This window comes from Zingiber officinale, chromosome 6B (assembly GCF_018446385.1).
Source record: "Zingiber officinale cultivar Zhangliang chromosome 6B, Zo_v1.1, whole genome shotgun sequence".
Lineage (NCBI taxonomy): Eukaryota > Viridiplantae > Streptophyta > Magnoliopsida > Zingiberales > Zingiberaceae > Zingiber > Zingiber officinale.
Genome location: NC_055996.1, coordinates 22,152,529 through 22,223,856, shown reverse-complemented (window position 1 = coordinate 22,223,856; position 71,328 = coordinate 22,152,529). Strand labels below are relative to the sequence as shown.

The 71,328-nt window shown below is 32.7% G+C and overlaps 6 protein-coding genes across 18 annotated transcripts in view; 3 read left to right on the top strand and 3 right to left on the bottom strand.

Moving 5' to 3' along the window:
• Positions 1-11,354, top strand: part of LOC121992242 (centrosomal protein of 290 kDa-like) — an 18,081-nt gene extending 6,727 nt beyond the window's left edge. For both annotated transcript variants that reach the window (XM_042546468.1, XM_042546469.1), the window contains exons 6-17: positions 1-1,188; positions 1,329-2,531; positions 2,718-3,950; positions 4,134-5,081; positions 5,270-6,217; positions 6,366-7,556; positions 7,667-8,620; positions 8,767-9,009; positions 9,100-9,258; positions 9,858-10,001; positions 10,540-10,686; positions 10,775-11,354. The exon at positions 1-1,188 is cut by the window's left edge and continues 153 nt beyond it. In XM_042546468.1, the coding sequence (XP_042402402.1) occupies positions 1-1,188; positions 1,329-2,531; positions 2,718-3,950; positions 4,134-5,081; positions 5,270-6,217; positions 6,366-7,556; positions 7,667-8,620; positions 8,767-9,009; positions 9,100-9,258; positions 9,858-10,001; positions 10,540-10,686; positions 10,775-11,014 (8,598 nt within the window). In that variant the 3' untranslated portion in view covers positions 11,015-11,354. The remainder of the gene's footprint in view (positions 1,189-1,328; positions 2,532-2,717; positions 3,951-4,133; positions 5,082-5,269; positions 6,218-6,365; positions 7,557-7,666; positions 8,621-8,766; positions 9,010-9,099; positions 9,259-9,857; positions 10,002-10,539; positions 10,687-10,774) is intronic.
• A 1,025-nt stretch (positions 11,355-12,379) lies between these two features.
• On the top strand, positions 12,380-14,667 carry LOC121992241 (peptidyl-prolyl cis-trans isomerase FKBP17-1, chloroplastic-like). 4 transcript variants are annotated; one of them, XM_042546466.1, is made up of 5 exons: positions 12,380-12,704; positions 12,841-12,963; positions 14,079-14,195; positions 14,269-14,296; positions 14,423-14,561. In XM_042546466.1, the coding sequence occupies exons 1-5, from the start codon at positions 12,408-12,410 to the stop codon at positions 14,428-14,430; spliced, it is 573 nt and encodes a 190-aa protein (XP_042402400.1). In that variant the 5' UTR covers positions 12,380-12,407; the 3' UTR covers positions 14,431-14,561. The 4 variants fall into 4 exon arrangements, with proteins under 4 accessions (XP_042402400.1, XP_042402397.1, XP_042402398.1 ...); XM_042546463.1 differs by lacking the exon at positions 14,269-14,296 and having other exon boundaries at positions 14,423-14,667; XM_042546464.1 differs by having other exon boundaries at positions 14,269-14,667.
• LOC121992240 (uncharacterized protein At4g15545-like) lies at positions 12,549-18,408 on the bottom strand. 5 transcript variants are annotated; one of them, XR_006114827.1, is made up of 10 exons: positions 18,028-18,408; positions 17,874-17,942; positions 16,869-16,922; positions 16,725-16,791; positions 16,394-16,468; positions 16,051-16,305; positions 15,768-15,967; positions 15,557-15,658; positions 15,265-15,338; positions 14,440-14,577 (listed from the first exon to the last, which is right to left on the bottom strand). XR_006114827.1 is itself a non-coding variant. In XM_042546461.1 (9 exons), the coding sequence occupies exons 1-8, from the start codon at positions 18,295-18,297 to the stop codon at positions 15,566-15,568; spliced, it is 1,083 nt and encodes a 360-aa protein (XP_042402395.1). In that variant the 5' UTR covers positions 18,298-18,408; the 3' UTR covers positions 12,549-12,687; positions 15,557-15,565. The 5 variants fall into 5 exon arrangements, 4 of the variants coding, with proteins under 4 accessions (XP_042402395.1, XP_042402394.1, XP_042402393.1 ...); XM_042546461.1 differs by lacking the exons at positions 14,440-14,577; positions 15,265-15,338 and adding an exon at positions 12,549-12,687; XM_042546460.1 differs by lacking the exon at positions 15,265-15,338.
• Positions 18,409-19,536: 1,128 nt separating this feature from the next.
• On the bottom strand, positions 19,537-29,479 carry LOC121992239 (membralin-like protein At1g60995). The gene is made up of 14 exons (XM_042546457.1): positions 29,284-29,479; positions 28,094-28,156; positions 27,259-27,693; positions 25,614-25,695; positions 25,470-25,531; positions 25,254-25,348; positions 24,410-24,489; positions 23,761-23,844; positions 23,042-23,158; positions 22,860-22,945; positions 22,649-22,755; positions 21,496-21,587; positions 21,344-21,420; positions 19,537-20,267 (listed from the first exon to the last, which is right to left on the bottom strand). The coding sequence occupies exons 1-14, from the start codon at positions 29,446-29,448 to the stop codon at positions 19,827-19,829; spliced, it is 1,986 nt and encodes a 661-aa protein (XP_042402391.1). The 5' UTR covers positions 29,449-29,479; the 3' UTR covers positions 19,537-19,826.
• Positions 29,480-31,596: 2,117 nt separating this feature from the next.
• Positions 31,597-38,745, bottom strand: LOC121992237 (nucleolar complex protein 3 homolog). 5 transcript variants are annotated; one of them, XM_042546452.1, is made up of 14 exons: positions 38,597-38,745; positions 38,317-38,477; positions 37,889-38,061; positions 36,540-36,736; positions 36,178-36,386; positions 35,977-36,079; positions 35,544-35,707; positions 34,501-34,639; positions 34,120-34,290; positions 33,911-34,047; positions 33,415-33,729; positions 32,960-33,117; positions 32,452-32,549; positions 31,597-32,381 (listed from the first exon to the last, which is right to left on the bottom strand). In XM_042546452.1, exons 2-14 carry the CDS (start codon positions 38,469-38,471, stop codon positions 31,875-31,877), a joined length of 2,526 nt encoding a protein of 841 aa, XP_042402386.1. In that variant the 5' UTR covers positions 38,472-38,477; positions 38,597-38,745; the 3' UTR covers positions 31,597-31,874. The 5 variants fall into 5 exon arrangements, with proteins under 5 accessions (XP_042402386.1, XP_042402388.1, XP_042402389.1 ...); XM_042546454.1 differs by having other exon boundaries at positions 38,317-38,497; positions 38,597-38,712; XM_042546455.1 differs by having other exon boundaries at positions 32,960-33,099; positions 38,317-38,497; positions 38,597-38,712.
• A 7,909-nt stretch (positions 38,746-46,654) lies between these two features.
• LOC121992236 (protein PAT1 homolog) lies at positions 46,655-53,487 on the top strand. Its single transcript, XM_042546451.1, has 5 exons — positions 46,655-47,067; positions 47,784-47,944; positions 48,725-48,781; positions 49,926-49,995; positions 50,949-53,487. The coding sequence occupies exons 1-5, from the start codon at positions 46,983-46,985 to the stop codon at positions 52,985-52,987; spliced, it is 2,412 nt and encodes an 803-aa protein (XP_042402385.1). The 5' UTR covers positions 46,655-46,982; the 3' UTR covers positions 52,988-53,487.
• The last annotated feature ends 17,841 nt before the right edge of the window (positions 53,488-71,328 follow it).

Sequence of the window (71,328 nt, the reverse complement as noted above, 5' to 3'; positions counted from 1 at the left end):
GCAGAGTTGTGTGAGAAATTGTTTTTACAAACTGAACTAGAAGAAAAACTTAGATATGCTGAAGAACAGTTGGAATATCAGAAAAAATCTGCTGAGGAAATTACTTCAAGGAGCTTTGATTTGAATTCACTAAATGAATCATTGGTCAAGGATTCAGAGCTGAAGCTTCAGGAAGCAGCAGAGAAAGTCATGCAGAAGGATTTAGAAGCTCAAGAGTTGCTTGGAAACTTAATATCACTGAAAGAGGAGCTTTCATTTTACAAAGAACAAGCAGGGGAATCAACTAAAATTATCACATCGCTTAAGATGGAATCGGGGCTGAATGCAGTTAAGTTAGCTTCTCTTGAAAATGATGTCAGTTGCCTTCAGGAAAAGTTATCAGAAGCCAATCTAAGATGTGGACAGACACTTGCTCAAAACGAGCTATTAGCTACAACAAACTTAAAGCTCAAGGAGGAGTTGGAAATAAATGAACTCAAAGTTAATGAACTTAATGAGTTGTTGAAGCCAATGCATGATGAGAGGGAGGCTACTATTGAACTACTCATGTCTCATGCAAGCACCACAGAAAAATTCATTGACAACCATTCAAAGGGGGTGGAGCTCCAGTTTGTAGCTGAATCTTGTCTCAAAGAATATGAAGCTAAACTGCATGATGTTAATGAGAAACACAAAGAAGAGTTAGATGCTTACCAGCATAAAGTTGGCGAGCTCCATGAGTCAGTTGAATCCCTAAATGCTGAAAAGGAGGCTACTTTACATGAAGCTATTGAGAAACATATGCAGAAAGATTTGGAGGCCAGAGAACTGCAGGAGAAGCTGCTTACACTGGAAACCCAGTTGAGAACTTATGAAAAACTGGCTAGTGAGTCAGCTATTGTTGCAGAAACTCAGAAGGACAAACTTGAAGATGCACTTTACAAAGTGCAGTATCTGGAAGATCTTATCGAACAAGTGAAAAGCAAGTTGGATCAATTCAAAAATGAGAACGAAAGTTTATCCAAAAATAACTCGAGTTTATTTAAGGAGCTTGCCTCATACGAGACAAAGATAAATGAATTGCAATTAGCATTTGATGTTTCTGTTAAAGAGAGAGAAGATATTTCCATGCAACTCCATCATTCTAGAAAAGAAATGGAAGATGTTATGCAAATGCTTAACTATGACAAGGAGAAACTCCAGTCTCAGGTTATTTCGTGCCCATATAGTCCTTGTCTTTATGACAGTTTATTTATGATTAACTAGGATGATTTCTGTACTTTATATGTATAGAAAACCATGCCATGTACATGGCCTTTGTTTTTGACATATTAAACAAAAAATTGCAGGTAGCCTCTGTTAGAGAAGAGAATATTGTGCTCAGTGAAATGTATGAAAAGACAAAGAAAAAACTTGAAGAAACTATTGCCCAACTAGAAGAAAAACTAAGTGAGCAGAAGATAAGGGAATTCTCGCTCAATTCTATTGTGGAAACTCTTAAAGCAGAAATCACTGAGAAATCCCTTATATTTGAACAAAATATCACTTACACAGAAAAACAGTTAGAACAACAAAGAAACTTTGTGGCAGAATTTACAGCAAAAAACATGGAGTTAAGTTCTTTAAATGAATCCTTAATCAAGTCAAGAGATTTAGAATTCCTGGAAGCAGCTGCTAGCTATCAGCAAAAGGAGACTGAAACTAGAGCATTGCTGGAAAAAATCAGTTATTATGAAGAACTATTGACATTTTATAAAGAACAGGCACTAGAAACTGCAGAGAGTGTCTCTTCACTTAAAGCAGAGTTGGCTGAGAATGTGGAAAAAGTTGTTTCTCTTGATAACAATATTGAGGAGCTTAAGAAAAAAGAATTGGAAGGAAATCTAAGATATGAAGAATTAATATCTGAAAACCAGTTGTTGGCCACATCAAACTCTAAGCTCAAGGAAGTGTTGGATGATCACCAGCACACAGTCAATGAACTTCATGAGTTGTTGAAATCCATCCATGCTGAGAAGGACGTTAATGTGCAGCAACTTGCCTCTCATGCAAAAACCATCAAGGAATTGACTGACGAGCATTCAAGGGGCTTGGAGATCCAATTTATAACTGAATCTCGTTTGAAAGAAAATGAAGCCCAGTTGAATGAAGCTATTGAGATACAAAAGCAGAGAGAATTGGAAGCAAGAGATTTGCTAGAGAAGCTGCTTGCACTTGAAACTCAGGTGAGAATGTATGAGCTTCAGACTAGTGAATCGGCTGTTGTTGCAGCAAGCCAGAAGGGCAAATTAGAAGAGTCACTTTCTAAAATACAGGATCTAGAGGGGCTTATTGAGCAACTTAAATGTAAATTGGATCGATGCCAAAGTGAGAATGAAGGTTTGTCCAGAAATAACACGAGTCTATCTGAGGAGCTTGCAGAGTTTCAAGTAGCTGTAGATGCAGCAATTTTAGAGAAAGAGAATTTGTCCATGCTGATTCATTCATCTAAGAGAGAGATGGAGGACCTTATGCAAGTACTCATGTCTGATAAAGAGAAACTCCATTCCCAGGTGAGTGATTATATTGGCTTTATTATATATACTTTTGTTGTATGCATCTAGAACTAAAAACAATATTAGATAGTAAATTATGAGGAGCATCTTGCTAGATACATATATTTCTAGCTTTTAAAATATCTAATTTCTAACATTCTTGGGAGATGGACTATGTTTACTGAATACAAACTAACATTGCAGATAACCCCAGTTGCAGAAGAAAATACTAGGCTCACTGAGATGTACCAAAAAATAAAGAATGAACTTGAAACAACTACAATCCAACTAGAAGAAAAAATAAGTGAACAGTATTCAAGAGAACTTTCTCTTTGTTCTCTTGTGGAAAGACTTAAAGAACAGTTGTCTGATAAACTGCTTGACCAAGAAGCATTAGAACAAAAGCTTAGTTATGCTGAAGAACAGGTGGTGCATCACAAAAGGTTTCTGGAAGAAGTCACTGCAAGAAACATGGAGTTGAATTCGTTAAATGAATCTTTGTTGATAACTACAGAGTTGAAACTCCAGCAATCAGAGTTAAGTTACCAGAAGAAAGAGTCTGAAGTGCAAGAATTCCTTGAGAAGTTAATTTCTCTCGAAGTACAATCGACATTTCATAGAGAACAATCATTAGAAGCTTTTGGGACTATCACTTCACTTAAAGCAGAGTTGTCGGTGAATGCAGTGAAAGTGGTTTCACTTGAAAAGAGTTCTGAGAAACTCCAGCAAAAGTTATCCAAAGCCAATCAGAGAGTTGAAAAGATAGAAGCAGAAAATGAGTCCTTGACTGTATCAAACTTAATGCTCAAGGAAGATTTGGATGGTCATCATCATAAAGTCAACGAGCTTAGTGAATTAGTGAAATTTGTTCAAGCCGAGAAGGAGTCTACTGTTGAGAAACTTGCTTCTCATGCAAACACCATAGAAAAATTGACAGAGGAACATTCAAGAGGCTTGGAGCTTCACCTTGCGACTGAATCTCATCTCAAAGAACATGAATTCCTATTGCGAGAAGCTATGGAGGCACATAAACAGAGAGATTTGGATGCCATACAGTTGCATGAGAATCTCCTAGTTCTTGAAAATCAGTTGAGAATTTATGAAAAACAAGCTAGTGATTCAGCTGTTGTTGCATCAATTCAGAAGGACCAATTGGATGAATCACTTTCAAAAATAGAGGATCTGGAAGGAATTGTTCAGCAATTGAAGAGTAAGTTGGATCAAAGTCAAAGTGAGAATGATGATTTATTCCGAAATAATATAAGTTTATCTGAGGAGCTGGCTGGATATCACAGTAAAATAAATGAACTGCAAATAATTTATGATGCCACTGTTTCAGAGAGAGAATACATATCCCTGCAACTTCTTTCATCCAAGAAAGAAATGGAATATGTCATACAAGATCATATGTCTGAAAAGGAGAAACTACAGATTCAGGTGAGTGATTAGTTAGGCTCTATTATTACAAGCAATATGCCACGGGAAGTTGAAACCATGTAAGACAATTAAATAATCACTAAAGACCATTTAAATATGTATATACGTTGTTTTAAAGATGTTATATATATGTAGAAAAAAGTCCTTGATGCTTTGATTACTGAATAAAAACTAATATTGCAGATAGACCTAGACAAAGAAGAGAACATCAGGCTCACAGAATTGTACTCAAAAATGGAGAAGGAACTCAAATCATCCATAGTACAATTAGAAAAAAAGCTAGAGGAACGGATGGAAAGGGAATTCTCTCTTGTTTCTCTCATGGAAGGGCTCAACTTAGAATTATCAGAGAAAGTTGCAGAGCTCGCTGTGAATGCAACGAAAGTGGTATCTCTTGAAAACATCATTGACAAGTTTAAGCAAAATGTATCTGAAGCTAATCAAAGAGGTGAAGAAATGGTAGAAGCAAATAAGTTATTAGCTAAATCAAACTCAATGCTCAAAGAAGAACTAGAGGTTCATCAGCATAAAGTCAATGAACTTAATGAATTAGTGAACTCTGCTCATGCTGAGAAGGAGGTCATTGTTAAAGAACTTGCCTCTCATGCAAGCACCATAGAAAAATTGGCTGAGGAACATTCGAGAGGCTTGGAGCTCCACCTTGCAACCAAATCTCGTCTTAAAGAAAATGAAAGCCTCTTGCAAGAAGCTATTCAGAAACACAAGCACAGAGATTTAGAAGCCAGAGAATTGCATGAGAAAGTACTTGTGGTTGAAACTCAATTGAGAACCTACGAAAAAGAGGCCAGTGAATCAGCTGTTGTTGTTGCTAGTAAGAAGGACAAATTGGAAAAGTCACTTCTCAAAATACAGGACCTGGAAGAAATTGTTGAGCTATTGGAAAGCAAGTTGGATCAGTGCATAATTGACAATGATGATTTGTCCCAAAAAAATTTGAGCCTATCTGTTGAGCTTTCCATGTATGAAACAAAAATAGATGAGCTGCTAAGAGATTTTGATGCAGTTGTTTCACAGAAAGAGTACATATCCATGCAGCTTCATTCATCCAAGAGAGAAATGGAGGAGTTCACGTGCCTTATTAAGTCTGATAAAGAGAAGCTCCAGTGCCAGGTGAGTAAATATATAGGCTGTATGATATACCGTAAATGCCACTTAACTACATAAGACAGTTGATAATCATTAGCGACCATGTTTTGTGTCTAATTTTTCTGCATTTAAATAATTTTAATGTACAAAATAAAGCATCCTTGTGAAATGGACCTTGTTCTTTCTTTCCTAAATATGTTGTAATGTTGCAGGTAACCTCAGCCATTGAAGAAAACATAGGGCTCTCTGAGTTGTACCTAAAAACAAAGAAGGAACTCGAAGCGAGCACAGTCCAACTCGAAGAGAAAATAAATGAACAGAAAGAAAGGGAAATCTATTTTGTTTTTCTTGTGAAAAGCCTCAATTCTGAACTGTCTGATAAAGTAGCAGATTTAGCTGTGAATGGTAGAGAAGTGGGTTCTCTTGAAAATAGTATTGAAGAGCTTAAGCACAAGGTATTGGAAACCAATCAAAGAGGCAAAGAGATAGTAGCGCAGAATGAGTTGTTGGCTACATCAAACTTGGCACTTATGGAAAAGCTGGAGGATCATCAACATAGAATCAACGTGCTTGATGAATTGGTGAAATCCATCCATGAAGAGAAGGAGGCTTTTGTCGAGAAACTTGCCTCCCATGCAAGCACCATAGAGCAATTGACTGAGGAACATTCGAGAGGTTTGGAGTTACAGTTTGCAACTGAATCTCACCTCAACGAAAGTAGAGGACAATTGCATGAAGCTATCGAAAAACACAAGAAGAGAGATGTGGAAGCTAGAGATTTACAAGAGAAGCTGCTATTGTTTGAAAATCTATTGAGAACATATGAAGAACATGTTATAGAGTCAGCTGTTTGTATTGTTATTCAGGAGGACAAGTTGGAACAATCCTTTCTCAGGATACAGCATCTGGAAGAAAATGTTGAACAATTGCATAACCAGTTGGACCAATACAAAATTGACAATGAAGGTTTCTCCAGAGACACCTTGAGTCTGCGTGAAGAGCTTTCCATTTGTGATGCAAAAATACACGAGTCGCAAATAGCTTTTGAAGCAGTTGTTTCAGAGAGAGAAGATATATTTGTTCAACTTCATTCAACTAAGAGAGAAATAGAGGATCTCATGCAACTTCTTAGGTCTGATAAAGAGAAATTCCAGTTGGAGGTAAGCGAATACATTTATGTCTTTATTTCATACAGAAAAACATCACTTAAACTTAAACTACAACACAGTTTGATTTCTTATATAGGAGAATATGCCAATGCATACTGGGAAATGGATTTTATTTTGTAATTATAAACTGATGTTGCAGGTAACTTCTATTATGGAAGAGAAGATTGTGCTAAATGAGATTTACCAACACACACGAAAAGAGCTTGAATCAACTATAGCCCAATTGGAAGAGAAACTGAGTGTGCTGAAGGCAAGGGAACTATCTCTTGATTCTCTTGTGGAGAGTCTCAAGGCAGAATTGTCTGAGAAATCTCTTAAGCAAGAAGCAATTGGGCAAAAACTTAGTCACACAGAAGAGCAGTTAGAACATTATAGAAAATCTTTGGAGGAATTCACTGCAAGAAACATGGAGTTAAATTCACTAAACGAATCCTTAACCAAGAATTCTGAGTCTGAAGTGAGAGAGTTGCTTGAGAAGTTGAATTCCTGTGAAGAACAAACCATGTTCTATAAAAAACAGTCACTACAAGCTTCTGAAACTGTATCTTCAGTTAAGGCTGAGCTTGCAGAGAATGCAGTGAAAGTGTTTTCTCTTGAGAACAATGTCAAGGAGCTTCAGCAAAAGGTAACCAAAGATAATCAAAGAGTTCAAGAGATACTAGCAGAAAATGCTTTGCTGACCATATCAAACTCAACACTCAAGGAAGAGTTGGAGGCTAATCAGCATAAGGTCAACAAGCTTAATGAGTTGGTGGTGTCTTTCCACTCTGAAAATGAGGCTACAACTGAGCAGCTTTCCTCTCAGGCAAGCATCATACAGAAACTGACTGAGCAACATTCGAGGAGCTTGGAGCTGCAGCTGCAAACAGAATCTTGTCTTAGAGAAAAGGAATCTCAGTTATATGAATCTATTGATGGTCATAAGCAGAGAGATCAGGAAGCTACACATTTGTATGAGAAGCTTCTTTTGCTAGAAATTCAGTTGAGAATATATGAGGAACACGCTAATGAGTTCGCTGCTGCTGGCGCTGCTCAAAAGGAAAAACTGAAAGAATCACTTTTCAGAATACAGGATCTGGAAGGACTCGTGGAGCAATTAAAAAGTAAAATCAACCAACTTGAAAGTGAGAATGAACATTTAACGAGACACAACTTGAGTTTGTCTGCTGAACTTACTGCAAAAGAGACCAAAATAAATAATTTGCAAGTAGAATGTGATGCAGCTGTTGGAGAGAAAGAGGATGTATCCATGCACCTTTATTCTTCTAAGAGAGAAATGGAAAATCTCATGCAAGTGTTGAATTCTGAAAAGGAGAATCTCCAGAGCCAGGTGAGTGAATATAGTCTTAAATCTCTATTCTAGTTATAAAAATTGGAAATTAACACTATAAGAAAATTTTCAACTTTGTTTTCTAACAGATGAAGTAATTCATTTTACAGATAATTTCTATCATGGAAGAGAAGATTGTGCTTGATGAAGTATATCAAAAGACAATAAAAGAACATGAAGCAACTATAGTTGAATTGGAAGACAAACTAATGGAACAGAAGGCAAGGGATTTTTCTCTTTCTTCTATGGTCGAAAATCTCAATGCAGAATTATCTGCAAAATCTGTTGTGCTAGAAGAACTGAGACAAAATCTAACTTTTTCTGAAGAACAATTGGAGCATCACAGATTTTCTGTGGCAGAAGCTACAGCCAGAAATTTGGAGTTAAATTCATTAACTGAATCTCTACTCAAGAATTCAGACTTGAAACTCCAGGAAGTCACAGCAAGCTTCAAAGAAAAGGAATCTGAAGCAATGGAATTACTTGAGAAGTTTAATTCACTTGAAGAACAATTGGCATTTCATAAAAAACAAGCCTCGGAAGCTACCAAAATTATTGCTTCACTTAAAGAAGAATTGTCTGTGAATTCATTGAAAGTGATTTCTTTTGAAGCCCATGTTGAGGAGCCTAAGGAAAAGGCATCTGAAAACAATCTAATGGGCGAGGAACAACTGGCATCGAACTTAAAACCCATGGAAGAGTTAGCTGCTCAACACGATAGAGTCAATAAGGTTGATGAGTTATTGGAAGCCATCCATTCTGACGACTATATTGTTGAGAAACACACCTTTTATTCTAGCAGCATATTAACATCAACTGAGGCACATTCAAGAGGTTTGGAGCTCCAATTTACAACTGAATCTTGTTTCAAGGAAAATGAAGCCCGGCAACATGAGTCTGATGAAGAACAAAAGGTGAGAGGGTTGGAGGCTGGAGAGATGCTAGAGAATCTGCTTTCACTGGAAACTCATTTGAGAACTTTTAAAGAGCTGGCATCTCAAAAGGAAGAGATGGAAGCTACAGTACTAGTGCTTGACCATGAAAATAAGAAACTTCATTCGCGGGTTAGTTAATTCCTATCCTCAATTGATCCATGTAAATTAAGTACTTTAAGTTTTATGATATAGATTTATATTAGGTGCACATATCCTGTAACTAAACATGATGGGATGGATGAGAAATTTGTTAACTGATACACAAACGTTTGCAGATAACCTCTGTTTTGGAAGAGAACATCATGATCAGCAGAATGCATGAGAAGGCAATTGAAGAACTTGAAGCAACTATTGTCTTATCTGAAGAAAAATTAGGCCAATATAAAGCAAATGAGTTCTCTCTTAATGCTCTTGTAGAAAATCTTAAAGCAGAACTGTCTGATAAATCTATTTTGAAAGCGCACATTTTGGAGCTTGAACAAAAGATGCTATTATCCAAGGAAAGTTATACGAAAGAGGTATTTTACGAATTCTTATTCCATAGGATGGTTTTCGACACTGATGTTTGTCACTAGTTGTTAACATCTTGCATGAACTTGAAATTTCAGGTTGAAAGTTTGGTCTCTGCAGTTGCAGAGAAGGATGCAGAACTAACTGCAAGAATGAAGGGTCATGCAAGCTTGATCCATGAAAAAAATTCCTTGGACAAACAGTTAAAGCAAATTTTAAGGCAACTTGATATGGCACATAGAACCATAATGGAACAGGTAAAATCTTAAACTGTCGTTTCAAATTCATCAGCTTTTCATTCTATTATTTTCCTAGGAAGTAATGAAACCTATGTGCAATTATTGCACATAGTAAACAGACGTTGACATTCCTGTTGTGTCATGATTGTTCATTTATGCACTACAGTTCTTGATATGGCTAAACTTTGACGTTGTTAAATATGGTCAATCATAAAAAGGCTATTATGAAATTGTGGCAGGGTTTTGTATGATGCAGTTTTCATATATTGCCAATTGAAGAGAAAATCTGGGTGTACGAATGTATGTTATATGGTTCTTAGATCTCTTTCTGCTATGATGGACCAATACGGTGTTACATATAGAGACCTTGTCTAATGATAACATAATGAAATGTGTACTGCCCACACAGGATTGCTAGTGTTTTATGGTTTCAATTGTCACTTCTGGGTCTGTGGAACTAATAAAATAATGTGATATAAAACAATTTTATGTTATTGTCTTCGATCTTCACAGTTTATTATTTTTCTTTGTTATTGAATTGGCATTTTAATACATCAATCTGTGACTTGATTAACAATTGTAGCGAATTTTTCTGACTAGTAAATCACTTTTCACAGAAAAAATTGTTGATAGCAAAGGAGTTCAAAAATCAAGCTCTGAAGCGGTCATTTGACTCATTCGAGTGTAACAAGCAACCAGAAAAACAAGTTGAGGAGCTTAAGCACAAGCTGCTAGAAGCCGAAACACAGTACAAGGATAAGGTCGGTTCTTTCTATAACAGCAAGTCATATTAGTCTTCAGTATTTCAGGTCAATTAGCAATGAATTCTTAGCAAGTGTATCTCAAATTCGTTGTCACATTTAATTACCTTCATTAGAACCTTTTGTTTCCCTCTTATCCCTCACCTTCAACTGTGATGCATTCAACCTGCCAAAGGATATATACAAGGAGGTAAGTAACTCTGTTACCCATTGACATTGTAATAGGGTGTCTATAGGGCAACTTTTCTTAGTATAATCTTTAGGCAATATCTTTTGACTTTAATCTGTTTGTAGTTCTATTCCACAGTTTGTTATTGCTGAGTACTCACTGTTTACCACCTGAAAATACATTTCAATTGTAACATGAAATACTTTGCTACTGGTTTATTCCTCAGCCTAAGTATCAGAAACACTGCATTCTGAAGTGCTTCAGAGTAGAAAAAGTTGAGCAACACAAAACATTTGTTGTGCACCTGGAAGGTTCCTTTTTATTTGTAGATGAGCTGATTTCAGTTTTGCTACTATTTGGAATGTGCAGGTTAAAGAAGAAGCTAAAAAGGTTAGAATTCTCCAAGCGGAACTTAACCAATTAAAACTTAAACTCAGTAAGACTGCTGAAATGGAAATGAAGATTATCAATCTTGAGAATGCATTGAAGTTGGCTTGCACAACAAATGTGAGAGAGGTAACTCTAAACCACTATGTTGAATCGGTCAAGTTCTCTTTGTTATCTGTACAAAACACTTGTTAATTCTCGTTCCATGTTTCTTCAGGTCAAGAGAATACCTTCTCCAGCTGAAATGAAGATTGCAATGGAGGTGACATCAAGAGATCCTGGATTGGACACCTCAGCACTCAAGATCACAAGTAAATGGGCACACCATGATACCGAGGGCGAATTCCCTATTGTTCACGTCGATGCAGATCCTTCAGTAATCATGGCCTTCAAGTTTATCTTAGGAGTGGCATTAGTTTCGGTATTCATTGGAATTATTCTCGGGAAGAGATACTAGCATGGTTTTGGTAATTTAGTTTCTTTCTCTTTGTTGTGTGTATAATCTCTTTTGTTTTTTGCATTCCAAAAGCTTCACCGGAAGCAGCAGTAGCATCGTAATTCTTGTCATTCGTTAGGGAATCAAATACAACAATTGATTCCCTACATTTTGTGTTGGGTTATGAATCTATTTTTGTTCGATTCCTACCCGACGGTGTGCAGTAGGGGACTGCATGCCAATTTGAGTTTCTATTTTTAATCATGTAAACAACCTTAACTTGTGTTTGTGTATAGTGTTTTGTGATAGTAGTTGGTTTGCTGAATAAGAAATTTTTCAAGGCTGAAGAAGCCAAGGAGCACATCTTACTATTAAGTTCAATGATGCAGTGGGCATGTCCACTTTCTTAATGGATAGTTAATCTAAGAATGCTAGATTAATGGATTGTTTACTAGGAGTGCTATCGTCGATGGAAGCTTCTGAGATTGGTTTCTAAAGGGTAATATGATGCACGAAGTTCCTTCCATGCGGGTCTCGAGGAAGGATCTATTGTACATAATTTTTTTTTTTGCAATAGGTTGTTTCTAGGATTCGAACTCATGACATTTTGGTCACAAAGTAACAACTTTATTGTTGCACCAAGACTCTCCTTCCCTAGAAGCCCAACATCCTTTGGTTGAGCTCCTCATTTGGAGGAAAAATTTCTACAAATACGTCATAACTGGGGATCAAACCGCGGGTGCTTGGATGACAATATAAACCTAGTTAACATCATTGACTAACCTTGGATCACCGGTCTAGTCCCACAGAATTTTTCCATCAACCATTAGGATAAATCGGGAAGCGCTCGCAGCGATTGATCAAGAAGACCAACATAGTTTGATTACGCGCCTTATTTGAAGAAAATTTTTTATAAATTCTCTATAGTTAGGATTAAATTGTAAATACTTAAATGACAACCTGAATATCCTATCGTTGCATCATAGCTAAGGTTGATGCTAACTAAAAATCACTTCATCAATCAAATCATTCCAAAAGCTGCCCTATTTGTTAATACATTTGGTGATAAAAAAAAAATCCCTCTTTTAAACCAAAATGTAAATTCAGATAATAAACTTTCAAAAAAATAAAAGAAATTTTGTTGATTATTTTATAGAATATTTGGATAGAAAGGAATTTGTCGGTCAACCGGCCAAAGAAGGCAATCTAAAGCTTGAAGCCATAATTGAAAGGCAGGTGGGCGCTTTAGTTAAGGGGAAATTTTATTTTACCCCGAACTTTTAAAGAAATTTATCTTTTGGATAATTAGTGTAAAATCTAGAGTTTGAAAATTTATATGATTTTAAGTGTAAACTGTTAAATTCACCTACTATTATTTTAGAAAAAAGAAAAAGGAAAAACAAAAAAAAAAACAATGGCGACGGCCTTGTCACTGACGCCGTCTTCCTCCTCCAATCCCCAATTTCATCGCAAAACCCTAACCAACAGAATTCCGCACCCGACGACGAGGAGGTCGCTGTTCTCCTCCTCCGCCCTGCTCCTCTCTTCCGCTCCCCTCTTCGCTATCCTTCCTTCCTCTGCGACTCCGCCGTCGCCCCCTCCGGTTCCTGCTTCGGCGACCCCGACCTTCTTCGAGCTCCCTGGGTCCGGCGGAGTGAGGGCCCTGGACCTTCGTGAAGGTTACGGTGAAATCCCTGTCGATGGAGATCAGGTAAATTAGTGGTAGTGTTTGTGTTCTCATTTTCATATGATATCATGCACATAAATCACAACTCCAAGTTGATTTTCCATCCTAGGCACTTGAAATTATCGTACATATTTACTGGTTCTGTATCCTTGTTATGAAGGTATCAATCCATTACTATGGAAGGTTGGCAGCAAAACAGGGATGGCGCTTTGACTCGACCTATGACCACAAGGATGAGATGGGTGACCCTGTTCCCTTTCTATTTGTTCTTGGATCTGGAAAGGTACCGTAGGATTTTATTAGATTAAGCTGTAATGTTTTTTTTGAAGGGGAGTCTTGGCGCAACGGTAAAGTTGTTGCTTTGTGACCAAAAGGTCACGGGTTCGAATCCTGGAAACAGCCTCTTGCAAAAAACAGGGTAAGGCTGCGTACAATGGATCCTTCTCCAGGACCCCGCATAGCGGGAGTTTCGTGCACCGGGCTGTCCTTTTTTTTTTTTAAGTTGTAATGTTTTCTCATTTAACTTTTAAGAGCCACATTAGATTGTTAGCCATAACAATGAAAACAGCAACAATGAACCATATTAGTCTCAACTATCTAGGTCAGCTACATTGCTATGTTGCATCATGATATATTATAACTTGGTGTAGGGGTGTAAACGAATCGAATCGAGCCGAATATGTAAAAAAATTTATGGCTCGAATTCGGCTCGAAATAGGTATATTCGAGTTCGAGCTCGATTCGAATCTCAAAAAATTCAAAATGTTTGGTTCGAGTTCGATTCGAATTAGGGGCTCGGGTTCGAGTTCGGCTCGAAATATTCGAACATGTTCGCGAACTATTCGAATTATTGCTCGAAAATATGTTTGAAAGACTCGAAATTTATTTATTTAATATATATTTAACTTATATTAATAAATATTAAGGCTCGCGAGCGGCTCGAACAATATAATTTGGACTCGAGTTTGGCTCGAAAAAAAATTCGAACATGTTCGAGTTTGGCTCGAATTCAATAAATTCGAATACGAATTAAATATTTTTCGAGCCGGCTCGATTTGTTTGCAGCCCTAACTTGGTGCAATACTGGCATCTTTCTAGATGAATTCCATTTTTGCGGGTTCCACTGATTGTGCCATTCAACCTCTATTGATATGCTAATTAAATCAGATGACAACCAAAATCAATGTTCCTTTTCTGGTTAAATGGTTATATGATCAAATTCATTGCCAAAGATTACCTCATAAGCTATTTATATAATAGCTCACTGTGCTCTTTTGGCAGTCAAATTTTGTGAAAGCTGTTGTAGTTTTTTCTTTGCTTTGAAGAAACTTTGGTCATTTACAAACCCAAAGCCTCATATACCTCTGATTGCCCCCATGTTTTATATTGATTTATTAGGTGATCTCAGGCATTGAAGCGGCCGTGAAGTCAATGAAAGTTGGAGGTATTCGACGCGTAATTATACCACCATCGCAAGGGTACCAGAACATGTCCCAGGAACCAATACCCCCTGATGTATGTGTTAAAGCACTTAGTTTGCAATTCATGCATCTTTCAAAATTGCATTGTAGATGAATATGTTTTGCAGAGGCATAGCGGATATCCATGGCCTAAAGGTAACATTAGTGTTCAGAGTTTTATGCATCCACATCCTAGTTTAAGTGAATTGTTTTCAACCAAAGTTTGAACTCTCAGTTCTTGTTCTCATAATTTCAAAATGTCATTTTTCCTTTTTCATACAGTTCTTTGATCGGCAGAGGTTGTTTACTACCATTTTCAACCCTACTCGGCTTGCTAATGGAGAAGGTTCAACTCTTGGCACGCTTATATTTGACATTGAACTTGTTAGTGCCAGGCATCCATGAGGTTTTTCTCAGCTGCTGCTTCTCATGTGACCCTACGAAGGAAGACGAAGGTAATGCTTGTTGAATGTAGAAAGAATGTATGTCCATTGCAAAATAATCAAGAAGGAAGTCAATTCAATTCAGATGATCCACATCTAGGGATGAGCATTCGATTAATTTGGTACATAAATTAATCGAATTAACCGAAAACCAATTTAGTGTTGATTAATCAAATCAAATCAAAATTTTACTAAAATAACAATAAAAAGAATTTATATAAAATTAATCAAATGTTCACTCGGACCACATCTAGTAAGAAAAAATCAGTGGGATGTAAGCTGCTTGTTAGCCTAGGTCAAACAAGAAACCAACTTATTCCGATGATAATAACAGTCCTGAATACTTTTATTTTGCTACACTTTCTCCAATCAAAAGAGGGTTTCAGGCGATGTGCTCTGGAAACTGATAAATAGAATCTAATAATTCAAATTGAGATTGTAATTTATCATTATATATATTTGGCTTCACTTTATAATGATAGGTGAAATTATCAATAAATAAATAAATAAAATCATTTTGATTTCAATATGAATGTATACGAACTGCTAAAATTGAATTGGTATGTATTCTATAGCACTTGTCGGCAACAAACATTTCGACGGTTTTTTTACAAGTAAAAGAATTGGTAACAAAATTCCTTATTTATGATCCCTCGAGGACAATAAAAATACAAATCTTACTTTCCTATGCAGCAATGCCTTCAGTGGCTGTACTAATAAGAGAGGATGTGAACAATGAGTAATTTGCATGTCACCTACAAGTCCAAATAGCGATAACTTTAGCGTTTTGCATTTGATGTGTAGGCGGTACTACAACTAGTTACCCTTGGATTAAGTTAGAATGTTCAAAAATAGTTGATGAGAAGAAAGTTGACTCTAACTACCAAATGAACATACCAAAAAGTCTATTTTCAGAGAAAACATTAAAGAATCTCAAAAATGAATAGCTGTCGATGTGTTTAAACCTATTTACCCTTTATATCTATTGTCTGGCACGATTTACCAAACTCTGGAAGGTGAGATAGAGATCTTTGTTCTCTGTACCGAAAATCTTGTCAGCCTTTGCCAAAGTATCCTTCACAAAAACAGAGTTACCTAAGTGATAAAGTCTTGTGACGTATTGAAATATATGCAAGGAACATATAGGAAAGAGCAATTTGTAGTAAATTAAGGCACTGTTATACCTTGCTTGACTGTCTATGAGCATTGAACTCCTTGACATTGGCCAAAAATGCAGCAAATTGCTCATATGAGAGGCGGATCCTGAATCGGACGGACAAATTGAGCAGAAGTAGGTTCTTGGTAGTGTACACAAAGCAAATGGTCAAAGAAACTAACCTTGCTTGACGGAAGAGTTCCTTTCCGTCCGTACGAGAAGTACGTCCTAGAAAATCACAATTAATTCACACTAGCCACAAAAAGTGAGTAACTAATTGGTGATCATCCTCATAAATAACTAATACTAACCTGGCAATGATTGCCTATGAGGAGGAGAACTGGCTGTAGAAGATTGCTGACTGGAAGCATACAAAGGCGACATAGAACCATGCTCTCCGTATTGAGATGTTGTTGGTGATGTTGCTCCAGACAAGAATATAGGTGATGATCTGATAGTTGAGAATCCTATAGGAGTACCATTAGTTGAAGAACCTTTTGGTGTGGTGGTAGGGGTCAGCTTTGGCGAGATGTATGGTGTGATTGAGAACTGATGCATACTAGGATCTGCTTTCAAAAGATGCTCAGATTTCATCCATCAATCTATATTTATATCTATGAAGTGCTTTATCAAAATTAATTGTAAAAAGTGTACCATCTTGACTGGACTCTCCTGTTTCTTTTATTTCAGCTGATTCATTTGCAACCACTTGACTAATATTATCATCATCTTGTTCCACAAATCCACAAAATAGAAATAAATAATCAGTAAACACATGAAAAGTGTTCGAGTAAGATATTTCTATTGTTTGACAGAGGGGCCCAAAAGATGTAACAAGAACACGAGTTTTTTTACATGGGTGGTGAGTAATGTTTATTAGGAGGTTTTATGTTTGCATTCAATATAGACATTTTTATGTTAGAATTGAACAAAAAATCAATGATGAAAACAACTATTAGAGACAAATAATCAGACAGAACTCTACCTCTCCAAGAAGATACTCTAGCGATTGGCGGTTTTTGCATTCCAATATCAACAGAATCTGATTGTTGCTATGCATAGGAAAAGCAAAAAGTGATAACTCAATATGAGTAAAATTTTACACACTACTTGTACACATTTGACATACAGGTAACCTGTCGCCGCTTAATGAGTCCATCAGTTGACTCTTGAACATCTCCAACTACAAAAAGGAAATTTTTAATTTTGTAAAAAAATATTATTTCACAATAACGAGAGTACCATATATCCACTTTCCAGACGTTTTCTATTTGTGAAGGAAAAGAAGAAAGACTGCCTAGCATATGCACTTGGTTCCTCTCCAAAATATGTACTCAAAAGACAGGCAACAATTTAGAGAATTCACCAAATCTTTGATTGTTGATTGCTTGCAGTGTGGCTCAGAACTATTCAGATGAAACAGTCACACTGACAGATTTGAGACAACAAAGAAGACATGCTAGCTTGAGTGAAAATTGAAATTGTTACAGAATAAGCACTATGAAGTAATGAATGTTATTGGTGCATTTAGCATACTTCAAGTTGTAGTTCAGAATAAAGATAATATGCCATGGTTCCCAATAAGAGTGAAAAGATTCAATTCACAACTTTATGGTGTAGAATGAAGTTATCAATGATTTTATGCTCTAATTTTATGGGCCTTGCTTTCGTTACCACTTGCATCTGCAATTCACACCCTAGCCTCTTGAACAACAAACTCAGAAAAAGTCTATGAAAAGTCAGCTATTTCCAGCTTATTCAACCATATCCTTCATGGCTATAATCCAGGCACAACTTTACTAAACACAGCGAAGAAACATGAAAATTGGACAAAAATTGCCCCTTCTCTGACAATAAACATATATTAATGACTCGTGTGCAAAATCCCGGTCAAGAATTTTAGAGAAAACCCATTTTTTTGGGGCAACCCTAGTCACAACTTTGACAATGCAATTGCGATCAGTGTCTTATGTATGGTAGGAAGCAATTCTTCCTCGTGCCCATGGTAGGAGAAAACACAACTGCATCTGAAGCATCGCATGGTTCCTTATTATTTTTTCCAGAAAAATTTACAATCTAACAGGAAAAGCGCAACAGAGAGATTGAAACTTCTGTTTTGAAAAAAAAAAAATACCTTCGATAATTCTCTGGCCATTTTCTTCGAGGTCGTAGTCAGCATCTGCCGTTCCCTAGAAAGCTTAGCCTTCAAACAAGCGCAAAGGAACGATTAATCCCAAACGGACTACAACACAAGTCGAGACCGAAGAATCAACATCAAAACCACTCACGTTCTCTTCGTCAATATCCCTGAGGCGAGCATCGGACACTTGGACCAAGCGATCGAGGCGAGCGATCTTGCCGTGGAGGTCCTCGATAACCAGATCACGGTCGGTGATCATCTGACGCAGACGGTCAGCCTCCCCTTCCAGGTGGGAGACGCGGGAGGTGATGGCCAGGGAGGCGATCCGCCGCGCGAGGTCGAGCTGGTCGTAGGGGTCGACAGGGATCACCGCGAGCAGTTCGTCGGGGAGGTGGAAGTCCGTCGCCTCCCGCGCCATCGCTGGTCGAGTGGACCAGCCGCCGAAACCCTTTTCGTGTCGCGTCTGCTTCGATCACGGGGCGGGCGATTTGATCGCTTGCAGGGTGCCAACACAAACTTCCTCAATTTGTAATTTTCCTTCCCCTTTTGGATTTTCTTCCATACCCAAATGATATACCTGATGGAGGGCCACGTTTACGGCCAATAAGAAGACGTGTATCTCGGAAGTGCGAATTTTGGATTCTGTTGAGTTGGCAACGTTGCTGTTGGGAAGCTTCCTTCTGTGCGACGGATCATATGCAATGTCCAAAACATAGAACAGCATCTTGACCATTTGAATAGCGTCTTTAGTAAGTCAGCCCTATTTAGAGATGTAAATGCACAAAACACTTCGTGAGCTATTCGGAGCTCGATTCGATAAAAAATTCGTTCAAATTCGTTCGTTTATCTTATCGAGCTAAGCTTGAGCTCGATTTCGAGCTCGACGGTTTTATCGAGCCGAGCTCAAGCTTAAGGATATTCGATTCGTGAGCTCGCGAACATGTTTGTTTATAGGCTCGCGAGCCAAAAAAAACGAGCCTTAAACCTAGTCAAAAAACGAATTCTAAAACGAGCCAAAAAAATGAGTTCTAAAATGAGCTTTAAAATGAGTCAGAAAAATAAGTTCTAAAACGAGCCAAAAATGAGCTCTAAACGAGCCAGAGCTCGCTTAACGAGTTAGGCTCATTAACTTTAATAATCGAGCTAATAACGAACTGAGCTCGAACTGTTCGCGAACTTGATAATTCTAAAACGAGCCGAGCTCGAGCCCAAATATAACTTAAACGAGCCGAGCTCAAGCCTAATACTGTTCGACTCAGTTCGATTCATTTACATCCCTAGTGCTATTCATGTCATACAAAATTTTATAACATAATACAAGATCTCTGAATCTAATTTTACTTGATATAAGATTGAAATCTTTTAAAAATTTATGTAATGTAAAAGATAATATAATTTTTAAAATCAATTCACCCGCAAAAAGATGAATAATCTTCACCCGTAGATAAATCACAGATGACTTCAACCAACAATGACTATATATTTATCATTTCAACTCTTTCATCTTGGTAATTTTCTTCACAATTAAATAAGAGAACAGTTTGTATCTTTCTACTTCAAAAAGTGGAAGGATTTATCAAACTCTACGTTTTTTTTTTAAAAAAAAAAGATAATTATTGTGAAAAGAATAATACTCAACTGAGTAAATATTTGTACATATTTGAAACATGACAAAATATTTAATCAACAAGTTAATTTCCAGGTCAATACATTATATGGAGGGAGGGAGAAATAAAGAAGAAATTTTTAACTTGCAGACTAGGCCCAATGAAGAGTTACATGACAAAGCCGATGTATTATTTACATGAATATAACTCAAGAACGTCAAGCCTTCAAAAGCCAAAGACTATTATTTCCTCCTGGTTCATGTATGCCTTCAACTTAGGAAGGGATCCTGATGCGATAAAATTCCAACACAACTTGCCATTGTTGGCATTCGTCGAGAATTCAGGTCGTCAATGGTTGGTTCTCTTGTGGTGTCTGCTCTGTGTATACTTGACCCTGGTTTTGGGAATCTCTTGATGGGGAAAATAAGGAAAATAGGCTTTCGGAATGTGCACCGCCCAGCAATGAGAGCAGAAGGGACCCTAAAGAGTTTGTAGGCCTTGGCGGAGGTTGAGTTCTTTGATGCGGGTTAAGGTTGGGAACTTCTTGAGCCTCATTGTTTGCAAAGGGCACGGCAGGTGGATCGAGCTCGCTGGCTTGATCGGACCTTGCAGGGGTTTCGGCTGTTGCAATTGTGGGTTCGGTCCCAAACGGATTGCGGTTAGGTATGCTTACTCGTGCAATGTGAAACGTTGAAGTGTAAATAGCAGATGATGTGATCTGAACACCAGTTTGATGCTGCAGCTGAGCGCGAGTTCTCATGAATCTTTGTAAGGCAGGGACCTGAAATAAGATGAAGAAAATTGTTAATGCATTGATAAATGACAGAATCACAATTCCTCAAGCTCCCACCGACCATTAGATTGTTTTGACAAGGAGCCCCAAGTGTTCGTGCAAGAGCTACGGAATAGCATGAGCAATAAAGTAAATTTAGTCAAGTCAATACACAGCTCTCAAGAATGTCAGCATGATGAATCGAGAAGAAATAACTAAGTCAGAAACACCTTTGAAGATCTTCTTTTGTGAAATTTGATTGTTTCAGACATAACGATGAATCTCAAATAAATCCCAAAGAATTCACACCTATCTTTTATATCTCTATCCTTTTTTAAGACAGATAATGTGCCTGGTGTTAACTGAAAAGGCTTGGTAGTTTGCAAACAACATCAAGTGGGAATTGGATTGGAGGACAAAAGACCATGAAAAGTAGTGTTTAGAAACAAACAAGATATTTGTTTGCGGTGATGCTCCTTAATTTACGCATGGCGTTCCACAGAGTCTGGCTCTAATCAACCATTAGATTGCTTTGATGAGCCCATATTGCTGGTGTATGATCTATAGAGAAGCTTGAGCAATAAAGTGAATTTAGTCAAGTTACTAGAGCATATAGATCTCAAGAAATCGGCATAATGAAACAAGGAGAAATAGAAAAGTCAGCCTTTAAAGAAGTGTGCCCGTCAATATTTGTTATTTTGGACATAAATATAAAAATCTCAAATAAAATTACAAACACTTCGTATCTATCTTTTTCAAAGTGGAAAATGTTCATGCCTCATGCTGCCCTGGTGGTAACTGAAAAGGCTTCTAGTTGTAGTTTGCAAACAACATCAAGCAGGAATAGTACTGGAAGACAAAAGATTATGTACTTCTTATTTACTTGTAGTTTTCCATAGAGTTCGTCTTAAAGAAATTTCTTCTTTAGCACTTACTACAAGAAATTTCATTTACAAAAATGATGTGCATTAAATTGTATAACAGAAACATAGTGAGCAAGAGAAAATTAAGTTTCAAATCTAAAGCCAAATTATTATTGCCAGACATGAAGATAATGTTTATATTGTAGCTAAAAAACCATTCACCTCAAATCGGTTCCAGAAGTAAAGAATCAAGTGTTGCATAAATGCTGCCATTGCAGAAAAGGCCACATAAGAAAAACCTGAACAAAAGGACAAAGAAATTTAAAATAGATAAATTTCATCCATCTTCCAAAAATAAACTTTATGGCACTCACCATAAGGATAAGAGAAGAAGTAGATGTGAAATACGAGGAAATATAGCAAGAAAAACCGAGGAAAGAACTGCATTGATATAGTTGTCCGCACGCTACAAAATGAAGCACAAAAATGATTATATAGAAAAACTGCATTATAATCAAAGGTTATTGGAAGTTATCTATAGCTGGAAAAAAGAAATTAGATACTTTTATGATACATTATACACCAAGTGGCACTTACAATTATCTCAAATGTTGTTTTCAATAAGGTTAATTGGTAATCTTTAATATTTGATCTCTGCAAAGTGTACGCCAGTGGTACCTCCATTAAGCAAATTAAGAAAGCGTTTGGTTTGTATTTTCCACGTTGTTTTCTATTTTCATTTTATGAGAAAATGGAAAATGCGTTTAGTTTACATTTTCCACGTTCGTTTTCTAGAAAAAGAGCATTTTCTAAGAAAACGGAAAATGCAGAAAAGTCATTTTCCAAAAAACTGGAAAATGCAGTTTTCTGAAAATGAAAATGAAAATGAAAATGCAAACAAACCAAATGCCCCCTAAGGAACTCAACAGAAAAGCTTGCGACATACTTCACCGAGTGGATAACTGCAGGAGGTGTTTGTGATGCATACAAATCCACCAATTCCTTCCTACTTTTAGTTAAACAAAGAAAAAAAAAAGAGAAAAAGAGGAAGAAAAACAAGGCTGCAGAGGTGTTCCAAAACATTGTTTATTGATGGACTCGGGGCCATTACTATAATGGTTTTAACATTGCTGTATTTTTTTGCCAATTATTTGGCATACTGAACCCCTAGTTATGAGGAGCAAACTTGTCATACACCAAAGTGCAAAGAGATCTCCATGTAGGTATGCCTAATCAAGATATCTGTTTACTACGAATGGGTATTAAAATGATATATTTTTCAGTTAAGGTACCAAACAGGTAAGGCATTTAAAATAAAGTTGGGGTATGGTTATTGATTTTGATGCTAGCTTTAGCATCATTGGGCCACAGTAAGGTTGGGGACCTAATACACCTGACATTTATGGCTACTACTCCAACTTCAAATTAGAACTATCTGTTTGCTAAAGACTGTATAACCTAAAGTTGCACACCTGGCATAAGTCAATACAAGAGAGTCATGGACAACAAGACAAACAAAGATATTACCTGATCATCGTAAATAACTCACACAGCCACACAAGAGTTAAGACCAAGATTGCTAGTAGTTGGTCATCGTAGAACTCAAATAGGAAAAAGAGGATGCCAATCATAATCTGCAGCAACAAAAAATATCATATGAGAAGTGCCATCAACTTGATTTAGCCAACTTGACAAATTACAAATCACCAAAAAAGATTAACTTCACTTGTTCACTTACAGGTACAAAGACCAAAGACTCGATTACATGCACAAAAATTAACTGAAATGTCGGAAGGTGATTACGAGCATGGTGTTGAAGCTGGACTGAAGTAAGACCCAAGAGAATGAAAATGTAAAATTAAATATATAGGCTATGGAAAGACAAAGAATTACTACTAACAAAAAAAGAAAAGAACAAACCTGTAAATCTAAGCATCCGAGATTGTGTTTCCCTCAAAGTAAATGAAACTGACATCGTAATGGTAAAGAATACAAACAACGACATTATGAGCACGCCGCATTTGGTGACGAAGTACTCTGCAAAGCCAGAATGAATCAATTTCAGGTCAAGAACATTCGCAAATTGATGTGCTTTCAAGAGAAAAATAAATGTTGTACATTTCACCTAAATCTAATTGGCAGAGGTATATCACAATATATAGGAGTCAATCTCATTAAAATTCATGCTTACATTTCCGTTCTCATCTCCATTATCCAGCAATAAGGTTTCATGATACTAGCATGAGTTACATCTTACAGGATTAAGAATCATAGTCAGAAGAGCATCTTTATGTTCGTCAAGATAGAAGCAATGTAGATAGCATACAAGGTGATCCTTGGTAGGGACTTCATGGATTGGGTTAGATTTGGTTCAAACCAATCGTACAGAAAACTACTAGTGTCTGGGCTGAACCAAACACCTGAACCAACCAAGCCAAAACAAGACTGAACCCAAGCTAGATCAGGTATCAAATAAACACAAACTTTGACACTATTGGTCAAATTCAAATTTGGAAATACTTTCATGTAGACACACACTTATGTAACTGAATGATTACAGGGATCAACTGTTCCAGAGTTGAATATTAAACAAAATAGAAAGATTTTTATTTTGTGAAAAAAGCCAAAGATCAACAAACCTCCAAATCGTGTAGGACCATTTGATGCTTCCTGACCATAACTAAGATCATAGAACTCTTTTGTTTGATAATTGTAAAGATAACCTGCAAAATTCATGAGAGACTCATAAAAGAGGAAAAACTTCTGTGAGAAAAATACTCGGACTTATTAATCTCTAGATAATGCAAGCAACATTAGTTACAGTGAACCAAAAAGGACTTGCTTCCTACGAAAAAAACTAATCCGAAGCATAACTACTAATGAAAGGGGACTAGAAGCACAAGGCAGAATAGACATCAAATGCAAATAGTTAGCAAACCATAAAAACCAATGATTTCCAAATGGCAGTTATAACATTCCAACATTATTCAACAGAAAAAGGTGCATTAAATTTTTTTGAATGATTGTAAAAGGAGCTCCATATATCATTTGCTATGAATGATTGTAAAATTCATTGAAATATAGGTAATGATATAGTAGGGGTGAATCCAATGGCATAGGAGGATTCATATAACTAACCCCACTTAGTGGCATAAAAGCTTACTTGTTATTGTTATTGTTGTTTATTATAAAAGGAGTTCCAACATTTCAGCAATAAGTCTAATACAATGATTAATTGACAACAATGGAGCATGATAAAAAGAAACAAACAAACAAAAAAATCCTCACCGTGCCCAGGAGAACTTAGAAGTGTGTTCATCAAAATAGTATCATAACCAACAAAAACGTTGATAAGAAGTTGCTGCCACCTATCAAGAGATATACACATTAAAAATACATCGTAGAACTTTTTTTTTGTTGGGAAGGGTAAAAATGGCAATCACATGATGCTTCATCAAGGCATGAGACTAGATGTTTGGTTTAGCTCCTAGTTCCATGTTTCTCAATTTAATGGGTGCATAGTTTGTGGAATTGGGATCAAGACACCAAATAATTTTAAAAAAAAAACAGTTTGGTGGAATAAAAAAAATTAGAATTGACAAGGAAAAATGCAAAAATAAAAAATAAATATTTATCTTAGAGATTAGAAAAATGTTTTCACTGTGCATTACTTATACTACTTGAATTCAACAATTTTCAACATTTGATAAAAGCATTTCCCTATTGTCATTAAACGTCCTTGTTAACACTTCCCCTTTTTGACTACCATCTTTCTATTTTCAAAACAATCAGATATCACATCCAAAGCAATAAATATGTAATTAATAATCATATTTGCCTAAATTCCTAACATCATTTACTAATGATATAAGTACTAGTTAATAATTATGACAAGAAACTACAATAGTATAAAGGTCAATTATGAATCATGACTAAACATTAAGAAAACATCAATAACATTTATATAATTAAAATCAACAATGTTACGCCACATAATGCAGTAATATTTGAAATATTATACATTTGGCTTAAATAATTTAATGGATCCTTTCACACTAAATTAGCAACAAGTTAAACATATTTCCAAAGTAGATGGATTATATAATAATTTAAACATAAGAGGTACAGTCACCTGTTCCCAAAGCACGAGCTTTGAGCGGATATTGTAATGTTGACAGTTTGTATGTTGTGATGAGATTTGGCTACTTCAGGAAGCAGGAAATATCCCTGCAAAATAAATATGCAACACTAAAACTTGTGTAGCTATGACAGGATTGATAAAAGGTTCCTGCATACGCAAATAGATCCAAGAATGTCCCTATCTTGAAAAGATCGATTGTTTTATTACCTTTTCTGTTGTATATAAATATGCTGGCTCAATTGCTCTGCTTTTCTTCTCAAGATATTGAACTGAAACATGGAACAGAACTGTCAAAATGGACACCACAATAATCCCTTATTAAAATATGTACACAGACTATTAACAAACTACCTGGCAAAGACTTAAGATCTTCAAAGCGAAGTAGCCGTAAACACTCAAGAAAATCAAGAAATGCATACCACCCTGCACGTTTCTGTAGTTCAAAGTTTGTCCCTCAGAAATGAAAAGGAGATTGTGCAGAAGACATAATAGTAACTAAACCAAGCAACTAAAATATTTCTAGAAACTACTTTGTTTACATAATGCACAGAACTGTTTTGAAAAATATTTGGATCCAAAAGATATAGTTAAAAATCTTTACAGAGGAAATGAATCTTCAGATACAACAAAGATGGACAGCTATAATCATAGTTTTCGGTTTAATTGCTTATGCAGTGTGGAAACAAAATTATCTAGATCCAAAATGATCAAAAGAGATTCCAATTTAAAGAGGTAGGTCTCTAAGCAACTAAAACATTTTCACATAGCATTACTCGCCTTCCCTCCCTCTCACCCTTTCCCTTGACCTTGAATGAGAAGTGCCACCATCCTTCAATCATGTTGATCTTGGTATCCCACATGTCAAACCCTAACAAAAGAATAAGAAGGCTCATTGGAACCTCGTGACTTATGCATCACAGAAGGCTCGCTAATTATCTTCTTTGCAGAGGAACGTTCACAAGTATTGTCGTTGCTGAGAAAGGATTGCCTCACCTGCTCCTCATTTTCATGAACGTCTCAAGTTCCCATCCTGTTTCGAATGTTGGGCAGTAGAGAAGATAATAAATTTTATAGCTTTGGCTGTGATAACCAACACAAAGTAATATCTCAAACTATGTTCCTAACACAACCAACTTTCTGATGACAAATTCCCATTCACCCCAACAATCTTTCAACCTAGCTAAGTGGTCATATTATCATTTAGTTCACTAGTTAGATACACGGAAGTTAAACTAGCTTATACGCTTGTGGTACATCCTATCATATTTTACAAACCATAGTGTCAAAATTGAAAGGCAACCTTGAATTGATTATCGCAGAAGGTGCAAGAGATTAAAAAAAAAGTTCTAAAAGAAAATGTATATAGAGCTTGGAACAAAAATAATATTCATGTAGTCAACCCTATATACTTGGGCAACACATGGTTTTATGATGCTGGCAATAAAAGTTAAATTTCTTCAACTGTTAGGTAGTACTTAGGATCAAATAGTATTCTGAGAACACAGTAATCTTCAAAATGAGTAACAGTTAATTGTTATGAAATTTTTTATTTTGTATTAAAAAGTTAAAGATGCCTATGGTCATAGCATTGGCACCAACACCTTTCTAACGCCATCAGCATTCAGCATTGTAAACAACTTGGAAATGGAATTCGAGTTCCATGAACATGGTGAAAGGTTTTGACAAAATTTCAAAATCAAAACCTTAAGAATTGGAAGAAATCTAAATTATTGAAGAATCTCTTAGCAGAGTAAAGCAACTTAGTGCCAAGATAAATAATGACATCCAGCAGGACATGAACACTTCAAAATGATGGTTGTCAATGAGCACAATGCTCATGAACAAGATCAATATCAAGCTTATCAAGAGCTCCTTTATGTTAATTCCAATAAACACAACATGTAGTCATGAAAGAATACTAATACTTTTAATAAAATTAAGAACTTGGACAATTAAATGCAGCAAAAGGATAAGTGCCATGAAAATTGATTCTCACCCATAAATGACTGGCAGAGATTAGGAACTCCTTTCCTCTTTTCAAAAATGAAATAAATTGTATCTTCAACTTACTAGAGAAGTCTTTCACTTCTACTAGGATGAATTCTCTGATAGAGATTGGGCGTCCAATTTGAAGAATTGGTGACTCACTTTTTGAATTTGTCTCGTGTTCAATGGTCTTAGTAATGGTAATATCAGATGTTTTTTCCACTGCAGGAACAAGCAACTCTTTGTCATTCTTCCATGATTTAAAAATCAGTTTGCTCCTTCGAGAGCCCGAACCAAACCAGTTTGACCAAAACTTCGTAGATAAGACAGTGAATCCATCTGCAGCAATATCTGTACTGCCAGTATTATCCCTAAGAACTCCACTCTGCAGCTCCAAACTATTCCATCCAGATGAGGTCTGAGTCCAAAGACCTGCAGTAGATATCTGAAATAACCAATATGAGATGATAATTGAAGAGTAAAAAACTGGTGTAAATCAAAATGGAAAGCTTGCAAAACAAGTGCTACAATGAGTTACCAAACAAGTTTTTTTAAAAAAAAAGTTTAGCAAATAAGTACACTACAACAAAAGGGTAGAAACTCAAAAATAGTCCTTCTGAGTAGGTACATATTTAAATGTCTTGTAAATGGTATACATATGAGATCTAGATGCAAGGATATATCCATGTTTTCCACGAAAAATAACAATATCCTGATGTGTGTATCCAAGTAAAATCAGCTCGTGAGTTAAACATCAATAGGCCAAAAAAAAATGTACTAGAGTTGTTAGACTGGATTAACACTAGGAAAATGACATCCAGCAGAAGAAAAAAAAAATAGAATACCTTGATCTGTACTAGTTGAGCTTCTCCAAATTTGACTCCAGATAGCTCACTTGCACAACCAGGCTAAAAACAAAAAACAAACAAGAATAAGTTAGTTAAAATATTCAGTCAGGTCTCTTCTTCAATCTATCTTGAGGTTCTTAAGGAATCAAAACTTTGATAGCTAATAATTTTTGAGAAACTTCTCCAGGACTTCAGCAACCCACTCGTCCCCTAAAATACAACAAGCACATTAAACAGCTTATCATATTTCATTTTAATAAAGTCCCATCACGTTAACCCCTAATTTTCTCAAAATGTTGCTTCTAGCATAAGATAAATTCTGCGATTTCAGAAAAAAAACTAGATGCCGCCATGACAATGCAAAAGGTAGAGAGCTGAAAATGAATATTATAAAACCAGAGAAGTTGGCCATCAAGCTGCTCAGACTCATTCATCCACCAAAAAAAATCATTGTAGATTAAGACCCATTCTTCCAGCATTAAGAATGATAATTAATCTAAAAGCTTTTCTATCTTTGAAATACTTGAGCACTATGTTGGAGATAACACCTTCCAAAGAGGTAATAGTTTCTCCTTGGGCTATGAAAAAGCATATTCTGGCATCATTTTCAACGAGTGAAAAAAAAAAACAGAAGACGAATTCTCAAGTATGTTGATAGGTAAACTTTGGTGTTTATTGTCTTCTTTGTTCAAGTTTGGAAGTAACCAAGACCAGAATACATATAAAAAAAACAAATTTGATAACAAGGAACCATCTTTGGTAGACTGAAACTCGATAGATAAGCAGAAGACTAATGCAGAAAATGGGCCAGTATCAAGTTTGGAAGTTACCAAGACCAGAATAAATATAAAAAAAAAAAATCAAATTTGTTAACAAGGAACCATCTTTAGTAGACTGAAACTCGATAGATGAGCAGAAGACTAATGCAGAAAATGGGCCAGCATATAGGAGAAAATCATCCAGTCGTTATCGCGATTAAAAAAGAGGATCTCAAAATCAAGAGAAGAGAAATCGCCGAGGAGACAACTGCAATAATTTAGGCATGTTGAGAACCCCATCTTTGGTCCAAAGCAAAAAAAGCGAAACACACCCAAACCAACAGATCATCATAAGTTTTCATCCCACAAAAGGGCCGGCGAAAAGAAGCAAGCAGCAAGAGGCCTAGGACGAACGCCGAGAAGACTCACCTGCTGGACGAAATTGGCGTGCATCACGAAAAGAAGCACGAAGATTGCGACGGCAAAGGTAAAGTACATGAACTCGAGTGCCATGCGAATCCCCGGAGTGAGCAGCTGCGAGAGCATCCCCGACAACCGGGCGTGGACTCGGAGGTACGTCTGCTCCGGATCCATCCCCAATTCGACTTCCGAATCAGTTCCAAGTCGAATTTGGGGATTCTTCTTCCTACCTAACAGGGGAAGACGCCACGAAGAGGAGATCAATCCCCTGGTTACCTACCTTGAGATCGCTAAATTGTTCGCCAAGAAAACACAGGAAAGGAAAGATAACCTTTCCTCGCGCTGTGATGGACAAAAGGGCTGCGATCGGAGGACGAAGCGGGGTGAAAGCCACCAACCCATACCCATGTATTTATCAGGAACGGACGAGCCCATAGAATGACCAGCCAATGATTAATCCTATGGGGACGTATTAATTATTTCCATTTCGATCTATAATTAATTCAGACCATCATCCATCTCGCTTCATATCTCTGAATTCATTTCTTGCATTTTTGGTTTTTATTTGGAGAAATACTAAATTAAAAAATCAGATTATTTATGATTATGTAAATTTTCTTGGTAACTTTTAATTTATTCTATAAATGACATGTATAGACGACTCTCATAAATTTAGGTGTCCGGACGCACTTTCAAACGTTACGATTCACGGATGTATTCTTAGACGCTGCGATTCATTTCTGAGAATTGGAGTGCACGAGAGGACTTCTGGGCGTTCGAATCACACGTAGAATTGCTCTGCTACTAATCTTTTGCTACGTGTGACATTGGTCCGGATATCTGAAATGAATTCAAGCGCCTAGAATAAATCCAGGCACCTGAATTCATTTATTATTTTATTTTATTTTTTATTTTATTTTGGGTATATGGATGGAATTCAGATGCCTGAATTATTATGGCACGCAACATCTCATCCATAGTATAGCATAACTCTATATCTATATATAAAAGAGGTTGTTACCATACATACCCATTTATGAGCAACTACTAGACGACTCTCATTGAGTCTGAGCCTTGATCACCCAGGAAAGGCGGGGATGAGATCATCTGGTCCGCAAAGGCTGGACCAGTCCCTGATCTAACCTTTACATTGGTGGGGGATAATGACCCCCCACCTGTTAACAGATGGGGACCATTACTTCCCATCAATCCTCTTGTCATGATCCAAGAACGGACCAGGATAAGGGGATCAGATGTGCCTTATTTATTTGTATTCCGTGCTAATTTCAGATTGCATTTTGTTTACAAAATTTATATAAAATTATGAAAGCTCGATTAAATAAAAAAAAGATCTCATAAAAAAAAATCTATTACCAGACCAAAAAACTCTAAAGCATATAAAAATTTTCTGTGCTGTTGGTTCAAGTTATCATATATAACTTGGTTATGTGATTACCAGGTAATCATATAACCAAGATTATGAGGAATAAAATATAACCAAATGTTGTTTGGTTCAATCTAGATAATGCAACAAAAACATATTTGTTTGAAGGTTTTAATGAATAACCTAGTTTAGTATTTTACTAGATTACCCTTAGTTACAAAACCAACTATACGTAGTAATAATAATAATAATAATATTATTATTATTATTATTTAAAATCTATTATATTTTACTATATTTTCATGTTTTTTTATTTTTATATATATTTTTATTTTTTTATGTTTTTTAAATTTTAAATTTTTTTTAAAGTTTTTTATATTTTTTAACTTTTTTTTTTTTTTTTTTTACATTTTTCTATTTTTTTAATGTTTTTAAACATTTTTTTATTTTTTTAAAATTTTTACGTTTTTGCTTTTTTTTATGTTTTTTTTGTATTTTTTTTTATTTTTAATGTTTTTCCTATTTTTTAAAAGTTTTTTTACTATTTTTATTTTTTTTTAATTATTTTTTAATGATTTTTTATTTTTTAAAAAAAATTACATTATTTATTTATTTTATTTTTTATATTTTTCAATTTTTTTTTACATTTTACTTTTTTTTCACATTTTTCTTTTATCCGAGGGTATTTTGGATTAAAAAAATTCAATAACCCCAAATCAAGAAAAACCTCAATTTTCCTATTCCTGATTATATGTCCCTTTTGCTGACGTGTCGAGCATGAAACATTACTCGAAAATCATCGATTACCTAAACCCAACAGGATTTTTGTTGATAACCTTAGATGGATAACCAAGATTATCAGGATAACCCCCAACCAAACACACCCTTAGAGTCACAATAAAACTTGATATAGATCCTTCTCGATACGGCTCTTCACATTTTAGACATCAATCAATGCTCATAAACTATCATATCCATCTGGAAATTGTCTCTCAACAATGAGTAACAAAGAGAACTCAAACATACTGTTCTTAAACGGAAAAAAGGGTTGGAGATCGAGAGAAGAGGTAAGAATAAGGTGGAAAAACAAAGCTTTTGTGACAAACATCAATTTTCCCAAAACACAGAAGAAATCTCTCAAAACACTCCTAGCGATTCAGTTTCTTTTATGCTTCTTCTGTCTATTGAAGACAAAGTGTATAGTTCAACTCTTTCATCAATCTCCCAAAACTCTTTTAGTGGTTCTCCTTCTTTTTTGCTTCTTCTGTCTATTGTATTCTTCGTACAAGCTTATCGAAGACAAAGTGTGATTCAACTCTTTCCTCAATCTCTCGTTCTCTGTAATAACTTTGTGCACCGCAAATCGATCCTCCAACTTCCTTCTCACCTCGTCCTCATCTACCAGATTTCCATTCTGCATCACTTCAGGGTCCATAAGGACGTAGTCCTTTTGCAATTCTCTTTGTTTTTGGCGACTTGTGGCAGATTTGCTGGTCGGTTTGGACAGCTCGCATAAGATTGATGAGTCTCTGAATGCTTGCAGCGGGGAAGCAGTGGAAAGGAAAACCTGGGACTGGGCAGGGTTCACGCTTCCCATGCTCATGATGCTCGCTGCCATGGATGAGATGGACGAATTGTAATGCTTCGTCAGAAGGCTCAGCTCCCAAAGGACAGAACCAAGAGCACCACTTAGGTTGGGATCTGTAGCATCAGGTTGGTATTTCTGTACATAAAAGTTTGATGAGAACAAGAACAAAATGCCAACCACTATAAAAGTAGAAGAAAATCCTTACGGAAACCAAACCAGAAAGTGAACCACCGCCGGCGTCATTTTCCAAGAGATTCCGACACTTGCTATTCTTTTGCAGCAGATGTTTTAGTGTTACCAGGGCTACACATGTTGAGAATGTAGAGAATTGAATAGCAAAGATTTAATGAATGAATTCATCATTGTTTTGATATCTGAACTTTGTTTAATCACCAATATACAGCTAATAGGAACGAAAAAAAAAGATGAAAACTTTGTGGCATAGGAATGAAGCTTTCTAGTGAATTTAACTTTACAAGAAAATTTAACCTTTTTTTGGATCACAAAATTCACATTTGGTGTATCTAATGCATATTAGTTGGTTGAAGTTAGAATACAAAGCAAGATTAAATTCAAAATATATTCCAAGGAATTTGTGTAGTTTTCTCATACTTTTTCTTATCTCAGAAACAATATTAAAATGGAGCAATATGAACAAGATAACAATGCCACAAGAGCTTAAAAGAAACACAAAAGTTTAGAAAGATAAATACCTGCCATAGCCTCTGCAGATCCGTAGGACAATGAAAAAGTAGCAAGGCGTTTTATGAAAGCTGCAGCTCTCTGCATGTCGTGTTGTTTTCCCTCACAAAGCATGATCTTTAAAGCTTCAGCTAACACTTCACCCTGATCTCTGCTAGCAGAAAACCAACTTGCACAATTTGGATAAACATGAAGTAAAGACTTGTAAGCATACTTTATTGACATTTAAGCAAAGCATGATGAGTTGCAACATAATGCTACAGTTACACTATGCAATTGTGAAATTATGATTCACATTGGAGTTTTGCTAAATTTGATAATCCAGAAGAGTATCTCTATTTGGATAATTGATCATATGACTTTATAGATAACTATGAGAGAAATTAGGCAGCCAATCAATTGAAGATGTGGATATGCAAAGGCCATGGACGCAAATAGATACAGAACAGAATGTTCAACTACAAACCTGTCTGGTCTATACTCTAAAAGAAGGTTATATAGCTGGACAAAAAAATCTTGCAGATCTATATTCAATGCCTCAAGATTATTCCTCATCACCCTGAAAGCAACTATGCAGCACTGCAGGCGTTCTGAAACTGACAAGGGATTTTGAATTGTGCCATGGTCACTATAACCAGCAAGTTGCTTTAGGCATCGCATAAGATCTCCCATAAAATCCAAATCAATCAAATGTGAAAATTTTCCCAAGCCTTTCAAGCATGGAGCAAGCAAAGGGAGTGAGCTAGAACCATGGGAGAAAGAAGCAGCATCAGTTGTGGACCTACAGATGCCAAGGTAAGAGTTAGTTCACCCAATAGACAGGAGCAATTTTTGGCACCACACACAGAAAGTACACTTTTTATATTCAAACCATCCACTGTAATATTATATGAGAGAAAAGGAAATGAAACGAAAATTTTGTTGCCTACTAAAAAAAAGAAGCAAAACAATAATAGATTCACCTTGAAGCATGAGAATCTGTGCTATGCTTCAAAATACGGAAATATATTTCAAATACAGCAGAGAGAGTTTCAGACTGCATCCTTTTTCTTTCTCTCGAGTCTGGAGCAAATGAAACAGACTTGAAATCTGCAGTAACCTATAGGAGAAATACAAGCACTTAAAACCTCAATCATTAAACATAACACACACAATTGCCACCATAAACTACCTCTTCCCTTGTTTTTGCCAGCGATTCCTGCCTGGTTTTCTTTTTTTCACTGCCTTGTAATTTGTTCGAACCATCTGGAGTTTTCCACTTCCCCTTTTTCTTTATTTTGACTGCTTCCGCCTGAGTGTCTGGTTTTCCAATGTCCTCATCGAATGTCAAAGACGAAAGGACCTAGAAAACATGCATTATCCAACTATGAGTGCAAGAAACTGGACAGTTCTGGATGAAAATGTGGAATTTAAAAAAAGAACAATTTCTCAATCTTAGAAGCTGTCAATACATTAAGACAAATATATTCAATTACAAAGAACTGACTTGGTTTGATAAAATAACATTAAAGAATCTGCACATTCATTGAGAAAAGGCAAAGGATAAACATACTTCTATACTGTCAGGATGTAGTTGGCACTCATAAATCTTGACCTGCTGGGCAATCAATCGCACTGCTTCAAAAGTAGCTTCACCCCCATGCTTTCCCTCGTTCAAAAAGATTGATTTTGTAGCATTGCAACACAGTTTTCTGCCATAATAGAAAGCAGAAACAAATCACAGGACTATTTAATTTTTTTTTCATTATATTATTTTTTTCGAAGAATTGAAACTTCTCTATGATAATTGTTGAAGAATTAACAAGATTCAGAAACATTTAACAGTTTGATACACAAGGAAATATGAACAGAAATAGGAAGGTATAATGATCGAATTTCACATTCATGGCTTTATCCCCTTCAAGTGAAAATAGAATGAATTATCTAAGCTAAATATCACATTGTGTACTAATCTAACAACAACAACAACAACCAAGTGTACTAATCTAACAATAAAAAATTATTTCTCTAATTATTAAATGTGGAAACAAAGTTGTCTCCTGACATCAAACCAACAAATTCAAGTGAAAAATATCAACTATTCTAAACTCTAGAGTTTACAAAGATCATTTGTGTAGCTTTAGCTGAAGGAAAAAAACATTTTCATTAACAAAATTGACAAAGTATCTTCCAAGGATGATTTATGATGATAAGATCGTGATGCCTTCCAATTGAGTTTGCCTGAACTTGCTCTACTCGCTGGCAGTAAACAATCATAGATCTATTATATAAGCCTCATTAACTGTATTCAAACATTATCTCACAGTTAAAAAAGCTGATCAATACTTTTAGAAGTCACTTCATTTAACAATATAATCCAGTTAGATTTTATTTTAGACTTGAGTGGCATGAGTACATACATTCAAACATACCCATTACTAGTCAATACTTATTAAAAAGTGAGTCTCATGTGGAAATTAGTCACCTCATACTTCCCAGTAAATTAGCAATTATAAATTCTGAAGTGCCACAGTTATGAACCAATTCTTTATTGTAATAATACTTAAGTAAGATCAAACAACACATGGAAGGAAACATAAAGTTATAGACAAACACCTTATTGTATCGTCTGGGGAGCTTATATTTTTTATAACAATGGCTAAAATATTTTCACGGTAGTTGAAATGTGGAACAGCATCCAATAAACTGGCCAGACAGCGAACTGCAACTTGACGTAGTGAGGGCTTCTTCTCCATTGCTATCAGCTTCGCAAGGTATGCCTGTGTGGTCAACCTCAAAGATTAATTTTTGAAAAATCTAATAACAAAGATTGAAAAACATACAAATATGTCACATTGCAAAGGGGAAGGAAGGGCAATAATAGATAAAAAGAGAGCCTTTTATGAGCATAAACTTCAGATTTATTGAACTAAAGCAGGTGAAAAATTGAAGCAGTAACAGAAACATAAATTACTTCATTGTGTAGGTATAAATAACTAATTGGACAAAACAGACCAAGGAATTGTTGATATATTGATGAAGCAGAAACCTTGTATGAGTTCAAAAGTGTAGATTCGTAGAAACGCTGCTTGAGTACTGCTTTAGAAACAGTCATCTCCATCTCTTTTTCAGTTGGCAACCTTATACGATAGCTGTACAAATAGGAATGCAGTAGGTAAAGGTCAATCAAATGATAACTAGAATGAACTGTATGTACAAAGGCAGTCAAACAAAACTCAGTGAAGATTACCCAGGAATTATGTCCTTGAAAACAGCCAACAAGGACATCAGTCCAAGCTTCACTATATTTTGGTTACCATCATCACAATTCTTCAGCAGTTCCTTCAAAGATTTGATATTTTCCTCAGGATTTTCAAGCAACTGCAATCCAATTTCTGCAAGTTTAATCTTCTTTTTCCTAAACAACTCTTCAGCAGAAAGGTCTTCCTCAACCTTTGCCTGAAAATAACCACCATGGTGAAAAGAGAAAGTAAGATCCCAGAGAAAACAGCAGCAACAATGTTGATCCACGACTTAAAGTTCTAAGAAAACAGGAATGTCAAAAAAAGTTTACATTAATTCATGGCCAAGTGATAATGAAAAAATATATACCAGGACTTCAGTATGTAGCTTTTCTACACCAACATTTCCTTTTTCTTCCACCTTCGCTTCCTTCTTAGCCTCCTTTCTGCTCTTTTTTATTTTTAGCCTTTTTTCTTTCTTTGTAAGCTTCACAACACTCATATCTTTCTCATTTTCTTCTGTGTTATCCTTTTCATTAGTTATTGCCTCTGATTTTGTTCTATCAACTGCAATTTTATACAAAATTAATAAAAACAGTAAAATGTGACCTATCAAAGTAATTTCAAGTAAAGTTACAAACTGAAAAGGCAAAAAAATCGTTTTATGTAAGGAAAAAAAAACACTTTGCTGTTTTAAGGAAGGAACAGCAGCTAGTCTATGAGATCAAACTCGTTGAGTCATGGTTACAAAGTTCACATCATACCTAAATTTGGATTTGTATATGAGTGCTGAGTTGAGAATCAGGTCTTTGATCAATGGTCACTCCAGTTTAATTAGAGCGAAAATCCTAATTTGAGTTTGGGATTAAAGAAAACTAAGTTATGCCTAGTTTATCTTAGTAGCCAGTGTTTAGGTAAATAACCTGGTCATATTTCTTAGCTGCAATTTCACCATAGCGTACAAAATAAACGCTGTCACTAACAAGAGGCATTTCTTTCCTCCCAAAATCATGAAAATAAGTAAAAGAACTTAATAGAATCATGATAATGATTTTCCATTCAAATAAATCAAATACGAAACAGTTACAAATCAGGGATCCTCTTTGTTATATTGTGAAAGGAAATTGTATTGAACTTTTATCAAAACAATATATTGGTATACCTTCTCAACACAGCGACAATGGCTAACATTATAGCATCCTTGTTTGGTCAAAATATTTAAAATAACTTAGCCACTGCATATTTTTGACTGTGACATTACCACTTGAGTCACATACCAAGCTTCTACATTCTAGAAGAAATAAATCTTGAAAAGCCTATGTTGATGCAATCTTTTCATATATCAAAAGAAGGAACTAATTATTTAGGTGAAGCAACATGTTGCATCCCAAACATAGTAATATTATTGATAGAATAAAGTACCTTGAATAGATAAACTACAATACTCATTTGTCCGTGAAGATATAGTGATTAGAGTGAAGCTGCTTCCCTTCCTATAAGTATTTCCAAAGATAACCATATAAAAAATATCCTCTCTAAAATTAAACATGTCTGAACTTTATCACACAAAATCTTCCCTGACCAATCAGTTGAGAAATATATTACAAGGTGGAGCATCTTCTTAAACTCAAATTAACCATCAACTTATACTGAGTACTAAAATATTTGCAATTGTGAAGGTCACTGTTGATGTTGGTTTAGTGGGATTTAACGAGTTACCTGTTCTATACTCCAATTTTCCATCGAGAGTCTTCACCGGAAGTGCATCAACAGGATCCACCTGAAGTTTATCATCGTCATCATTTCGTTTTAGTAAGGAAGCTTTTCTTTTCCGCTGCTCATATAGAGCCTCCAAATCATCAGACTCATGACCAGCCACACGTTTAACATGCCTGCGGTACAAAATCAAACAACCAACGGAACTTAGTCAAGTCACGAAACTCGCATGCTGTTCTTCAGAATCCGAAATCTCATGATAAACTTTCACCGATACATTATTAGCAGAGAAAATACATTCTTGCACCAAAAAAAATATAAACAGTTTTTAACAAAGCTCGTTGACAAGAGATCAATGTTTGCATCAAATATTCTCTTCTTTTTTTTTCACATCATCATATGCAACAAAGGGACCAAGAGTGCATCAAAACCTGTCGATCGATTTTGTGTCGAGTTTGGTGAGGAACCCCGCGTATTCACGATTCTGGCCAATGAACTCGAGATCCTCGTCAGAAACTTCAATATCATTATCCGCGACCTCCGGCGGAAGGTCGGGTGGCAGAATTACCTTCCTCTTCTTCCCCATTGATATCTAGCAGTGGAGAAACAAATCTATAAAAAAAAATCCAAATTGATGGAATCGAAGTGGATACAGAAACTTCGATGCTTCAAAATTTGATCGAACGAAGAAACGGAAGCTTGCATCTCTACCTCGCCCACCCACGGCAACGGCCACGGCGGCGGTATCTCTGGGTTTTTAGGGTTTAGGTTTCGCCGCAATCTGGTCGTGAACGCGGGATAAAACTGTTGATCCGGATCGAGTCGGACCGATTCGGGATCGAGTGACGACTAACCCAATCCGAGCTCGAAAATTTTTAAAATTACTTCAAATTTTTAAAATCAGAGTCATCTTTAAAATTACTTAAAAAATTATTTTATGATACAAATAAAATAAAATATTCTTTTAATACTTTTTTAAAAAACATGGGCAGGGATCTCTGGTCCGGATCCCTGAATCAGTGTTGATCCTCTGCTCATTTATTAATTGGATGGGTTGGATCCTACCTATTTATTAGATGTGGTTCAATCTATCCATCCATCCAATAAATAAATAGGGTCTTTTTTGATTCAAAATTTTTTAATCAGAAGATCTGACCTTTGAAATATGAAGTTTTTATTTATTTATTATTTTTATCTTTTTATTAAATTAAATTAAAAAAAAAGGAAAAGAAAGTTAGTGAGAACTTTTTTCTAAAATATTAATTCATGATTAAATTCATAAAGAGGATGACTCGTTGGGTTCACAATTTGGGTAGGACAATTCACACTGACACTTGTTCTACTACTACTCGATCGACAAGCCTTTTTATCAATATCAATGGATTTCTCTTTATAACTTTTCCGCTTTATCTCTCGATTTCTTTCTTTCTATTCATCATTTCAATCACCACGTCATTAGTGGACCTAAACTTCCTCAATTTATGATACTTACTAATTCAAACACCCCAAACTTCCTCAATTTAACTAATGAATTTATTGTAATGAATAAACACTTCTTAATTCATTTGGATGGCGGATAAAAAAAAACATTACATTTAAAAAAAAACACACACAATTCCAAGAATCAGAGACTGAACCCCTGTTATTCAACAATTAAGAAAAATATTATCTCATACCTAATTTTAAGTGCAAAAAAAATATTTACTATATTTTCTCGAATATTTTAAATACGAGAATCTAAATAACAGCAAAAATAATTACGATAAAAAATATCCGCACTTCCTTTCTCCACCACACGTGTGGCCCCGCAGTCCTCTGCCACTACGATTCCCAAACGTGGTGCATTCCTATTGGTAGGGTGGCCCCAAATCAAGTCAAATAAAATTTAAATTTCCAATATTCGCTATCAGTTAAGTGAAAATTTTATTTTAACCCTTAAACTTTTTGTGACTCTGAATGAATTCAAATTGTAGTCCATTTGACTTTCGGATCCCAAGGCGGCATAAATAGAGTATCGCAAACAAAAAAAACTAATTTTTAGATCTTAATATTCATATTTCAGACACTAATTGACATAGAAAATAATAACTTATGATGAAAATATTATAAAAAAAAGGGTTATCCAATATATTTGGTATTTGTTTATAGTATTATTATAATAATCATGGAATTGATTCTCAACTTATCCTCTGTGCGATAGTTGAGACATGAAATATTGTCATATAATATCTTGAGTTGAAATTCAATCAGTCTGAATATATCCTCCTCATATCTTGACCACTTATACTAATAACTAGTAATTATCGTGATTTATCTCTGATAAAATCCCTCGAATAGGATTACAAGTTAAATCCATATTTGACTAGTTTTAAAAAGGCAATGATAAACGTAGAGTCTGATTAAGATACTGTAGTAGTTGGAAAATTAATCCAACTTCAAAGAAAGTATTAATAATCCCAAATTGAACGGTAAACCTGATAATTAGTTAAAAAAATATTTTTTACTTTTACTTTGATGCTTTCCTTGTCCTAAAAATTATTAATACTGGGACATTTTAGTCATAGAATTAATAATCCATACTTTTATTCTTACCATAAAAATCATACCAATTAAAAATAATTTTATCATAATTTACTAAATATCCTCAATAATTAGTAATTATCGTGATTTATCTCTGATAAAATCCCTCGTAATTTATGTACTAAGGCCCTATTTGCTATGATGAATTAGGATAGGATTACAAGTTAAATCCATATTTGACAGGTTTTTAAAAAGGCAATGATAAAAGTAGAATCTGATTAAAATACCGTAGTAGTTGGAAAATCAATCCCACTTTAAAGAAAGTATTAATAATCCAAAATTGAACAGTAAGCCTGATAATTAGTTAAAAAGATATTTTTTACCTTTACTTTGATGCTTTCCTTGTCCTAAAAATTATTAATATTGGGATATTTTCGTCATATAATTAATAAGCCATACTTTTATTCTTACCATAAAAATCATGCCAATTAAAAATAATTTTATCATAATTTACTAAATATCCTCAATAACTAGTAATTATATGATTTATCTCTAATAAAATCCCTCGTAATTTATGTACTAAGACCCTATTTGCTATGATGAATTATGATAGGATTACAAGTTAAATCCATATTTGACTGGTTTTTAAAAAGGCAATGATAATCGTAGAGTCTGATTAAAATACTGTAGTAGTTGGAAAATCAATCCCACTTCAAAGAAAATATTAATAATCCCAAATTGAACAGTAAGCCTGATAATTAGTTAAAAAGATATTTTTTACTTTTATTTTGATGCTTTCCTTGTCCTAAAAATTATTAATATTGGGATATTTTAGTCATATAATTAATAATCCATACTTTTATTCTTACCATAAAAATCATACCAATTAAAAATAATTTTATCATAATTTACTAAATATCCTCAATAACTAGTAATTATCGTGATTTATCTCTGATAAAATCCCTCGTAATTTATGTACTAAGGCCCTATTTGCTATGATGAATTATGATAGGATTACAAGTTAAATCCATATTTGACAGGTTTTTAAAAAGGCAATGATAATCGTAGAGTCTGATTAAAATACCGTAGTAGTTGGAAAATCAATCCCACTTCAAAAAAAATATTAATAATCCAAAATTGAATAGTAAGCCTGATAATTAGTTAAAAAGATATTTTTTACCTTTACTTTGATGCTTTCCTTGTCCTAACAATTATTAATACTGAGATATTTTAGTCAAATAATTAATAATCCATACTTTTATATTACTATAAAAATCATACCAATTAAAATTAATTTTATCATAATTTACTTAATATCCTTAATAACTAGTAATTATCGTGATTTATCTCTGATAAAATCTCTCGTAATTTATGTACTAAGGATCTATTTGCTATGATGAATTAGGATATGATTGCAAGTTAAATCCACTGGTTTTTTAAAAGGCAATGATAATCGGAGTCTAATTGGAAAATCAATCCCACTTCAAAGAAAGTATTAATTATCCCAAATTGAACAGTATGTCTGATAATTAGTTAAAAAGATATTTTTTACCTTTACTTTGATTCTTTCCTTGTCTTAAAAATTATTAATACTGGGATATTTTAGTCATATAATTAATAATCTATACTTTTATTCTTACTATAAAAATCATACCAATTAAAAATAATTTTATCATAATTTACTAAATATCCTCAATAACTAGTAATTATTGTGATTTATCTCTGATAAAATCCCTCGTAATTTATGTACTAAGACCCTATTTGCTATGATGAATTAGGATAGGATTACAAGTTAAATCCATATTTGACTGGTTTTTAAAAAGGCAATGATAATCATAGAGTCTGATTAAAATATTGTAGTAGTTGGAAAATCAATCCCACTTCAAAGAAAATATTAATAATCCCAAATTGAACAGTAAGCCTGATAATTAGTTAAAATGATATTTTTTACCTTTACTTTGATGCTTTCCTTGTCCTAAAAATTATTAATACTGAGATATTTTAGTCATATAATTAATAATCAATACTTTTATTCTTACCATAAAAATCATACCAATTAAAAATAATTTTATCATAATTTACTAAATATCCTCAATCGTGATTTATCTCTGATAAAATCCCTCGTAATTTCTGTACTAAGGCCTATTTGCTATGATGAATTAGGATAGGATTACAAGTTAAATCCATATTTGACTGTTTTTAAAAAGGCAATGATAATCGTAGAGTCTGATTAAAATACTGTAGTAGTTGGAAAGTCAATCCCACTTCAAAGAAAGTATTAATAATCCCAAATTGAACAGTAAACCTGATAATTAGTTAAAATGATATTTTTTACCTTACTTTGATGCTTTTTTTGTCCTAAAAATTATTAATACTGGGATATTTTAGTCATATAATTAATAATCCATACTTTTATTCTTACCATAAAAATCATACCAATTAAAAATAATTTTATCATAATTTACTAAATATCCTCAATAACTTGTAATTATCGTGATTTATCTCTAATAAAATCCCTCGTAATTTATGTACTAAGGCCTATTTGCTATGATGAATTAGGATAGGATTATAAGTTAAATCCATATTTGACTGATTTTAAAAAGCCAATGATAATCGTAAAGTCTGATTAAAATACTGTAGTAGTTGGAAAGTCAATCCCACTTCAAAGAAAGTATTAATAATCCTAAATTGAACAGTAGGTCTGATAATTAGTTAAAATGATATTTTTTACCTTTACTTTGATGCTTTCCTTGTCCTAAAAATTATTAATACTGGGATATTTTAGTCATATGATTAATAATCCATACTTTTATTCTTACCATAAAAATCATGCCAATTAAAAATAATTTTATCATAATTTACTAAATATCCTCAATAACTAGTAATTATCGTGATTTATCTCTGATAAAATCCCTCGTAATTTATGTACTAAGACCCTATTTGCTATGATGAATTATGATAGGATTACAAGTTAAATCCATATTTGACTGGTTTTTAAAAAGGCAATGATAATCGTAGAGTCTGATTAAAATACTGTAGTAGTTGGAAAATCAATCCCACTTCAAAGAAAATATTAATAATCCCAAATTGAACAGTAAACCTGATAATTAGTTAAAAAGATATTTTTTACCTTTACTTTGATGCTTTCCTTGTCCTAAAAATTATTAATACTGGGATATTTTAGTCATATAATTAATAATCCATACTTTTATTCTTACCATAAAAATCATACCAATTAAAAATAATTTTATCATAATTTACTAAATATCCTCAATAACTAGTAATTATCGTGATTTATCTCTGATAAAATCCATCGTAATTTATGTACTAAGGCCCTATTTGCTATGATGAATTATGATAGGATTACAAGTTAAATCCATATTTGACTGGTTTTTAAAAAGGCAATGATAATCGTAGAGTCTAATTAAAATACTGTAGTAGTTGGAAAATCAATCCCACTTCAAAAAAAGTATTAATAATCCAAAATTGAACAGTAAGCCTGATAATTAGTTAAAAAGATATTTTTTACCTTTATTTTGATGCTTTCCTTGTCCTAAAAATTATTAATACAGGGATATTTTAGTCATATAATTAATAATTCATACTTTTATTCTTACCATAAAAATCATGCTAATTAAAAATAATTTTATCATAATTTACTAAATATCCTCAATAACTAGTAATTATCGTGATTTATCTCTGATAAAATCCCTCGTAATTTATGTACTAAGGCCTTATTTGCTATGATGAATTAGGATAGGATTACAAGTTAAATCCATATTTGACTGGTTTTTAAAAAGGCAATGATAATCGTAGAGTCTGATTAAAATACTGTAGTAGTTGGAAAATCAATCCCACTTCAAAGAAAGTATTAATAATCCCAAATTAAACCGTAAGTCTGATAATTAGTTAAAATAATATTTTCTACCTTTACTTTGATGCTTTCCTTTTCCTAAAAATTATTAATACTAGGATATTTTAGTCATATAATTAATAGTCCATACTTTTATTTTTTACCATAAAAATCATACCAATTAAAAATAATTTTATCATAATTTACTAAATATCCTCAATAACTAGTAATTCTTGTGATTTATCTCTGATAAAATCCCTCGTAATTTATGTACTAAGACCCTATTTGCTATGATGAATTATGATAGGATTACAAGTTAAATCCATATTTGACTAGTTTTTAAAAAGGCAATGATAATCGTAGAGTCTGATTAAAATACTGTAGTAGTTGGAAAATCAATCCCACTTCAAAGAAAATATTAATAATCCCAAATTGAACAGTAAGCCTGATAATTAGTTAAAATGATATTTTTTATCTTTACTTTGATGCTTTCCTTGTCCTAAAAATTATTAATACTGGGATATTTTAGTCATATAATTAATAATCCATACTTTTATTCTTACCATAAAAATCATACCAATTAAAAATAATTTTATCATAATTTACTAAATATCCTCAATCGTGATTTATCTCTGATAAAATCCCTCGTAATTTATGTACTAAGGCCTATTTGCTATGATGAATTAGGATAGGATTACAAGTTAAATCCATATTTGACTGTTTTTAAAAAGGCAATGATAATTGTAGAGTCTGATTAAAATACTGTAGTAGTTGGAAAGTCAATCCCACTTCAAAGAAAGTATTAATAATCCCAAATTGAACAGTAAACCTGATAATTAGTTAAAATGATATTTTTTACCTTACTTTGATGCTTTTTTTGTCCTAAAAATTATTAATACTGGGATATTTTAGTTATATAATTAATAATCCATACTTTTATTCTTACCATAAAAATCATACCAATTAAAAATAATTTTATCATAATTTACTATGATGAATTAGGATAGGATTACAAGTTAAATCCATATTTGACTGATTTTAAAAAGGCAATGATAATCGTAGAGTCTGATGAAAATACTGTAGTAGTTGGAAAGTCAATCCCACTTCAAAGAAAGTATTAATAATCCCAAATTGAACAGTAAACCTGATAATTAGTTAAAATGATATTTTTTACCTTTACTTTGATGCTTTCCTTGTCCTAAAAATTATTAATACTGGGATATTTTAGTCATATAATTAATAATCCATACTTTTATTCTTACCATAAAAATCATGCCAATTAAAAATAATTTTATCATAATTTACTAAATATCCTCAATAACTAGTAATTATCGTGATTTATCTCTGATAAAATCCCTCGTAATTTATGTACTAAGACCCTATTTGCTATGATGAATTATGATAGGATTACAAGTTAAATCTATATTTGACAGGTTTTTAAAAAGGCAATGATAATCGTAGAGTCTGATTAAAATACTGTAGTAGTTGGAAAATCAATCCCACTTCAAAGAAAATATTAATAATCCCAAATTGAACAGTAAGCCTGATAATTAGTTAAAAAGATATTTTTTACCTTTACTTTGATGCTTTCTTTGTCCTAAAAATTATTAATACTGGGATATTTTAGTCATATAATTAATAATCCATACTTTTATTCTTACCATAAAAATCATACCAATTAAAAATAATTTTATCATAATTTACTAAATATCCTCAATAACTAGTAATTATCGTGATTTATCTCTGATAAAATCCCTCGTAATTTATGTACTAAGACCCTATTTGCTATGATGAATTAGGATAGGATTAAAAGTTAAATCCATATTTGACTGGTTTTTAAAAAGGCATTGATAATCGTAGAGTCTGATTAAAATACTGTAGTAGTTGGAAAATCAATCCCATTTCAAAGAAAGTATTAATAATCCCAAATTGAACCGTAAACCTGATAATTAGTTAAAAAGATATTTTTTACCTTTACTTTGATGCTTTCCTTGTCCTAAAAATTATTAATATTAGAATATTTTAGTCATATAATTAATAATCCGTACTTTTATTCTTACCATAAAAATCATGCCAATTAAAAATAATTTTATCATAATTTATTAAATATCCTCAATAAAAAATTATTACCATATAAATTTATAATTCCTCAATAATTCTATCACACAACCAAATACCTAGATGTCTTAAAAAACATCCCTAGACGAAGATTATCATCTTTGCTAATCTAGTCCTAACAACGGACATGAGCTTGCACGGTCATCACCAATGACAAAAATAAAGTTTGGGTGAAGGGCTATGAAACTAAATTTAGGGGTCGTTTCGTCAAAACGGTAAAAACGTTGGGAGGCTAACTGAAATATTCCCCATATTATTCGAGGCATCTTTTTATCGCTCCGCTCTATAAATCGGAAACCCTAAACGGGAAGGCAGGACGACAAAGGAAAGGAGCGATAGATTCTACCAGTTCGATCGAGAGAGAGAGAGAGAGAGAGAGAGAGAGTTCTTCTCTGTTATGATTGTTCTTGTTGTTTCTGTCATTTTTTAGGCGTCGTATATAGAATTTTGTTTTTTAGAGTTTGAGGGCACCAAATTCGGATCTTCGTGGACATACGGCGTTAGCTCTAGCGTAACAACGCTGGGGGGTAGATTTGCAATCAGGGTTGTTGTGCTGGTTGTCTCTCTGTGTTTCGCGATAAAGGAAGCTTGTGTATTTTCTTTTATATGGCGACTATCGATCGGAAAAATGGGGGTTTGGTAGACACAGGCGTTGGTGAATGGATTGGAGGCCCTGGAGACGGCGTTTCAGGTGAGATTTTCCTTAGTTTGTCTTTTTTTTTCTTTATTTTGGGATTTTTATCGTCTGTTAAAGCTGCAAATTTTATTTTGTGGGTTGAATTGGTTGGGAAAAAAAATTGAATCTTAGTCTCTCGTGACATGTAGCTAGGCTTGCCTTCTTTGCTCGTTCTTTTGCATGAGCCGACAGGCCATAAATAGATGGCTCTTCAGTGGCTAATCCATCTAAGCTTCTAATGCCTGATGCATGAATATATCAAATGTGGTATTATTTTTAGTATTTGCGCTCTGAATTAGCTGGCACATCCAATTTACATGGTCGTCGCTTTGGTAGTCAGTAGGTACACCACCAGGCCAGTGTTAAGGGTCTATGACCAAACATTAATCATGAGGACAAGTATTATTTGATGTTTGTTTTATGATCGAGGATGATACATAGACATGCCTTTCTATATTCTGCCCTGTATCATGATAACATAGAAAAGAGGTGGTGTATTGACCGGGGAGTATAAATACATTTGTTCAGAACCATAAATCCTGGTGGATGGTAGGTACATGCCAGTCAGGTTCCAGGGTGTATTTATGTTTTGCACTTTTTATTGTTGCCACAAACAAATATGACTATATGTGCTATTATTGCCATGAGTTTTACATTTCGTGGTGCTATGATTGACTTATAGTTATTTTCTTATAGATCAACTGATTGTTTATGTTTCTCCTTGACTGCAGATACAATTGAATTTGATGCTACACGATATGCATTTTTTGGAAATAGTGTATTGGAAGAGGTTGAGTTAGGTGGATTAGAAGATGAAGATAGTGTTAATGATCCCAGCTTTGTTGGGATTGATGATGATTATCAATATTCTGGCCTAGGAGATATATTAGAGGTAAGTGCCTATTAAAATATTCCATATTATCTAAATAAAAAATTTTTATTCGATTTTGCTTGCTAGTTTCTCTTACTTTATTTAACAAATCTTCAATGGAAATCAGCTTCACTATCTGTGCTTATCAATTTAACCTCAGCTCTTTCTCATAGTTTTCCTTATAAATTAGCATTAACCTTATTTCAATTGCCCATCCTCATGTCTCACTTAGTGAGTTTGCCCTTTGATTAATATGGCTTATGGTGATGTTTATCCTACTTTTTATTGTATGCTTTTTATGATGTGGCATTAACATGGAATATCAACAATGCCCTACAATATGATGAAAGTTGGCTAAGTAGTCGCAATAAACTTGGATCAAGGTTGTCGATTTATCATATCAACGTCATTTTACTGGTTTTGATTCTGCAGTGCTGTTACCTATTCACTGATCTTCTACTCGACAAGTTTGTGTATATTTTTATGTACTTAAAGATGCATTAGTATAATTTGTTGCCACATTTGTGGTACTATAGCATAGTAGGGAGATCACTTTTTATATTATATTTTTAACTTATACTGTGGTTCAGCTGGGACTTCTTTTACTCTGGTATTGAAGAGAGATATGTCATATGAAGCTATATCCTTATGGAACAATTTTTCCATTTTCAGGGAGATTACTTTTTATTTTATATTTTTTAACATATACTGTGGTTCAGCTGGGACTTCTTTTACTCTGGTATTGAGGAGAGATATGCCATATGAAGTTATATCCTTATGGAACAATTTGTCCATTTTCAGGGAGAACGAGCCCAGTCAATAACTGATATTGATGATCTTGCGAGTACTTTTTCAAAGGTTAGTATCTTTTTATTCATGAATTTCACCTATGTTCATGGATACTTACTCAGCAAGTTAATGTTGTCTTCCCTTGTGTATAGAAATTGCTATGAATTACTAACACTACAAGAAAATAAAACCTTTAGCAAGGAATAATCACTATTTGCAAGGCTCATCAATAAGTTTCTCTTAAATTTCTTAGGTCATCCTGTTCAGATATGGAACTCTGTCACGATTTGCCTTGATACTTATCTTCACTATTTTGTTTTATTATTTAGCAGTTGTAGCATAACTTTTGTTGTCATTTTTTCTTCTTGACAATCATGGACAGTATTTTAGGTTTAGTCTCAATTAAGATTGAGAATTAGTATATTTAACAATAGTTGAACTCAATAGCATTTAGCAAAGCAAGAAGAAGGCTCAGGAAGCTTTCAATGTAGTGCCATTAAACTTGTACTGTTATCCAGCTGAAAATCTGTATTCTTGTCCATCCTATCTTTCTCTTTTGAAATGTTCCCCCATCATAGATACTAAGTCATTCGTCGCACAAATTGCAAATGGCATTTCTAAACCAAAATGCATAAATAAATTGGAATGTGGAATTACAATCAGATTGGTCTTTGTGCATAAATATCAGCTGATAATGTTATTGAACATGAGAGTCCCTTCTTTCTTAGACTGCTAGCTGCAATTGACAACACAAATATGCTGATCTTCCACTATCTTTAGGATGAGATTTCATATATTTTCTCTACTTTGGATTTTCAGAACAGAATATTCTCCTGAATATTGATGTTTATATGACATCAGAACACGCAAATTAATGAATAAATAAGCAGCGGTACATGCACTTATATTTAACTAAATATAGAAACATTGTGACTTTTTTCATGGTTGGATATACGATTACAGCTAATAAGCAACCTTTTGTTTCTCAAGGCTTGCTTTCTGATCGTTCTGACCTTGAATCTCTGATCGGTAGTTGTTTCCTTTCTCTGATGTCCTTTTTCAGTATTTTCTGTCTTATAGGTAGATCAAGTTCTGGAAACATTAACATATTCTGTGTACCTTGGTAATTTACTTTGTTGAAGTCCAAAATATTCATGATTTTATGCTGCGATTGATTGTGTTTTTTTTTTTTTTTTTAATTTTTTTGTTTCAGATGGACAGAGGTATTGTTGAGCCAAGGAGGACAGAAGTACTTGGTGGCCGAGGTTCTTTTTCTAGGGAAAGTGAGTAATATAATTCCACTCTAATCCCTTTCACGATAAATAGCCCCTTCTATGCATTTTGTGTTAAATGGAATATCTAGAAGCATGTTATGTAGCTTTCAAGCAAGGTCGTTATATTTCCATTCTGTGGAATAGAGGAAAGAAGAAATAGGAAAAATTCACATTTGGTATTTCATGGACCTATGAGTGTATTGTTGTGTTCATTCATGATCTCCAATTATTCTTCAAACGGGAAATCTGTTCTGAAAACTGCATGTTGGACATGTGAGGTTAATGCTGTATTCATTGATGCTTCAATTATTGTATAAATTGGGGGCACACATACTGGAAACTACGTGTTATGAAATATGAAGGCATATTTAATTGTTTGTGATCCATCTCCACTTTTATGTTTGTATATCATAAACTGCAATTTCATGGGGATAGCTTGACTTTCTAATTCCACACTATTTTTTTGCATTCCAATTAGCATGAATTTACTTGCCTGCCTGAAACATTCTCTCTGTATTGTCACCACCGTGAGTTAAATGGGTTTGGTGCCTTCTTTTGTGAATTGGCATAATATTGAAACAAGCCTCTATATGATGCATGTCTGTTCCCTTCAAATGCCCACCAACTTTCTGCCTGCTTGATTATGCTACCCTTTTACTTGTCAATTACCTACTTATGAATACATTTTGGGGATGTTATTTGGATAAGAAAATGTATGTGCAGTTCTCAGTCTTTTGGACTGGGGCGGCATTTTATTTAAGATCTTTTCAGATTTCTGTGTTCTGCTCAGCCATTTTATGAAGAAGTTCATGAAGCAAGTATTCTTAAATTGAAATGTTGTTACAATCTTTCCAAGCAGTAATGTGTTTCTCACTCTTCTTTATTCACTGTTTTCCATGTTCTCAATATTTTATTCAATGGATTTTAATTTGTTATGTGTTCTTGAAAAAATTTCTGTTCAGGTTCATTGGCTCCTGAGTGGGTACAGGACCCTGGGTTTTGGCAAGATCATCATATATTGGATGCTGATGGTGCCCAGGATGGTAAAAGATGGTCATCGCATCCTCACCCTCTTTCTGGCTATGCTCCAGATTCCAGACCTCTGTACAGAACATCATCCTCTCCTCAACAGCAGCAACAATTCAAACTGAGTGAACCGATCCAGTTTCCAATATCTTCTCGTACATCCTTCCCTCTACGTGGTGACACTTCACAATTCCATCCGAATCCCTTGCACCAAGGAATCATCTCACCTTCTAGTTCTGGCCTCCAGGTGCCTTTCTCTCCACCCAATCCCTACCCTTTTTCCCAACTCCATCCAGAAGCAGCCCATGGATCACATCAGGATGGAAATTTTACTCAGTTTGGGCCACCGGGTCTCTTGATTAATAGCAGGCAACAAGGTCATCGGTCAGAACGACCTAATATCCTTTCATCAAATATGTTGGCTGATCCAACACAGAATCAACGGCATTTCCATAATCAAAGGCATTTCGACAACCAAATTGCTTCTCGACTGGTGCATCAGCAACATGGAATGCATCAAATTTTGCCTCCAATGACACGTTACCCCCACATGCAGGCACAACAGTTCCGCCCTAGTCAATCGCCACCCCAGACTATGAATAAGTTTGAAACTATGATGAGGCCGACTGAGTTCAGGGACCAGAGATTTAGAACAATGTACAGAGGAGGAGAGTACTTTGGGTTTGCTCAACACCCTTCTGACATTGGCATCCAGAAGATGGATAATGCATGGCCGAGGTTTTATTCTAAATACATGACAACCGAAGAGCTTGAGAACATTGTGAGGGTGCAACACGCTGCAACTCACTCCAATGATCCCTATGTAGACGATTACTATCACCAAGCTTGTCTTGCAAAGAAATACGCAGGATCAAATTTGAAGCACCATTTCTGCCCTAATGTGACCAAGGATTTGTCTTCTAGACCCAGGTCCAAGGATGAGCCACATCCGTATCTCCAGGTGGATGCACTCGGGAGACTTTCTTTCTCATCAATTCGTAGACCTCGTCCTCTTCTTGAGGTTGAACCAAAATCAGCATCTGCAGATAATACTCCTGACCAGAAATCATCCACAAAGCCCTTAGAGCAGGAGCCTATGTTGGCTGCTAGGATCACCATCGAGGATGGTCTCTCCCTGCTCCTTGATGTAGATGATCTCAATCGCATACTACAATTCAGTCAGTTGCAGGACGATGGCTCCCAACTTGAGAGAAAAAGAGAGATGCTCCTGCAAGAAGTTGCTGCATCTTTTCATTTAGTTGATCCCCTTGGCCAATCTGGTCAATCTGGGGTAATTCTAGAGGATGATCTAGTGTTTCTTCGCTTGCTTTCTCTTCCAAAAGGCCGTAAGCTATTCTCTAGGTACCTTCAACTTCTTGCCCCCGGAAGTGAGATCACTCGTGTCATCTTCATGGCCTTTTTTCGCCGCCTGAGATTTTTGTTTGGTGTTATGCCATCAGATACAAGTGCAGCTGAAAGCACCACCAAACTTGCAAAGACCATTGCTTCGTGCATGCTTCTCATGGACTTGAACTCTCTCAGTGCATGCCTAGCTGCTGTTGTTTGTTCTTCAGAACAGCCACCTCTTCGCCCACTCGGTAGTTCTGCTGGTGATGGTGCCTCTATTATCATTAAATCTGTTCTCGATAAAGCGACAATGCTTCTAACAGATCATAACTCTGCTAGCAATTATAGCATTTCTAGCCGCAATCTCTGGCAGGCATCATTTAATTCCTTCTTCGGGCTTCTCACAAAGTACTGTCACAGTAAATTTGATAGTGTAATGCAGCCTCTCCACATGCAAGCTCCAGGAGCTGCTGTTGTTGGATCAGAAATTGCTAAAGCAATAAATCACGAGATGCCCGTGGAGTTGTTGCGAGCGAGCCTTCCCCATACTAATGAGCATCAGCGTAAGTTGTTACTTGATTTTGCTCAGAGAACAATCCCCTCTAATGGAGGAAGCAACGGGCATTAAACCTCTCAACAGTGGCCGATTAGGGCATTATCCCAGTGTATGTATGATGAAAGAAAATTGCTGATTCTGATACCAAACCATGAAGTCGATGGTGAGCGGTGCCATAACAAACCCGCAGTTCATGAATCTTGTTATCCTTTCATCATAAAACTCGCCACTCTTGCTTTCCTATAACCTTGCCAGATCGTCCTATATATTATCCGTGTTGGAGTTTGACCAGAAGTTTACTTCTGGGGAGCTTATTTTGTCGCTCTGCAACACAACTCCGTATGCATAGGAATAGGAGTTGTACATGTTTTGGAAGGTGTAGCACATCCATCTGCATTTAGTTTCATGTATCGTCAGTGACAGATTGGTGTTCTAGCTATATCGGTTGATATTTGAGCCAGCACCTTATTCTCCATGCTACTTCATCATGTTATCTAATTGTAATACGATAATAATTCATTTACTATCAACTTATGGTTGTTTGTGCCGTCTAATAAATCAATCCTTTCTCATGTTTTTGCTACAATTCTAAATGTTTCCTATTTTTCTTTGTTTTTTTTTATAATTTAGGTATTCAAATTCTTCGAACCGTTTAAATCTGGAAGATGATTGATTTTATGGAAAGCTTTTATTGGCGGGTACATACTGCTCTTTGTCTAGCAGTTTTCTTCTCAACATGGATCCTATCAAAATGTTTATAATTAAAGTGGTGTGGAGCTTTGGATAAAATTATCAGGTCTTAGTTTTTGCAATAATGTTATACGTTGATCTCTAATATCCCACACGATTAGTTTTATAGTGAGAGATAGAGAGGAAATCAGAAAACTAAGCAGACTATTACATGGAAGGGCATTTTCTATCGATTTCACGAAGGGTATTTTCTATCGAAGGGTATTTTCTATCGATTTCACTTAGAATCGATTCTTATTCATTTTTACAAATCTGTCATATAGCCATCAACTTAGTTATGCTCTAAGATAAATTATCAGCTCTTAAAGCTTACGCATTGATTCGAAATTGTAACACTGACTATCTCATTAAAAAGTATGAGGTCCAAATATCACATGTCTATTATATTATCACATTCGTTCTCTCACATTTGATTAACATCAACACTCGGTATTTATGAGTCTCATTGCTCACTCATTCATCTTTATTTTTATTTTACATTAAATAAATTAAATTTCAATTTTATTTACCTAATTTAAATAATTATTATTTATAATAAATAAATAATAATAATAATTTTAAATATATTTTTTATGTAATTTTTTTTTCTTATTTTATGAGTGTTATTTATTTAAAATTAAAATATTATTATAAATTTGAAATGAAGGAATATAATAAAAAAAATCAAACTTGCATAGAATTAAAAAATAACATATAAATTAAATGTACAGAGAAAATTATATATTCCATCTCCTCCTAATCTCTTGACATAGATATCTGTGGATGATAAGTTGCTCTTTTACTTTCATCTCCTTAACTTTAAGTTGTTTAATTTTTGTTTTATTTCAACTTCAACTACTTTTATGCTTGTATACTCAGTAAACTTTGTAAACATATTGTCCAAATTTATTGTCATACCTTCAATGTCTAATTTCATTTTATTTTTTCCTTTTCTTTTTAATATCTTCTAACTCATTGGACGAATTTCTTCTTCATTTAGGTCTGACTCGCATCTTGGTTAGATGAGGTATTACTTGCCCTAGACTTTGAGGTACTTGCCTTCTTCGTGCTAATAAGGTGATCAACGAATTGTGGAGTAAACATTGGACGATTTTTTACGATTCTCCATACATACTAGAGATTAAATACAATACGTTATTTTCCTAGCGATATTTTTCATACACAAGCCGTAATACATCCTCATCATTGTGGCCGCTGCGATATGCACTATAAATACTATTGTAATTTGCATTGAAACGATATAGCTTTTTTGTATGGTATTGTGCCAGTGTGATCGTATGACACTTGCAATTCAGCTAGTTGTACCTAGATGATGATTCTCATTGTAGTAGCATGCATCCCCAGAAAACATCCATCTTCTAATCACTGTTGATGATTGAATAATCGCTTATAATGACAAATGATCTCGCTGAAACCTCGTCTTTGACCGCTTTCTTCTACTCCCAGTTCCAGAATCTATCTTTTCCAAATTTATGAATTTAATTGAGGATTCACGGTCAAACAATTGAGTCTCTGGAATAAAGTTGGAGCAAACAATTCCTTTCCGTTAGAGATGTAAAAAGAATATCAGTTGTATGTGGAATAGATGGATAGTTTTATGGATTTAGATATGAATAATTGGGTGGATATAGACCATACGGATTATTTGGTGGATATGGATTAGGTGGATAATTTAATGGATTAGAAAATATGGATAATTTGGTGGAATTTATGAATTTTGGAAAGAAATATTTTCTTTTGAATATTTTAGATAATTAACAAAATTTTAAAAAATGTCTCAATTATTTCCATTCATTTCAAAGGAAAATAAGAAATTTTTTTTTGAGAGATTGGTGGTTGAAAGATTGACAAAAGTTGGGTAAGATGATAAATATTTATAGATAAAAATTTATTTTTTAATTAAAATAGTCATTAAAAATTAGTCAACTGTTTTACTCAAATTTTAATTTAAAATTTTTTAATATTATTAATGAATAAAATTTTTTAAAAAATACACTCAAATGGGATGAGTCAACCCTGGCAGGCCCACCCCACGCTATCTTGAACATATTCAAGAAAAAAAAGTTATAATCCTTTCAGATTAATTTTAACGTCAAGAGATGTTATACCACTTCATTAATACATCCAATATAGATGCCCGTATAGTTAGTAGAGTTCATCTAAATACCTCAACTACTCATGCCCCAGGTTGGGGACTGTGCGCTTATGCTCTGTTTACCTAGTGGGGTGGATCATGGATGGATTAAACAAACCTAGAGGTAAGGAAAGGGAAAGGAATCCAAAACCTAGTATGTTTGTTAGCCTTCACAGAGGAAAGTGGATATAATCAATCCCTTAAACTGTTTACTTAGATAAATTAAAAAAATAAAATAAAATTATTTATTGACCAAAATATCCAATCCTTCTCAAATACCTTAAATTAATATTTATTTTATCTTGATAATTAAAATATTCTTCCAGGTGTGACATATATTTTAAATTAATATTTATTTTATATTGATAATTAAAAATTATTATTAATCAAAATAAAACCTACAATTTAAATTTATCAATATTATTTTAAAAAATAATATTTATTACTGCCCAACACAAACCCAAAAAATATTATTGTCAACTAAAATATTAAACTACAAAAATATCAACAATTAACTTTACTTGCAAATAATTTACAATCACTATTAAATAGTTGTCAAACAAAATATAAATCAGAAATTGTCAGCCATTAATTTTCATTAATACATCCAATATAGATGCCCGTATAGTTAGTAGAGTTCATCTAAATACCTCAACTACTCATGCCCCAGGTTGGGGATTGTGCGCTTATGCTCTGTTCACCTGGTGGGGATCATGGATGGATTAAACAAACCTAGAGGTATGGATAGGGAAATGAATCCACAACCTAGTATGTTTGTTTGCCTTCACCGAGGAAAGTGGATATAATAAATCCCTTAAACTGTTTACTTAGATAAATGGAAAAAAAAATAAAATTATATATTGACCAAAATATCCTATCCTTCTCAAATATTTTAAATTAATATTTATTTTATCTTGATAATTAAAATATTCTTCCAGGTGTGACATATATTTTAAATTAATATTTATTTTATATTGATAATTAAAAATTATTATTAATCAAAATAAATCCTACAGTTTAAATTTATCAATATTATTTTAAAAAATAATATTTATTACCGCTCAACAAAAACCCAAAAAAATATTATTGTCAACTAAAATATTAAACTACAAAAATATCAACAATTAACTTTACTTGCAAATAATTTACAATCACTATTAAATATTTGTCAAACAAAATATAAATCAGAAATTGTCAGCCATTAATTTTCATTAATACATCCAATATAGATGCCCGTATAGTTAGTAGAGATCATCTAAATACCTCAACTACTCATGCCCCAGGTTGGGGATTGTGCGCTTATGCTCTGTTTACCTGGTGGGGTGGATCATGGATGGATTAAACAAACCTAGAGGTATGGAAAGGGAAAGGAATCCACAACCTAGTATGTTTGTTTGCCTTCACCGAGGAAAGTGGATATAATCAATCCCTTAAACTGTTTACTTAGATAAATGGAAAAAAATAAAATTATTTATTGACCAAAATATCCTATCCTTACCAAATATTTTAAATTAATATTTATTTTATCTTGATAATTAAAATATTCTTCCAGGTGTGACATATATTTTAAATTAATATTTATTTTATATTGATAATTAAAAATTATTATTAATCAAAATAAATCCTACAATTTAAATTTATCAATATTATTTTAAAAAATAATATTTATTACAGCTCAACACAAACCCAAAAAATATTATTGTCAACTAAAATATTAAACTACAAAAATATCAACAATTAACTTTACTTGCAAATAATTTACAATCACATTTAAATAGTTGTCAAACAAAATATAAATCAGAAATTGTCAGCCATTAATTTTCATTAATACATCCAATATAGATGCCCGTATAGTTAGTAGAGTTCATCTAAATACCTCAACTACTCGTGCCCCAGGTTGGGGATTGTGCGCTTATGCTCTGTTTACCTGGTGGGGTGGATCATGGATGGATTAAACAAACCTAGAGGTATGGATAGGGAAAGGAATCTACAACCTAGTATGTTTGTTTGCCTTCACCGAGGAAAGTGGATATAATCAATCCCTTAAACTGTTTACTTAGATAAATGGAAAAATAAAATAAAATTATTTATTGACAAAAATATCCTATCCTTCTCAAATATTTTAAATTAATATTTATTTTATCTTGATAATTAAAATATTCTTCCAGGTGTGACATATATTTTATATTAATATTTATTTTATATTGATAATTAAAAATTCTTATTAATCAAAATAAATCCTACAATTTAAATTTATCAATATTATTTTTAAAAATAATAATTATTACAGCTCAACACAAACCCAAAAAATATTATTGTCAACTAAAATATTAAACTACAAAAATATCAACAATTAACTTTACTTGCAAATAATTTACAATCACTATTAAATAGTTGTCAAACAAAATATAAATCAGAAATTGTCAGCCAATAAATTTCATTAATAGATCCAATATAGATGCCCATATAGTTAGTAGAGTTCATCTAAATACCTCAACTACTCATGCCTCAGATTGGGGATTGTGCGCTTATGCTCTGTTTACCTGGTGGGGTGGATCATGGATGGATTAAACAAACCTAGAGGAATGGAAAGCGAAAGGAATCCACAATCTTGTATGTTTGTTTGCCTTCACCGAGGAAAGTGGATATAATCAATCCCTTAAACTGTTTACTTAGATAAATGGAAAAAAAATAAAATTATTTATTGACCAAAATATCCTATCCTTCTCAAATATTTTAAATTAATATTTATTTTATCTTGATAATTAAAATATTCTTCCAGGTGTGACATATATTTTAAATTAATATTTATTTTATATTGATAATTAAAAATTATTATTAATCAAAATAAATCCTACAATTTAAATTTATCAATATTATTTTTAAAAATAATAATTATTACAGCTCAACACATACCAAAAAAATATTATTGTCAACTAAAATATTAAACTACAAAAATATCAACAAATAACTTTACTTGCAAATAATTTACAATCACTATTAAATAGTTGTTAAACAAAATATAAATCAGAAATTGTCAGCCATTAATTTTCATTAATACATCCAATATAGATGCCCGTATAGTTAGTAGAGTTCATCTAAATACCTCAACTACTCATGCCCCAGGCTGGGGATTGTGCGCTTATGCTCTGTTCACCAGGTGGGGTGGATCATGGATGGATTAAACAAACCTAGAGGTATGGAAAGGGAAAGGAATCCACAACCTAGTATGTTTGTTTGCCTTCACCGAGGAAAGTGGATATAATCAATCCCTTAAACTGTTTACTTAGATAAATGGAAAAAAAAATAAAATTATTTATTGACCAAAATATCCTATCCTTACCAAATATTTTAAATTAATATTTATTTTATCTTGATAATTAAAATATTCTTCCAGGTGTGACATATATTTTAAATTAATATTTATTTTATATTGATAATTAAAAATTATTATTAATCAAAATAAATCCTACAATTTAAATTTATCACTATTATTTTAAAAAATAATATTTATTACAACTCAACACAAACCCAAAAAATATTATTGTCAACTTACATATTAAACTACAAAAATATCAACAATTAACTTTACTTGCAAATAATTTACAATCACTATTAAATAGTTGTCAAACAAAATATAAATCAGAAATTGTCAGCCAATAATTTTCATTAATACATCCAATATAGATGCCCGTATAGTTAGTAGAGTTCATCTAAATACCTCAACTACTAATGCCCCAGGTTGGGGATTGTGCGCTTATGCTCTGTTTACCTGGTGGGGTGGATCATGGATGGATTAAACAAAGCTAGAGGTATGGAAAGGGAAAGGAATCCACAACCTAGTATGTTTGTTTGCCTTCACCGAGGAAAGTGGATATAATCAATCCCTTAAACTGTTTACTTAGATAAATGGAAAAAAAAAATTATTTATTGACCAAAATATCCTATCCTTCTCAAATATTTTAAATTAATATTTATTTTATCTTGATAATTAAAATATTCCTCCAGGTGTGACATATACTTTAAATTAATATTTATTTTATATTGATAATTAAAAATTATTATTAATCAAAATAAATCCTACAATTTAAATTTATCAATATTATTTTTAAAAATAATATTTATTACAGCTCAACACAAACCCAAAAAATATTATTGTCAACTAAAATATTAAACTACAAAAATATCAACAAATAACTTTACTTGCAAATAATTTACAATCACTATTAAATAGTTGTCAAAAAAAATATAAATCAGAAATTGTCAGCCATTAATTTTCATTAATACATCCAATATAGATGCCCATATAGTTAGTAGAGTTCATCTAAATAACTCAACTACTCATGCCCCAGGTTGGGGATTGTTCGCTTATGCGCTGTTCACCAGGTGGGGTGGATCATGGATGGATTAAACAAACCTAGAGGTATGGATAGGGAAATGAATCCACAACCTAGTATGTTTGTTTGCCTTCACCGAGGAAAGTGGATATAATAAATCCCTTAAACTATTTACTTAGATAAATGGAAAAAAAAATTATTTCTCGACCAAAATATCCTATGCTTCTCAAATATTTTAAATTAATATTTATTTTATCTTGATAATTAAAATATTCTTCCAGGTGTGACATATATTTTAAATTAATATTTATTTTATATTGATAATTAAAAATTATTATTAATCAAAATAAATCCTACAATTTAAATTTATCAATATTATTTTTAAATATAATAATTATTACAGCTCAACACAAACCCAAAAAAATATTATTGTCAACTAAAATATTAAACTACAAAAATATCAACAATTAACTTTACTTGCAAATAATTTACAATCACTATTAAATAGTTGTCAAACAAAATATAAATCAGAAATTGTCAGCCATTAATTTTCATTAATACATCCAATATAGATGCTCGTATAGTTAGTAGAGTTCATCTAAATATCTCAACTACTCATGTCCCAGGCTGGGGATTGTTCGCTTATGCTCTATTCACCAGGTGGGGTGGATCATGGATGGATTAAACAAACCTAGAGGTATGAATAGGGAAATGAATCCACAACCTAGTATGTTTGTTTGCCTTCACCAAGGAAAGTGGATATAATAAATCCCTTAAACTGTTTACTTAGATAAATGGAAAAAAATAAATAAAATTATTTATTGACCAAAATATCCTATCCTTCTCAAATATTTTAAATTAATATTTATTTTATCTTGATAATTAAAATATTCTTCCAGGTGTGACATATATTTTAAATTAATATTTATTTTATATTGATAATTAAAAATTATTATTAATCAAAATAAATCCTACAATTTAAATTTATCAATATTATTTTAAAAAATAATATTTATTACAGCTCAACACAAACCCAAAAAATATTATTGTCAACTAAAATATTAAACTACAAAAATATCAACAATTAACTTTATTTGCAAATAATTTACAATCACTATTAAATAGTTGTCAAACAAAATATAAATCAGATATTGTCAGCCAATAATTTTCCTTAATACATCCAATATAGATGCCCGTATAGTTAGTAGAGTTCATCTAAATACCTCAACTACTCATGCCCCAGGTTGGGGATTGTGCGCTTATGCTCTGTTTACCTGATGGGGTGGATCATGGATGGATTAAACAAACCTAGAGGTATGGAAAGGGAAAGGAATCCACAACCTAGTATGTTTGTTTCCCTTCACCGAGGAAAGTGGATATAATCAATCCCTTAAACTGTTTACTTAGATAAATGGAAATTTTTTTTTTATTTATTGACCAAAATATCCTATCCTTCTCAAATATTTTAAATTAATATTTATTTTATCTTGATAATTAAAATATTCTTCCAGGTGTGACATATACTTTAAATTAATATTTATTTTTTATTGATAATTAAAAATTATTATTAATCAAAATAAATCCTACAATTTAAATTTATCAATATTATTTTTAAAAATAATATTTATTACAGCATAACACAAACCCAAAAAATATTATTGTCAACTAAAATATTAAACTACAAAAATATCAACAATTAACTTTACTTGCAAATAATTTACAATCACTATTAAATAGTTGTCAAACAAAATATAAATCAGAAATTGTTAGCCATTAATTTTCATTAATACATCCAATATAGATGCCCGTATAGTTAGTAGAGTTCATCTAAATAACTCAACTTGTAATACCCCGGTTCTGAGATTCTGATTAAGTATGACTTAAAAGGTTAGATGATACTATCCATATCACCAAGGTGCACCTTCCTTTTCGGAAGCTCAAACTTAAGAACTCCAAAGTTAAGCGTGCTTGGCTTAGAGAAATCTGAGGATGGGTGACCTCCTGGGAAGTTTTCCAGGGTTTGGGTGGGGCCCGCCTAGGCCGGGGCGTTACACAACTACTCATGCCCCAGGTTGGGGATTGTTCGCTTATGCTCTGTTCACCAGGTGGGGTGGATCATGGATGGATTAAACAAACCTAGAGGTATGGATAGGGAAATGAATCCACAACCTAGTATGTTTGTTTGCCTTCACCGAGGAAAGTGGATATAATAAATCCCTTAAATTGTTTACTTAGATAAATGGAAAAAAAAAATAATTTATCGACCAAAATATCCTATCCTTCTCAAATATTGTAAATTAATATTTATTTTATCTTGATAATTAAAATATTCTTCCAGGTGTGACATATATTTTAAATTAATATTTATTTTATATTGATAATTAAAAATTATTATTAATCAAAATAAATCCTACAATTTAAATTTATCAATATTATTTTTAAAAATAATAATTATTACAGCTCAACAAAAACCCCAAAAATATTATTGTCAACTAAAATATTAAACTACAAAAATATCAACAATTAACTTTACTTGCAAATAATTTACAATGACAATTAAATAGTTGTCAAACAAAATATAAATCAGAAATTGTCAGCCATTAATTTTAATTAATACATCCAATATAGATGCTCGTATAGTTAGTAGAGTTCATCTAAATACCTAAACTGCTCATGCCCCAGGCTGGGGATTGTTCGCTTATGCTCTGTTCACCAGGTGGGGTGGATCATGGATGGATTAAACAAACCTAGAGGTATGGAAAGGGAAAGGAATCCACAACCTAGTATGTTTGTTTGCCTTCACCGAGGAAAGTGGATATAATCAATCCCTTAAACTGTTTACTTAGATAAATGGAAAAAAATAAAATTATTTATTGACCAAAATATCCTATCCTTCTCAAATATTTTAAATTAATATTTATTTTATCTTGATAATTAAAATATTCTTCCAGGTGTGACATATACTTTAAATTAATATTTATTTTATATTGATAATTAAAAATTATTATTAATCAAAATAAATCCTACAATTTAAATTTATCAATATTATTTTTAAAAATAATATTTATTACAGCTCAACACAAACCCAAAAAATATTATTGTCAACTAAAATATTCAACTACAAAAATATCAACAATTAACTTTACTTGCAAATAATTTACAATCACTATTAAATAGTTCTCAAACAAAATATAAATCAGAAATTGTCAGCCATTAATTTTCATTAATACATCCAATATAGATGCCCGTATAGTTAGTAGAGTTCATCTAAATACCTCAACTACTCATGCCCCAGGTTGGGGATGGTGCGCTTATGCTCTGTTTGCCAGGTGGGGTGGATCATGGATGGATTAAACAAACCTAGAGGTATGGAAAGGGAAAGGAATCCACAACCTAGTATGTTTGTTTGCCTTCACCGAGGAAAGTGGATATAATCAATCCCTTAAACTGTTTACTTAGATTAATGGAAAAAAAATAAAATTATTTATTGACCAAAATATCCTATCCTTCTCAAATATTTTAAATTAATATTTATTTTATCTTGATAATTAAAATATTCTTCCAGGTGTGACATATATTTTAAATTAATATTTATTTTATATTGATAATTAAAAATTATTATTAATCAAAATAAATCCTACAATTTAAATTTATCAATATTATTTTTAAAAATAATATTTATTACAGCTCAACACAAACCCAAAAAATATTATTGTCAACTAAAATATTCAACTACAAAAATATCAACAATTAACTTTACTTGCAAATAATTTACAATAACTATTAAATAGTTCTCAAACAAAATATAAATCAGAAATTGTCAGCCATTAATTTTCATTAATACATCCAATATAGATGCCCGTATAGTTAGTAGAGTTCATCTAAATACCTCAACTACTTATGCCTCAGATTGGGGATTGTGCGCTTATGCTCTGTTCACCTGGTGTGGTGGATCATGGATGGCTTAAACAAACCTAGAGGTATGGATAGGGAAACGAATCCACAACCTAGTATGTTTGTTTGCCTTCACCGAGGAAAGTGGATATAATAATTCCCTTAAACTGTTTACTTAGATAAATGGAAAAAAAATAAAATTATTTATTGACCAAAATATCCTATCCTTCTCAAATATTTTAAATTAATATTTATTTTATCTTGATAATTAAAAGATTCTTCTAGGTGTTACATATATTTTAAATTAATATTTATTTTATATTGATAATTAAAAATTATTATTAATCAAAATAAATCCTACAATTTAAATTTATCAATATTATTTTAAAAAATAATATTTATTACAGCTCAACACAAACCCAAAAAATATTATTGTCAACTAAAATATTAAACTACAAAATATCAACAATTAACTTTACTTGCAAATAATTTACAATCACTATTAAATAGTTGTCAAACAAAATATAAATCAGAAATTGTCAGCCATTAATTTTCATTAATACATCCAATATAGATGCCCGTATAGTTAGTAGAGTTCATCTAAATTCCTCAACTACTCATGCCCTAGGTTGGGGATTGTGCGCTTATGCTCTGTTTACCAGGTGGGGTGGATCATGGATGGATTAAACAAACCTAGAGGTATGGAAAGGGAAAGGAATCCACAACCTAGTATGTTTGTTTGCTTTCACCGAGGAAAGTGGATATAATCAATCCCTTAAACTGTTTATTTAGATAAATGGAAAAAAATAAAATTATTTATTGACCAAAATATCCTATCCTTCTCAAATATTTTGAATTAATATTTATTTTATCTTGATAATTAAAATATTCTTCCAGGTGTGACATATATTTTAAATTAATATTTATTTTATATTGATAATTAAAACTTATTATTAATAAAAATAAATCCTACAATTTAAATTTATCGATATTATTTTTAAAAATAATATTTATTACAGCTCAACACAAACCTAAAAAATATTATTGTCAACTAAAATATTAAACTACAAAAATATCAAAAATTAACTTTTCTTGCAAATAATTTACAATCACTATTTAATAGTTGTCAAACAAAATATAAATCAGAAATTGTCAGCCATTAATTTTCATTAATACATCCAATATAGATGGTCATTTAGTTAGTAGAGTTCATCTAAATACCTCGACTACTCATGCCCCAGGTTGGGGATTGTGCGCTTATGCTCTGTTTACCTGGTGGGGTGGATCATGGATGGATTAAACAAACCTAGAGGTATGGAAAGGGAAAGGAATCCACAACCTAGTATGTTTGTTTGCCTTCACCGAGGAAAGTGGATATAATCAATCCCTTAAACTTTTTACTTAGAGAAATGGAAAAAAATATTAAAATTATTTATTGACCAAAATATCCTATCCTTCTCAAATATTTTAAATTAATATTTATTTTATCTTGATAATTAAAATATTCTTCCAGGTGTGACATATATTTTAAATTAATATTTATTTTATATTGATAATTAAAAATTATTATTAATCAAAATAAATCCTACAATTTAAATTTATCAATATTATTTTTAAAAATAATATTTATTACAGCTCAACACAAACCCAAAAAATATTATTGTCAACTAAAATATTCAACTACAAAAATATCAACAATTAACTTTACTTGCAAATAATTTACAATCACTATTAAATAGTTCTCAAACAAAATATAAATCAGAAATTGTCAGCCATTAATTTTCATTAATACATCCAATATAGATGCCCGTATAGTTAGTAGAGTTCATCTAAATACCTCAACTACTCATGCCCCTGGTTGGAGATGGTGCGCTTATGCTCTGTTTGCCAGGTGGGGTGGATCATGGATGGATTAAACAAACCTAGAGGTATGGAAAGGGAAAGGAATCCACAACCTAGTATGTTTGTTTGCCTTCACCGAGGAAAGTGGATATAATCAATCCCTTAAACTGTTTACTTAGATTAATGGAAAAAAAATAAAATTATTTATTGACCAAAATATCCTATCCTTCTCAAATATTTTAAATTAATATTTATTTTATCTTGATAATTAAAATATTCTTCCAGGTGTGACATATATTTTAAATTAATATTTATTTTATATTGATAATTAAAAATTATTATTAATCAAAATAAATCCTACAATTTAAATTTATCAATATTATTTTTAAAAATAATATTTATTACAGCTCAACACAAACCCAAAAAATATTATTGTCAACTAAAATATTCAACTACAAAAATATCAACAATTAACTTTACTTGCAAATAATTTACAATCACTATTAAATAGTTCTCAAACAAAATATAAATCAGAAATTGTCAGCCATTAATTTTCATTAATACATCCAATATAGATGCCCGTATAGTTAGTAGAGTTCATCTAAATACCTCAACTACTTATGCCTCAGATTGGGGATTGTGCGCTTATGCTCTGTTCACCTGGTGTGGTGGATCATGGATGGCTTAAACAAACCTAGAGGTATGGATAGGGAAACGAATCCACAACCTAGTATGTTTGTTTGCCTTCACCGAGGAAAGTGGATATAATAATTCCCTTAAACTGTTTACTTAGATAAATGGAAAAAAAAATAAAATTATTTATTGACCAAAATATCCTATCCTTCTCAAATATTTTAAATTAATATTTATTTTATCTTGATAATTAAAAGATTCTTCTAGGTGTTACATATATTTTAAATTAATATTTATTTTATATTGATAATTAAAAATTATTATTAATCAAAATAAATCCTACAATTTAAATTTATCAATATTATTTTAAAAAATAATATTTATTACAGCTCAACACAAACCCAAAAAATATTATTGTCAACTAAAATATTAAACTACAAAATATCAACAATTAACTTTACTTGCAAATAATTTACAATCACTATTAAATAGTTGTCAAACAAAATATAAATCAGAAATTGTCAGCCATTAATTTTCATTAATACATCCAATATAAATGCCCGTATAGTTAGTAGAGTTCATCTAAATACCTCAACTACTCATGCCCCAGGTTGGGGATTGTGCGCTTATGCTCTGTTTACTTGGTGGGGTGGATCATGGATGGATTAAACAAACCTAGAGGTATGGAAAGGGAAAGGAATCCATAACCTAGTATGTTTGTTTGCCTTCTACGAGGAAAGTGGATATAATCAATCCCTTAAACTGTTTACTTAGATAAATGGAAAAAAAATAAAATTATTTATTGACCAAAATATCCTATCCTTCTCAAATATTTTAAATTAATATTTATTTAATCTTGAAAATTAAAATATTCTTCCAGGTGTGACATATATTTTAAATTAATATTTATTTTATATTGATAATTAAAAATTATTATTAATCAAAATAAATCCTACAATTTAAATTTATCGATATTATTTTAAAAAATAATATTTATTACAGCTCAACACAAACCCAAAAAATATTATTGTCAACTAAAATATTAAACTACAAAAATATCAACAATTAACTTTACGTGCAAATAATTTACAATCACTATTAAATAGTTGTCAAACAAAATATAAATATGAAATTGTCAGCCTATAATTTTCATTAATACATCCAATATAGATGCCCGTATAGTTAGTAGAGTTCATCTAAATACCTCAACTACTCATGCCCCAGGTTGGGGATGGTGCGCTTATGCTCTGTTTGCCAGGTGGGGTGGATCATGGATGGATTAAACAAACCTAGAGGTATGGAAAGGGAAAGGAATCCACAACCTAGTATGTTTGTTTGCCTTCACCGAGGAAAGTGGATATAATCAATCCCTTAAACTGTTTACTTAGATTAATGGAAAAAAAATAAAATTATTTATTGACCAAAATATCCTATCCTTCTCAAATATTTTAAATTAATATTTATTTTATCTTGATAATTAAAATATTCTTCCAGGTGTGACATATATTTTAAATTAATATTTATTTTATATTGATAATTAAAAATTATTATTAATCAAAATAAATCCTACAATTTAAATTTATCAATATTATTTTTAAAAATAATATTTATTACAGCTCAACACAAACCCAAAAAATATTATTGTCAACTAAAATATTAAACTACAAAATATCAACAATTAACTTTACTTGCAAATAATTTACAATCACTATTAAATAGTTGTCAAACAAAATATAAATCAGAAATTGTCAGCCATTAATTTTCATTAATACATCCAATATAAATGCCCGTATAGTTAGTAGAGTTCATCTAAATACCTCAACTACTCATGCCCCAGGTTGGGGATTGTGCGCTTATGCTCTGTTTACCTGGTGGGGTGGATCATGGATGGATTAAACAAACCTAGAGGTATGGAAAGGGAAAGGAATCCATAACCTAGTATGTTTGTTTGCCTTCTACGAGGAAAGTGGATATAATCAATCCCTTAAACTGTTTACTTAGATAAATGGAAAAAAAATAAAATTATTTATTGACCAAAATATCCTATCCTTCTCAAATATTTTAAATTAATATTTATTTAATCTTGAAAATTAAAATATTCTTCCAGGTGTGACATATATTTTAAATTAATATTTATTTTATATTGATAATTAAAAATTATTATTAATCAAAATAAATCCTACAATTTAAATTTATCGATATTATTTTAAAAAATAATATTTATTACAGCTCAACACAAACCCAAAAAATATTATTGTCAACTAAAATATTAAACTACAAAAATATCAACAATTAACTTTACGTGCAAATAATTTACAATCACTATTAAATAGTTGTCAAACAAAATATAAATATGAAATTGTCAGCCTATAATTTTCATTAATACATCCAATATAGATGCCCGTATAGTTAGTAGAGTTCATCTAAATACCTCAACTACTCATGCCCCAGGTTGGGGATGGTGCGCTTATGCTCTGTTTGCCAGGTGGGGTGGATCATGGATGGATTAAACAAACCTAGAGGTATGGAAAGGGAAAGGAATCCACAACCTAGTATGTTTGTTTGCCTTCACCGAGGAAAGTGGATATAATCAATCCCTTAAACTGTTTACTTAGATTAATGGAAAAAAAATAAAATTATTTATTGACCAAAATATCCTATCCTTCTCAAATATTTTAAATTAATATTTATTTTATCTTGATAATTAAAATATTCTTCCAGGTGTGACATATATTTTAAATTAATATTTATTTTATATTGATAATTAAAAATTATTATTAATCAAAATAAATCCTACAATTTAAATTTATCAATATTATTTTTAAAAATAATATTTATTACAGCTCAACACAAACCCAAAAAATATTATTGTCAACTCAAATATTAAACTACAAAAATATCAACAATTAATTTTACTTGCAAATAATTTACAATCACTATTAAATAGTTGTCAAACAAAATATAAATCAGAAATTGTCAGCCATTAATTTTCATGAATACATCCAATATAGATGCCCGTATAGTTAGTAGAGTTCATCTAAATACCTCAACTACTCATGCCCCAGGTTGGGGATTGTGCGCTTATGCTCTGTTTACCTGGTGGGATAGATCATGGATGGATTAAACAAACCTAGAGGTATGGAAAGGGAAAGGAATCCATAACCTAGTATGTTTGTTTGCCTTCACCGAGGAAAGTGGATATAATCAATCCCTTAAACTGTTTACTTAGATAAATGGAAAAAATAAAATAAAATTATTTATTGACCAAAATATCCTATCCTTCTCAAATATTTTAAATTAATATTTATTTAATCTTGATAATTAAAATATTCTTTCAGGTGTGACATATATTTTAAATTAATATTTATTTTATATTGATAATTAAAAATTATTATTAATCAAAATAAATCCTACAATTTAAATTCATCGATATTATTTTAAAAAATAATATTTATTACAGCTCAACACAAACCCAAAAAATATTATTGTCAACTAAAATATTAAACTACAAAAATATCAACAATTAACTTTAATTGCAAATAATTTACAATCACTATTAAATAGTTGTCAAACAAAATATAAATCAGATATTGTCAGCCATTAATTTTCATTAATACATCCAATATAGATGCCCGTATAGTTAGTAGAGTTCATCTAAATACCTGGTATGGATAGGGAAAGGAATCTACAACCTAGTATGTTTGTTTGCCTTCACCGAGGAAAGTGGATATAATCAATCCGTTAAACTGTTTACTTAGATAAATGGAAAAAAAAATAAAATTATTTATTGACCAAAATATCCTATCCTTCTCAAATATTTTAAATTAATATTTATTTTATCTTGATAATTAAAATATTCTTCCAGGTGTGACATATATTTTAAATTAATATTTATTTTATATTGATAATTAAAAATTCTTATTAATCAAAATAAATCCTACAATTTAAATTTATCAATATTATTTTAAAAAATAATATTTATTACAGCTCAACACAAACCCAAAAAATATTATTGTCAACTAAAATATTCAACTACAAAAATATCAACAATTAACTTTACTTGCAAATAATTTACAATCACTATAAAATAGTTGTCAAACAAAATATAAATCAGAAATTGTCAGCCATTAATTTTCATTAATACATCCAATATAGATGCTCGTATAGTTAGTAGAGTTCATCTAAATACCTCAACTACTTATGCCTCAGGTTGGGGATTGTGCGCTTATGCCCTGTTTACCTGGTGGGGTGGATCATGAATGGATTAAACAAACCTAGAGGCATGGAAAGGGAAAGGAATCCACAACCTTGTATGTTTGTTTGTCTTCACCGAGGAAAGTGGATATAATCAATCCCTTAAACTGTTTACTTAGATAAATGGAAAAAAATAAAATTATTTATTGACCAAAATATCCTATCCTTCTCAAATATTTTGAATTAATATTTATTTTATCTTGATAATTAAAATATTATTCCAGGTGTGACATATATTTTAAATTAATATTTATTTTATATTGATAATTAAAAATTATTATTAATCAAAATAAATCTTACAATTTAAATTTATCAATATTATTTTTAAAAATAATATTTATTACAGCTCAACACAAACCCAAAAAATATTATTGTCAACTAAAATATTAAACTACAAAAATATCAACAATTAACTTTACATGCAAATAATTTACAATCACTATTAAATAGTTGTCAAACAAAATATAAATCAGAAATTGTCAGCCATTAATTTTCATTAATACATCCAATATAGATGCCCGTATAGTTAGTAGAGTTCATCTAAATTCCTCAACTACTCATGCCCTAGG

Coding starts and splice junctions, on each gene's coding strand:
- LOC121992241 (XM_042546463.1), top strand. CDS start 12,408: ATGGCGACGGCCTTGTCACTGACGCCGTCTTCCTCCTCCAATCCCCAA. Junction 12,705..12,840: donor TCCCTGTCGATGGAGATCAG/GTAAATTAGTGG, acceptor CTTGTTATGAAG/GTATCAATCCATTACTATGG. Junction 14,196..14,422: donor AGGAACCAATACCCCCTGAT/GTATGTGTTAAA, acceptor TTTTTCATACAG/TTCTTTGATCGGCAGAGGTT.
- LOC121992240 (XM_042546461.1), bottom strand. CDS start 18,297: ATGGCGCGGGAGGCGACGGACTTCCACCTCCCCGACGAACTGCTCGCG. Junction 17,943..18,027: donor GGGATATTGACGAAGAGAAC/GTGAGTGGTTTT, acceptor GCTTGTTTGAAG/GCTAAGCTTTCTAGGGAACG. Junction 16,306..16,393: donor AGGAGAGTCCAGTCAAGATG/GTACACTTTTTA, acceptor TTTTGAAAGCAG/ATCCTAGTATGCATCAGTTC.
- LOC121992239 (XM_042546457.1), bottom strand. CDS start 29,448: ATGGATCCGGAGCAGACGTACCTCCGAGTCCACGCCCGGTTGTCGGGG. Junction 25,532..25,613: donor AGATCTTAAGTCTTTGCCAG/GTAGTTTGTTAA, acceptor TCCATGTTTCAG/TTCAATATCTTGAGAAGAAA. Junction 20,268..21,343: donor ACTTCTGGAACCGATTTGAG/GTGAATGGTTTT, acceptor ATCTTATTTCAG/GTCCCTGCCTTACAAAGATT.
- LOC121992237 (XM_042546452.1), bottom strand. CDS start 38,471: ATGGGGAAGAAGAGGAAGGTAATTCTGCCACCCGACCTTCCGCCGGAG. Junction 38,062..38,316: donor GACACAAAATCGATCGACAG/GTTTTGATGCAC, acceptor TTTGTACCGCAG/GCATGTTAAACGTGTGGCTG. Junction 32,382..32,451: donor CACTTTCTGGTTTGGTTTCC/GTAAGGATTTTC, acceptor TTTTATGTACAG/AAATACCAACCTGATGCTAC.
- LOC121992236 (XM_042546451.1), top strand. CDS start 46,983: ATGGCGACTATCGATCGGAAAAATGGGGGTTTGGTAGACACAGGCGTT. Junction 47,945..48,724: donor GCCTAGGAGATATATTAGAG/GTAAGTGCCTAT, acceptor GTCCATTTTCAG/GGAGAACGAGCCCAGTCAAT. Junction 48,782..49,925: donor TTGCGAGTACTTTTTCAAAG/GTTAGTATCTTT, acceptor TTTTTGTTTCAG/ATGGACAGAGGTATTGTTGA.